Genomic DNA, 72,089 nt, shown 5'->3' on the forward strand with positions numbered 1-72,089 from the left:
GCATCGGGATTGAATACAACAGTCACCATCCGCACTTTCCTCCATGGGAGTAATGTCTGAAACAGTCTACGCTTTGATCGTTCCCTGGAAGACCAGTAGTAGTTTCCAATGCACATCTGGTTGCATTCTGAAATCTGTGGACTATCAGAGTGTTGATGAAACACAGAAAATGCATCGTGATTGAATACAACAATCTCCATGCGCACTTTCCTCCATGGGAGTAATGTCTCAAAGAGTTTACGCTTTGATCGTTCCCTGGAAGTCCAGTAGTAGATTCCAATGCACATCTGCGGGCATTCTGTAATCTGTGGACTATCAGAGTGTTGATGAAACACAGAAGTTGCATCGGGATTGAATACAACAGTCACCATGAACAGTTTCCTCCATAAAACTAATGTCTCAAACAGTCTACGCTTAGATCGTTCCCTGGAAGACCAGTAGTAGTTTCCGATGCACATCTGGACGCTTTCTGTAATCTGTGGACTATCAGAGTGTTGATGAAACACAAAAATTGCATCGGGATTGAATACAACAGACTCCATGAACAGTTTCCTCCATGGGAGTAATGTCTCAAACAGTCTACGCTTTGATCGTTCCCTGGAAGACCAGTAGTAGTTTCCGATGCACATCTGGTGGCATTCTGTAATCTGTGGACTATCAGAGTGTTGATGAAACTAAGAAATAGCATCGGGATTGAATACATCAGTCACCATGCGCACTTTCCTCCATGGGATTAATGTCTCAAACAGTCTACGCTTTGCTCGTTCCTTGGAAGACCAGTAGTAGTTTCCGATGCACATCTGAGGGCATTCTGTAATCTGTGGACTATCAGAGTGTTGACGAAACACAGAAATTGCATCGGGATTGAATACAACAGTCACCATGCGCACTTTCCTCCATGGGAGTAATGTCTCAAAGAGTTTACGCTTTGATCGTTCCCTGGAAGACCAGTACCAGTTTCCGATGCACATCTGGAGGCATTCTGTAATATGTAGACTATCAGAGTGTTGATGAAACACAGAAATTGCATCGGGATTGAATACAACAGTCACCATGCGCACATTCCTCCATAAAAGTAATGTCTCAAACAGTCTACGCTTTGATCGTTAACTGGAAGACCAGCAGTAGTTTCCGATGCACATCTGGAGGCATTCTGTAATCTGTGGACTATCAGAGGGTTGATGAAAGACAGAAAATGCATCGGGATTGAATACAACAGTCACGATGCGCACTTTCCTCCATGGACGTAATGTCACAAAGAGTTTACGTTCCGATCGTTCCCATGAAGACCAGTAGTAGTTTCCGATGCACATCTGGAGGCATTCTGTAATCTGTGGGCTATCAGAGTGATGATGAAACACAGAAATTGCATCGGGATTGAATACAACAGTCACCATCCGCACTTTCCTCCATGGGAGTAATGTCTCCAAGAGTGTACCCTTTGATCGTTAGCTGGAAGACCAGTAGTAGTTTCCGATGCACATCTGGAGGCATTCTGGAATCTGTGGACTATGAGAGTGTTGATGAAACACAGAAATTGATCGGGATTGAATACAACAGTCATTACGCGCACATTCCTCCATAAAGTAATGTCTCAAACAGTCTACGCTTTGATCGTTCCCTGGAAGACAAGTAGTAGTTTCCGATGAACATCTGGGGGCATTCTGTAATCTGTGGACTATCAGAGTTTTGATGAAACACAGAAATTGCATCGGGATTGAATACAACATTCACCATGCGCACTTTCCTCCATGGGAATAATATCTCTAACAGTCTACGCTTTGATCGTTCCCTGGAAGACCAGTAGTAGTTTCCTCTGCACATCTGGTGGCATTCTGTAATCTGTGGACTATCAGAGTGTTGATGAAACACAGAAATTGCATCGGGATTGAATACAACAGTCACCATCCGCACTTTCCTCCATGGGAGTAATGTCTGAAACAGTCTACGCTTTGATCGTTCCCTGGAAGACCAGTAGTAGTTTCCAATGCACATCTGGTTGCATTCTGAAATCTGTGGACTATCAGAGTGTTGATGAAACACAGAAAATGCATCGTGATTGAATACAACAGTCTCCATGCGCACTTTCCTCCATGGGAGTAATGTCTCAAAGAGTTTACGCTTTGATCGTTCCCTGGAAGTCCAGTAGTAGATTCCGATGCACATCTGCGGGCATTCTGTAATCTGTGGACTATCAGAGTGTTGATGAAACACAGAAGTTGCATCGGGATTGAATACAACAGTCACCATGCGCACATTCCTCCATAAAACTAATGTCTCAAACAGTCTACGCTTAGATCGTTCCCTGGAAGACCAGTAGTAGTTTCCGATGCACATCTGGACGCTTTCTGTAATCTGTGGACTATCAGAGTGTTGATGAAACACAAAAATTGCATCGGGATTGAATACAACAGACTCCATGAACAGTTTCCTCCATGGGAGTAATGTCTCAAACAGTCTACGCTTTGATCGTTCCCTGGAAGACCAGTAGTAGTTTCCGATGCACATCTGGTGGCATTCTGTAATCTGTGGACTATCAGAGTGTTGATGAAACTAAGAAATAGCATCGGGATTGAATACATCAGTCACCATGCGCACTTTCCTCCATGGGATTAATGTCTCAAACAGTCTACGCTTTGATCGTTCCTTGGAAGACCAGTAGTAGTTTCCGATGCACATCTGAGGGCATTCTGTAATCTGTGGACTATCAGAGTGTTGACGAAACACAGAAATTGCATCGGGATTGAATACAACAGTCACCATGCGCACTTTCCTCCATGGGAGTAATGTCTCAAAGAGTTTACGCTTTGATCGTTCCCTGGAAGACCAGTACTAGTTTCCGATGCACATCTGGAGGCATTCTGTAATCTGTGGACTATCAGAGTGTTGATGAAACACAGAATTTGCTTCGGATTGAATACAACAGTCATCATGCGCACATTCCTCCATAGAAGTAGTGTCTCAAACAGTCTACGCTTTGATCGTTCCCTGGAAGACCAGTAGTAGTTTCCGATGCACATCTGGTGGCATTCTGTAATCTGTGGACCATCAGAGTGTTGATGAAACACAGAAATGGCATCGTGATTGAATACAATAGTCACCATGCGCACATTCCTCCATAAAACTAATGTCTCAAACAGTCTACGCTTTGATCGTTCCCTGGAAGACTAGTAATAGTTTCCGATGAACTTCTGGAGGCTTCTGTAATCTGTGGACTATCAGAGTGTTGATGAAACACAGAAATTGCATCGGGATTGAATACAACAGTCACCATGCGCACTTTCCTCCATAAAAGTAATGTCTGAAACAGTCTACGCTTTGATCGTTCCCTGGAAGACCAGTAGTAGTTTCCGATGCACATCTGGTGGCATTCTGTAAACTGTGGACTATCAGAGTGTTGATGAAACTAAGAAATAGCATCGGGATTGAATACATCAGTCACCATGCGCACTTTCCTCCATGGGATTAACGTCTCAAACAGTCTACGCTTTGATCGTTCCTTGGAAGACCAGTAGTAGTTTCCGATGCACATCTGAGGGCATTCTGTAATCTGTGGACTATCAGAGTGTTGATAAAACACAGAAATTGCATCGGGATTGAATACAACAGTCACCATGCGCACTTTCCTCCATGGGAGTAATGTCTCAAAGAGTTTACGCTTTGATCGTTCCCTGGAAGACCAGTAGTAGTTTCCGATGCACATCTGGAGGCATTCTGTAATCTGTTGACTATCAGAGTGTTGATGAAACACAGAATTTGCTTCGGGATTGAATACAACAGTCATTATGCGCACATTCCTCCATAGAAGTAGTGTCTCAAACAGTCTACGCTTTGATCGTTCCCTGGAAGACCAGTAGTATTTTCCGATGCACTTCTGGTGGCATTCTGTAATCTGTGGACCATCAGAGTGTTGATGAAACACAGAAATGGCATCGTGATTGAATACAACAGTCATTACGCGCACATTCCTCCATAAAGTAGTGTCTCAAACAGTCTACGCTTTGAGCGTTTCCTGGAAGACTAGTAGTAGTTTCCGATGAACATCTGAGGCATTCTGTAATCTGTGGACTATCAGAGTGTTGATGATACACAGAAATTGCATCGGGATTGAATGCAACAGTCACCATGCGCACTTTCCTCCATGGGAGTAATGTCTCAAAGAGTTTACGCATTGATCGTTCCCTGGAAGACCAGTAGTAGTTTTCAATGCACATCTGGTTGCATTCTGAAATCTGTGGACTATCAGAATGTTGATGAAACACAGAAAATGCATCGTGATTGAATACAACAGTCTCCATGCGCATTTTCCTCCATGGGTGTAATGTCTCAAAGAGTTTACGCTTTGATCGTTCCCTGGAAGACCAGTTGTAGTTTCCGATGCACATCTGGTGGCATTCTGTTATCTGTAGACTATCAGAGTTTTGATGAAACACAGAAATGGCATTGGGATTGAATACAACAGTCACCATCCGCACTTTACTCCATGGGAGTAATGTCTGAAACAGTCTACGCTTCCATCGTTCCCTGGAAGACCAGTAGTAGTTTCCGATCCACATCTCTTGGCATTCTGTAATCTGTGGACTGTCAGAGTGTTGATGAAACACAGAAAATGCATCGGGATTGAATACAACAGTCACCATGCGCACTTCCCTCCATGGGAGTAATGTCTCAAGGAGTTTACGCTTTGATCGTTCCCTGGAAGACCAGTACCAGTTTCCGATGCACATCTGGAGGCATTCTGTAATATGTAGACTATCAGAGTGTTGATGAAACACAGAAATTGCATCGGGATTGAATACAACAGTCACCATGCGCACATTCCTCCATAAAAGTAATGTCTCAAACAGTCTACGCTTTGATCGTTAACTGGAAGACCAGCAGTAGTTTCCGATGCACATCTGGAGGCATTCTGTAATCTGTGGGCTATCAGAGGGTTGATGAAAGACAGAAAATGCATCGGGATTGAATACAACAGTCACGATGCGCACTTTCCTCCATGGACGTAATGCCACAAAGAGTTTACGTTCTGATCGTTCCCATGAAGACCAGTAGTAGTTTCCGATGCACATCTGGAGGCATTCTGTAATCTGTGGACTATCAGAGTGATGATGAAACACAGAAATTGCATCGGGATTGAATACAACAGTCACCATGCGCACATTCCTCCATAAAAGTAATGTCTCAAACAGTCTACGCTTTGATCGTTAACTGGAAGACCAGCAGTAGTTTCCGATGCACATCTGGAGGCATTCTGTAATCTGTGGACTATCAGAGTGATGATGAAACACAGAAATTGCATCGGGATTGAATACAACAGTCACCATGCGCACTTTCCTCCATGGGAGTAATGTCTCCAAGAGTGTACCCTTTGATCGTTAGCTGGAAGACCAGTAGTAGTTTCCGATGCGCATCTGGAGGCATTCTGGAATCTGTGGACTATGAGAGTGTTGATGAAACACAGAAATTGATCGGGATTGAATACAACAGTCATTACGCGCACATTCCTCCATAAAGTAATGTCTCAAACAGTCTACGCTTTGATCGTTCCCTGGAAGACAAGTAGTAGTTTCCGATGAACATCTGGAGGCATTCTGTAATCTGTGGACTATCAGAGTGTTGATGAAACACAGAAATTGCATCGGGATTGAATACAACATTCACCATGCGCACTTTCCTCCATGGGAATAATATCTCTAACAGTCTACGCTTTGATCGTTCCCTGGAAGACCAGTAGTAGTTTCCTCTGCACATCTGGTGGCATTCTGTAATCTGTGGACTATCAGAGTGTTGATGAAACACAGAAATTGCATCGGGATTGAATACAACAGTCACCATCCGCACTTTCCTCCATGGGAGTAATGTCTGAAACAGTCTACGCTTTGATCGTTCCCTGGAAGACCAGTAGTAGTTTCCAATGCACATCTGGTTGCATTCTGAAATCTGTGGACTATCAGAGTGTTGATGAAACACAGAAAATGCATCGTGATTGAATACAACAGTCTCCATGCGCACTTTCCTCCATGGGAGTAATGTCTCAAAGAGTTTACGCTTTGATCGTTCCCTGGAAGTCCAGTAGTAGATTCCGATGCACATCTGCGGGCATTCTGTAATCTGTGGACTATCAGAGTGTTGATGAAACACAGAAGTTGCATCGGGATTGAATACAACAGTCACCATGCGCACATTCCTCCATAAAACTAATGTCTCAAACAGTCTACGCTTAGATCGTTCCCTGGAAGACCAGTAGTAGTTTCCGATGCACATCTGGACGCTTTCTGTAATCTGTGGACTATCAGAGTGTTGATGAAACACAAAAATTGCATCGGGATTGAATACAACAGACTCCATGAACAGTTTCCTCCATGGGAGTAATGTCTCAAACAGTCTACGCTTTGATCGTTCCCTGGAAGACCAGTAGTAGTTTCCGATGCACATCTGGTGGCATTCTGTAATCTGTGGACTATCAGAGTGTTGATGAAACTAAGAAATAGCATCGGGATTGAATACATCAGTCACCATGCGCACTTTCCTCCATGGGATTAATGTCTCAAACAGTCTACGCTTTGATCGTTCCTTGGAAGACCAGTAGTAGTTTCCGATGCACATCTGAGGGCATTCTGTAATCTATGGACTATCAGAGTGTTGACGAAACACAGAAATTGCATCGGGATTGAATACAACAGTCACCATGCGCACTTTCCTCCATGGGAGTAATGTCTCAAAGAGTTTACGCTTTGATCGTTCCCTGGAAGACCAGTACTAGTTTCCGATGCACATCTGGAGGCATTCTGTAATCTGTGGACTATCAGAGTGTTGATGAAACACAGAATTTGCTTCGGATTGAATACAACAGTCATCATGCGCACATTCCTCCATAGAAGTAGTGTCTCAAACAGTCTACGCTTTGATCGTTCCCTGGAAGACCAGTAGTAGTTTCCGATGCACATCTGGTGGCATTCTGTAATCTGTGGACCATCAGAGTGTTGATGAAACACAGAAATGGCATCGTGATTGAATACAATAGTCACCATGCGCACATTCCTCCATAAAACTAATGTCTCAAACAGTCTACGCTTTGATCGTTCCCTGGAAGACTAGTAATAGTTTCCGATGAACTTCTGGAGGCTTCTGTAATCTGTGGACTATCAGAGTGTTGATGAAACACAGAAATTGCATCGGGATTGAATACAACAGTCACCATGCGCACTTTCCTCCATAAAAGTAATGTCTCAAACAGTCTACGCTTTGATCGTTCCCTGGAAGACCAGTAGTAGTTTCCGATGCACATCTGGTGGCATTCTGTAATCTGTGGACTATCAGAGTGTTGATGAAACTAAGAAATAGCATCGGGATTGAATACATCAGTCACCATGCGCACTTTCTTCCATGGGATTAACGTCTCAAACAGTCTACGCTTTGATCGTTCCTTGGAAGACCAGTAGTAGTTTCCGATGCACATCTGAGGGCATTCTGTAATCTGTGGACTATCAGAGTGTTGATACAACACAGAAATTGCATCGGGATTGAATACAACAGTCACCATGCGCACTTTCCTCCATGGGAGTAATGTCTCAAAGAGTTTACGCTTTGATCGTTCCCTGGAAGACCAGTAGTAGTTTCCGATGCACATCTGGAGGCATTCTGTAATCTGTTGACTATCAGAGTGTTGATGAAACACAGAATTTGCTTCGGGATTGAATACAACAGTCATTATGCGCACATTCCTCCATAGAAGTAGTGTCTCAAACAGTCTACGCTTTGATCGTTCCCTGGAAGACCAGTAGTATTTTCCGATGCACATCTGGTGGCATTCTGTAATCTGTGGACCATCAGAGTGTTGATGAAACACAGAAATGGCATCGTGATTGAATACAACAGTCATTACGCGCACATTCCTCCATAAAGTAGTGTCTCAAACAGTCTACGCTTTGATCGTTTCCTGGAAGACTAGTAGTAGTTTCCGATGAACATCTGAGGCATTCTGTAATCTGTGGACTATCAGAGTGTTGATGATACACAGAAATTGCATCGGGATTGAATGCAACAGTCACCATCCGCACTTTCCTCCATGGGAGTAATGTCTGAAACAGTCCTCGCTTTGATCGTTCCCTGGAAGACCAGTAGTAGTTTTCAATGCACATCTGGTTGCATTCTGAAATCTGTGGACTATCAGAATGTTGATGAAACACAGAAAATGCATCGTGATTGAATACAACAGTCTCCATGCGCACTTTCCTCCATGGGTGTAATGTCTCAAAGAGTTTACGCTTTGATCGTTCCCTGGAAGACCAGTAGTAGATTCCGATGCACATCTGGAGGCATTCTGTATTCTGTGGACTATCAGAGTGTTGATGAAACACAGAAGTTGCATCGGGATTGAATACAACAGTCACCATGCGCACATTCCTCCATAAAACTAATGTCTCAAACAGTCTACTCTTTAATCGTTCCCTGGAAGACCAGTAGTAGTTTCCGATGCACATCTGGACGCTTTCTGTAATCTGTGGACTATCAGAGTGTTGATGAAACACAAAAATTGCATCGGGATTGAATACAACAGCCTCCATGAACAGTTTCCTCCATGGGAGTAATGTCTCAAACAGTCTACGTTTTGATCGTTCCCTGGAAGAACAGACGTAGTTTCCCATGCGGATCTGGAGGCATTCTGTACTCTATGGACTATCAGAGTGTTGATGAAACACAGAAATTGCATCGGGATTGAATACAACAGTCACCATGCGCACTTTCCTCCATAAAAGTAATGTCTCAAACAGTCTACGCTTTGATCGTTCTCTGGAAGACCAGTAGTAGTTTCCGATGCACATCTGGTGGCATTCTGTAATCTGTGGACTATCAGAGTGTTTATGAAACTAAGAAATAGCATCGGGATTGAATACATCAGTCACCATGCGCACTTTCCTCCATGAGATTAATGTCTCAAACAGTCTACGCTTTGATCGTTCCTTGGAAGACCAGTAGTAGTTTCCGATGCACATCTGAGGGCATTCTGTAATCTGTGGACTATCAGAGTGTTGATGAAACACAGAAATTGCATCGGGATTGAATACAACAGTCACCATGCGCACTTTCCTCCATGGGAGTAATGTCTCAAAGAGTTTACGCTTTGATCGTTCCCTGGAAGACCAGTAGTAGTTTCCGATGCACATCTGGAGGCATTCTGTAATCTGTGGACTATCAGAGAGTTGATGAAACACAGAAATTGCATCGTGATTGAATACAACAGTCACCATGCGCACATTCCTCCATAAAAGTAATGTCTCAAACAGTCTACGCTTAGATCGTTCCCTGGAAGACCAGTTGTAGTTTCCGATGCACATCTGGTGGCATTCTGTAATCTGTGGACTATCAGAGTGTTGATGAAACACAGAAATTACATCGGGATTGAATACAACAGTCACCATCCGCACTTTCCTGCATGGGAGTAATGTCTGAAACAGTCTACGCATTGAACGCTCACTGGAATACCAGTAGTAGTTTCCGATGCACATCTGGAGGCATTCTGTATTCTGTGGACTATCAGAGTGTTGATGAAACACAGAAGTTGCATCGGGATTGAATACAACAGTCACCATGCGCACATTCCTCCATAAAACTAATGTCTCAAACAGTCTACGCTTAGATCGTTCCCTGGAAGACCAGTAGTAGTTTCCGATGCACATCTGGACGCTTTCTGTAATCTGTGGACTATCAGAGTGTTGATGAAACACAAAAATTGCATCGGGATTGAATACAACAGACTCCATGAACAGTTTCCTCCATGGGAGTAATGTCTCAAACAGTCTACGCTTTGATCGTTCCCTGGAAGACCAGAAGTAGTTTCCCATGCGGATCTGGAGGCATTCTGTAATCTGTGGACTATCAGAGTGTTGATGAAACACAGAAATTGCATCGGGATTGAATACAACAGTCACCATGCGCACTTTCCTCCATAGAAGTAATGTCTCAAACAGTCTACGCTTTGATCGTTCCCTGGAAGACCAGTAGTAGTTTCCGATGCACATCTGGTGGCATTCTGTAATCTGTGGACTATCAGAGTGTTGATGAAACTAAGAAATAGCATCGGGATTGAATACATCAGTCACCATACGCACTTTCCTCCATGGGATTAATGTCTCAAACAGTCTACGCTTTGATCGTTACTTGGAAGACCAGTAGTAGTTTCCGATGCACATCTGAGGGCAATCTGTAATCTGTGGACTATCAGAGTGTTGATGAAACACAGAAATTGCGTCGGGATTGAATACAACAGTCGCCATGCGCACTTTCCTCCATGGGAGTAATGTCTCAAAGAGTTTACGCTTTGATCGTTCCCTGGAAGACCAGTAGTAGTTTCCGATGCACATCTTTCCTCCATAAAAGTAATGTCTCAAACAGTCTACGCTTTGATCGTTCCCTGGAAGACCAGTAGTAGTTTCCGATGCACATCTGGTGGCATTCCGTAATCTGTGGACTATCAGAGTGTTGATGAAACTAAGAAATAGCATTGGGATTGAATACATCAGTCACCATACGCACTTTCCTCCATGGGATTAATGTCTCAAACAGTCTACGCTTTGATCGTTACTTGGAAGACCAGTAGTAGTTTCCGATGCACATCTGAGGGCAATCTGTAATCTGTGGACTATCAGAGTGTTGATGAAACACAGAAATTGCATCGGGATTGAATACAACAGTCACCATGCGCACTTTCCTCCATGGGAGTAATGTCTCAAAGAGTTTACGCTTTGATCGTTCCCTGGAAGACCAGTAGTAGTTTCCGATGCACATCTGGAGGCATTCTGTAATCTGTGGACTATCAGAGTGTTGATGAAACACAGAATTTGCTTCGGGATTGAATACAACAGTCATCAGGCGCACATTCCTTCATAGAAGTAGTGTCTCAAACAGTCTACGCTTTGATCGTTCCCTGGAATACCAGTAGTAGTTTCCGATGCACATCTGGTGGCATTCTGTAATCTGTGGACCATCAGAGTGTTGATGAAACACAGAAATGGCATCGTGAATGAATACAACAATCACCATGCGCACATTCCTCCATAAAACTAATGTCTCAAACAGTCTACGCTTAGATCGTTCCCTGGAAGACCAGTTGTAGTTTCTGATGCACATCTGGTGGCATTCTGTAATCTGTGGACTATCAGAGTGTTGATGAAACACAGAAATTACATCGGGATTGAATACAACAGTCACCATCCGCACTTTCCTCCATGGGAGTAATGTCTGAAACAGTCTACGCATTGATCATTCCCTGGAATACCAGTAGTAGTTTCCGATGCACATCTGGTGGCATTCTGTAATCTGTGGACTATCAGAGTGTTGATGAAACACAGATAATGCATCGGGATTGAATACAACAGTCACCATGCGCACTTTCCTTCATGGGAGTAATGTCTAGAAGAGTTTACGCTATGATCGTTCTCTGGATGACCAGTAGTAGTTTCCGATGAACATCTGGAGGCATTCTGTAATCTGTGGACTATCAAAGTGTTGATGAAACACAGAAATTGCATCGGGATTGGATACAACAGTCACCATGCGCACTTTCCTGTACGGGAGTAATGTCTCAAACAATCTACGCTTTGATCGTTCCCTGGAAGACCAGTAGTAGTTTCCAAAGCACATCTGGTGGCATTCTGTAATCTGTAGACTATCAGAGTGTTGATGAAACACAGAAATTGCATCGGAATAAAATACAACAGTCACCATGAGCACTTTCCCCCATGGGAGTAATGTCTCTAAGAGTCTACGCTTTGATCGTTCCTGGAAGACCAGTAGTAGTTTCCGATGCACATCTGGATGCTTTCTGTAATCTGTGGACTATCAGAGTGTTGATGAAACACAGAAATTTGCATCGGGATTGAATACAACAGTCTCCATGAGCAGTTTCCTCCATGGGAGTAATGTCTCAAACAGTCTACGCTTTGATCGTTCCCTGGAAGACCAGTAGTAGTTTCCGATGCACATCTGGATGCATTTTGTAATCTGGGGACTATCAGAGTGTTAATGAAGCACAGAAATTGCATCGGGATTGAATACAACAGTCACCATGCGCACTTTCCTCCATAAAAGTAATGTCTCAAACAGTCTACGCTTTGATCGTTCCCTGGAAGACCAGTAGTAGTTTCCTCTGCACATCTGGTGGCATTCTGTAATCTGTGGACTATCAGAGTGTTGATGAAACACAGAAATTGCATCGGGATTGAATGCAAAAGTCACCATCCGCACTTTCCTCCATGGGAGTAATGTCTGAAACAGTCTACGCTTTGATCGTTCCCTGGAAGACCAGTAGTAGTTTCCAATGCACATCTGGTTGCATTCTGAAATCTGCCGACTATCAGAGTGTTGATGAAACACAGAAAATGCATCGGGATTGAATACAACAGTCTCCATGCGCACTTTCCTCCATGGGAGTAATGTCTCAAAGAGTTTACGCTTTGATCATTCCCTGGAAGACCAGTAGTATATTCCGATGCACAACTGGACGCTTTCTGTAATCTGTGGACTATCAGAGTGTTGATGAAACAAAAACATTGCATCGGGATTGAATACAACAGTCACCATGCGCACTTTCCTCCATAAAAGTATTGTCTCAAACAGTCTACGCTTTGATCGTTCCCTGGAAGACCAGTAGTAGTTTCCGATGCACATCTGGTGGCATTCTGTAATCTGTGAACTATCAGAGTGTTGATGAAACTAAGAAATAGCATCGGGATTGAATACAACAGTCACCATGCGCACTTTCCTCCATGGGAGTAATGTCTCAAAGAGTGTACCCTTTGATCGTTCCCTGGAAGACCAGTAGTAGTTTCCGATGCACATCTGGAGGCATTCTGTAATCTGTGGACTATGAGAGTGTTGATGAAACACAGAAATTGCATCGGGATTGAATACAACAGTCATTACGCGCACATTCCTCCATAAAGTAATGTCTCAAAGAGTCTACGCTTTGATCGTTCCCTGGAAGACCAGTAGTAGATTCCGATCCACATCTTTTGGCATTCTGTAATCTGTGGACTATCAGAGTGTTGATGAAACACAGAAAATGCATCGGGATTGAATACAACAGTCACCATGCACACTTCCGTCCATGGGAGTTATGTCTCAAGAAGTTTACGCTTTGATCGTTCCCTGGAAGACCAGTACCAGTTTCCGATGCACATCTGGAGGCATTCTGTAATATGTAGACTATAAGAGTGTTGATGAAACACAGAAATTGCATCGGCATTGAATACAACAGTCACCTTGCGCACATTAATCCATAAAAGTAATGTCTCAAACAGTCTACGCTTTGATCGATCCCTGGAAGACAAGCAGTAGTTTCCGATGCACATCTGGAGGCATTCTGTAATCTGTGGACTATGAGAGTGTTGATGAAACACAGAATTTGCATCGGGATTGAATACAACACTCATTACGCGCACATTCCTCCGTAAAGTAATGTCTCAAACAGTCTACGCTTTGATCGTTCCCTGGAAGACTAGTAGTTGTTTCCGATGAACATCTGGAGGCATTCTGTAATCTATGGACAATCAGTGTGTTGATGAAACAAAGAAATTGCATCGGGATTGAATACAACATTCACCATGCGCACTTTCCTCCATGGGAGTAATATCTCTAACACTCAACGCTTTGATCGTTCCCTTGAAGACCAGTAGTAGTTTCCTCTGCACATCTGGTGGCATTCTGTAATCTGTGGACTATCAGAGTGTTGATGAAACACAGAAAATGCATCGGGATTGAATACAACAGTCACCATGCGCACTTTCCTCCATGGGAGTAATGTCTCAAAGAGTGTACCCTTTGATCGTTCCCTGGAAGACCAGTAGTAGTTTCCGATGCACATCTGGAGGCATTCTGTAATCTGTGGACTATGAGAGTGTTGATGAAACACAGAAATTGCATCGGGATTGGATACAACAGTCATTACGCGCACATTCCTCCATAAAGTAATGTCTCAAAGAGTCTACGCTTTGATCGTTCCCTGGAAGACTAGTAGTAGTTTCCGATGAACATCTGGAGGCATTCTGTAATCTGTGGACTATCAGAGTGTTGATGAAACAAAGAAATTGCATCGGGATTGAATACAACATTCACCATGCGCACTTTCCTCCATGGGAGTAATATCTCTAACAGTCAACGCTTTGATCGTTCCCTTGAAGACCAGTAGTAGTTTCCTCTGCACATCTGGTGGCATTCTGTAATCTGTGGACTATCAGAGTGTTGATGAAACACAGAATTTGCACCGGGATTGAATGCAACAGTCACCATCCGCACTTTCCTCCATGGGAGTAATGTCTGAAACAGTCTACGCTTTGATCGTTCCCTGGAAGACCAGTAGTAGTTTCCAATGCACATCTGGTTGCATTCTGAAATCTGTGGACTATCAGAGTGTTGATGAAACACAGAAAATGCATCGGGATTCAATACAACAGTCTCCATGCGCACTTTCCTCCATGGGAGTAATGTCTCAAACTGTTTACGCTATGATCGTTCCCTGGAAGACCAGTAGTAGTTTCGATGAACATCTGGAGGCATTCTGTAATCTGTGGACTATCAGAGTGTTGATGAAACACAGAAATTGCATCGGGATTGAATACAACAGTCACCATGCGCACTTTCCTCCATGGGAGTAATGTCTCAAAGAGTTTACGCTTTGATCGTTCCCTGGAAGACCAGTAGTAGTTTCCGATGCACATCTGGAGGCATTCTGTTATCTGTGGACTATCAGAGTGTTGATGAAACACATAAATTGTATCGGGATTGAATACAAAAGTCACCATGCGCACTTTCCTGTACGGAAGCAATGTCTCAAACAATCTACGCTTTGATCGTTCCCTGGAAGACCAGTAGTAGTTTCCGATGCACATCTGGTAGCATTCTGTAATGTGTAGACTATCAGAGTGTTGATGAAACACAGTAATTGCATCGGGATTGAATACAACAGTCACCATGCGCACTTTCCTCCATAAAAGTAATGTCTCAAACAGTCTACGCTTTGATCGTTCCCTGGAAGACCAGTAGTAGATTCCGATCCACATCTTTTGGCATTCTGTAATCTGTGGACTATCAGAGTGTTGATGAAACACAGAAAATGCATCGGGATTGAATACAACAGTCACCATGCACACTTCCGTCCATGGGAGTAATGTCTCAAGAAGTTTACGCTTTGATCGTTCCCTGGAAGACCAGTACCAGTTTCCGATGCACATCTGGAGGCATTCTGTAATATGTAGACTATAAGAGTGTTGATGAAACACAGAAATTGCATCGGCATTGAATACAACAGTCACCTTGCGCACATTAATCCATAAAAGTAATGTCTCAAACAGTCTACGCTTTGATCGATCCCTGGAAGACAAGCAGTAGTTTCCGATGCACATCTGGAGGCATTCTGTAATCTGTGGACTATGAGAGTGTTGATGAAACACAGAATTTGCATCGGGATTGAATACAACACTCATTACGCGCACATTCCTCCATAAAGTAATGTCTCAAACAGTCTACGCTTTGATCGTTCCCTGGAAGACTAGTAGTTGTTTCCGATGAACATCTGGAGGCATTCTGTAATCTATGGACAATCAGTGTGTTGATGAAACAAAGAAATTGCATCGGGATTGAATACAACATTCACCATGCGCACTTTCCTCCATGGGAGTAATATCTCTAACACTCAACGCTTTGATCGTTCCCTTGAAGACCAGTAGTAGTTTCCTCTGCACATCTGGTGGCATTCTGTAATCTGTGGACTATCAGAGTGTTGATGAAACACAGAAAATGCATCGGGATTGAGTACAACTGTCTCCATGCGCACTTTCCTCCATGGGAGTAATGTCTCATAGAGTTTACGCTTTGATCGTTCCCTGGAAGACCAGTAGTAGATTCCGATGCACATCTGGAGGCATTCTGTAATCTGTGGACTATCAGAGTGTTGATGAAACACAGAAGTTGCATCGGGACTGAATACAACAGTCACCATGCGCACATTCCTCCATAAAACTAATGTCTCAAACAGTCTAAGCTTAGATCGTTCCCTGGCAGACCAGTAGTAGTTTCCGATGCACATCTGGACGCTTTCTGTAATCTGTGATATCAGAGTGTTGATGAAACACAAAAATTGCATCGGGATTGAATACAACAGACTCCATGAACAGTTTCCTCCATGGGAGTAATGTCTCAAACAGTCTACGCTTTGATCGTTCCCTGGAAGACCAGAAGTAGTTTCCCATGCGGATCTGGAGGCATTCTGTAATCTGTGGACTATCAGAGTGCTGATGAAACACAGAAATTGCATCGGGATTGAATGCAACAGTCACCATCCGCACTTTCCTCCATGGGAGTAATGTCTGAAACAGTCTACGCTTTGATCGTTCCCTGGAAGACCAGTAGTAGTTTCCAATGCACATCTGGTTGCATTCTGAAATCTGCCGACTATCAGAGTGGTGATGAAACACAGAAAATGCATCGGGATTGAATACAACAGTCTCCATGCGCACTTTCCTCCATGGGAGTAATGTCTCAAAGAGTTTACGCTTTGATCGTTCCCTGAAAGACCAGTAGTAGTTTCCGATGCACATCTGGAGGCATTCTGTAATCTGTGGACTATCAGAGGGTTGATGAAAGACAGAAAATGCATCCGGATTGAATACAACAGTCACGATGCGCACTTTCCTCCATGGACGTAATGTCTCAAAGAGTGTACCCTTTGATCGTTCCCTGGAAGACCAGTAGTAGTTTCCGATGCACATCTGGAGGCATTCTGTAATCTGTGGACTATGAGAGTGTTGATGAAACACAGAAATTGCATCGGGATTGAATACAACAGTCATTACGCGCACATTCCTCCATAAAGTAATGTCTCAAAGAGTCTACGCTTTGATCGTTCCCTGGAAGACTAGTAGTAGTTTCCGATGAACATCTGGAGGCATTCTGTAATCTGTGGACTATCAGAGTGTTGATGAAACAAAGAAATTGCATCGGGATTGAATACAACATTCACCATGCGCACTTTCCTCCATGGGAGTAATATCTCTAACAGTCAACGCTTTGATCGTTCCCTTGAAGACCAGTAGTAGTTTCCTCTGCACATCTGGTGGCATTCTGTAATCTGTGGACTATCAGAGTGTTGATGAAACACAGAATTTGCACCGGGATTGAATGCAACAGTCACCATCCGCACTTTCCTCCATGGGAGTAATGTCTGAAACAGTCTACGCTTTGATCGTTCCCTGGAAGACCAGTAGTAGTTTCCAATGCACATCTGGTTGCATTCTGAAATCTGTGGACTATCAGAGTGTTGATGAAACACAGAAAAGGCATCGGGATTCAATACAACAGTCTCCATGCGCACTTTCCTCCATGGGAGTAATGTCTCAAACTGTTTACGCTATGATCGTTCCCTGGAAGACCAGTAGTAGTTTCGATGAACATCTGGAGGCATTCTGTAATCTGTGGACTATCAGAGTGTTGATGAAACACAGAAATTGCATCGGGATTGAATACAACAGTCACCATGCGCACTTTCCTCCATGGGAGTAATGTCTCAAAGAGTTTACGCTTTGATCGTTCCCTGGAAGACCAGTAGTAGTTTCCGATGCACATCTGGAGGCATTCTGTTATCTGTGGACTATCAGAGTGTTGATGAAACACAGAAATTGTATCGGGATTGAATACAAAAGTCACCATGCGCACTTTCCTGTACGGAAGCAATGTCTCAAACAATCTACGCTTTGATCGTTCCCTGGAAGACCAGTAGTAGTTTCCGATGCACATCTGGTAGCATTCTGTAATGTGTAGACTATCAGAGTGTTGATGAAACACAGTAATTGCATCGGGATTGAATACAACAGTCACCATGCGCACTTTCCTCCATAAAAGTAATGTCTCAAACAGTCTACGCTTTGATCGTTCCCTGGAAGACCAGTAGTAGATTCCGATCCACATCTTTTGGCATTCTGTAATCTGTGGACTATCAGAGTGTTGATGAAACACAGAAAATGCATCGGGATTGAATACAACAGTCACCATGCACACTTCCGTCCATGGGAGTAATGTCTCAAGAAGTTTACGCTTTGATCGTTCCCTGGAAGACCAGTACCAGTTTCCGATGCACATCTGGAGGCATTCTGTAATATGTAGACTATAAGAGTGTTGATGAAACACAGAAATTGCATCGGCATTGAATACAACAGTCACCTTGCGCACATTAATCCATAAAAGTAATGTCTCAAACAGTCTACGCTTTGATCGATCCCTGGAAGACAAGCAGTAGTTTCCGATGCACATCTGGAGGCATTCTGTAATCTGTGGACTATGAGAGTGTTGATGAAACACAGAATTTGCATCGGGATTGAATACAACACTCATTACGCGCACATTCCTCCATAAAGTAATGTCTCAAACAGTCTACGCTTTGATCGTTCCCTGGAAGACTAGTAGTTGTTTCCGATGAACATCTGGAGGCATTCTGTAATCTATGGACAATCAGTGTGTTGATGAAACAAAGAAATTGCATCGGGATTGAATACAACATTCACCATGCGCACTTTCCTCCATGGGAGTAATATATCTAACACTCAACGCTTTGATCGTTCCCTTGAAGACCAGTAGTAGTTTCCTCTGCACATCTGGTGGCATTCTGTAATCTGTGGACTATCAGAGTGTTGATGAAACACAGAAAATGCATCGGGATTGAGTACAACTGTCTCCATGCGCACTTTCCTCCATGGGAGTAATGTCTCATAGAGTTTACGCTTTGATCGTTCCCTGGAAGACCAGTAGTAGATTCCGATGCACATCTGGAGGCATTCTGTAATCTGTGGACTATCAGAGTGTTGATGAAACACAGAAGTTGCATCGGGACTGAATACAACAGTCACCATGCGCACATTCCTCCATAAAACTAATGTCTCAAACAGTCTACGCTTAGATCGTTCCCTGGCAGACCAGTAGTAGTTTCCGATGCACATCTGGACGCTTTCTGTAATCTGTGATATCAGAGTGTTGATGAAACACAAAAATTGCATCGGGATTGAATACAACAGACTCCATGAACAGTTTCCTCCATGGGAGTAATGTCTCAAACAGTCTACGCTTTGATCGTTCCCTGGAAGACCAGAAGTAGTTTCCCATGCGGATCTGGAGGCATTGTGTAATCTGTGGACTATCAGAGTGCTGATGAAACACAGAAATTGCATCGGGATTGAATACAACAGTCACCATGCGCACTTTCCTCCATAAAAGTAATGTCTCAAACAGTCTACGCTTTGATCGTTCCCTGGAAGGCCAGTAGTGGTTTCCGATGCACATCTGGTGACATTCTGTAATCTGTAGACTATCAGACTGTTGATGAAACACAGAAATTGCATCGGTATTGATTACAATACTCTCCATGCGCACTTTCCTCCATGGGAGTAATGTCTCAAACAGTCTACGCTTTGATCGTTAACTGGAAGACCAGTAGTAGTTTCCGATCCACATCTGGAGGCATTCTGATATCTGTGGACTAACTGAGTGTTGATGAAACACAGAAATTGCATCGGGATTGAATACAACAGTCACCATGCGCACTTTCCTCCACTGGTGTAATTCTCAAACAGTCTACGCTTTGATCGTTCCCTGGAAGACCAGTAGTAGTTTCCGATCCACATCTGGAGGCATTCTGTTATCTGTGGACTATCAGAGTGTTGATGAAACACAGAAAATGCATCGGGATTGAATACAACAGTCACCATGCGCACTTCTCTCCTTGGGAGTAATGTCTCAAGGAGTTTACGCTTTGATCGTTCCCTGGAAGACCAGTACCAGTTTCCGATGCACATCTGGAGGCATTCTGTAATATGTAGACTATCAGAGTGTTGATGAAACACAGAAATTGCATCGGGATTGAATACAACAGTCACCATGCGCACATTCCTCCATAAAAGTAATGTCTCAAGCAGTCTACGCTTTGATCGTTCCCTGGAAGAACAGAAGTAGTTTCCGATGCGCATCTGGTGGCATTCTGTAATCTGTGGACTATCAGAGTTTTGATGAAACACAGAAAATGCATCGGGATTGAATACAACAGTCACCATGCGCACTTCCCTCCATGGGAGTAATGTCTCGAAGAGTTTACGTTTTGATCGTTCCCATGAAGACCAGTAGTAGTTTCCGATGCACATCTGGAGGCATTCTGTAATATGTAGATTATCAGAGTGTTGATGAAACACAGAAATTGCATCGGGATTGAATACAACAGTCACCATGCGCACTTTCCTCCATCGGAGTAATGTCTCTAACAGTCTACGCTTTGATCGTTCCCTTTAAGACGAGTAGTAGTCTCCGATGCACATCTGGAGGAATTCTGTAATCTGTGGACTATGAGAGTGTTGATGAAACACAGAAATTGCATCGGGATTGAATACAACAGTCATTACGCGCACATTCCTCCATAAAGTAATGTCTCAAACAGTCTACGCTTTGATCGTTCCCTGGAAGACTAGTAGTAGTTTCCGATGAACATCTGGAGGCATTCTGTAATCTGTGGACTATCAGAGTGTTGATGAAACACAGAAATTGCATCGGGATTGAATACAACATTCACCATGCGCACTTTCCTAAATGGGAGTAATATCTCTAACAGTCTACGCTTTGATCGTTCCCTGGAAGACCAGTAGTAGTCTCCGATGTACATCTGGAGGCATTCTGTAATCTGTGGACTATCAGAGTGCTGATGAAACACAGAAATTGCTCGGGATTGAATACAACAGTCATCATGCGCACATTCCTCCATAAAAGTAGTGTCTCAAACAGTCTACGTTTTGATCGTTCCCTGGAAGACCAGAAGTAGTTTCCGATGCGCATCTGGTGGCATTCTGTAATCTGTGGACTATCAGAGTTTTGATGAAACACAGAAAATGCATCGGGATTGAATACAACAGTCACCATGCGCACTTCCCTCCATGGGAGTAATGTCTCGAAGAGTTTACGTTTTGATCGTTCCCATGAAGACCAGTAGTAGTTTCCGATGCACATCTGGAGGCATTCTGTAATATGTAGATTATCAGAGTGTTGATGAAACACAGAAATTGCATCGGGATTGAATACAACAGTCACCATGCGCACTTTCCTCCATCGGAGTAATGTCTCTAACAGTCTACGCTTTGATCGTTCCCTTTAAGACGAGTAGTAGTCTCCGATGCACATCTGGAGGAATTCTGTAATCTGTGGACTATCAGAGTTTTGGTGAAACACAGAAATTGCATTGGGATTGAATACAACAGTCAGCATGCGCACATTCCTCCATAAAAGTAGTGTCTCAAGCAGTCTACGCTTTGATCGTTCCCTGGATGACCAGATGTAGTTTCCGATGGACTTCTGGTGGCATTCTGTAATCTGTGGACTATCAGAGTTTTGGTGAAACACAGAAATTGCATTGGGATTGAATACAACAGTCACCATCCGCACTTTCCTCCATGGGAGTAATGTCTGAAACAGTCTACGCTTCCATCGTTCCCTGGAATACCAGTAGTAGTTTCCGATCCACGTCTCTTGGCATTCAGTAATCTGTGGACTATCAGAGTGTTGATGAAACACAGAACATGCATCGGGATTGAATACAACAGTCACCATGCGCACTTCCCTCCATGGGAGTAATGTCTCAAAGAGTATACGTTTTGATCGTTCCCTGGAAGACCAGTACCAGTTTCCGATGCACATCTGGAGGCATTCTGTAATATGTAGACTATCAGAGTGTTGATGAAACACAGAAATTGCATCGGGATTGAATACAACAGTAACCATGAGCACATTCCTCCATAAAAGTAATATCTCAAACAGTCTACGCTTTGATCGTTCCCTGGAAGACCAGCAGTAGTTTCTGATGCACATCTGGAGGCATTCTGTAATCTGTGGACTATCAGAGGGTTGATGAAAGACAGAAAATGCATCGGGATTGAATACAACAGTCGCCATGCGCACTTTTCTCCACGGGAGTAATGTCTCTAACAGTCTAGGCTTTGATCGTTCCCTGGAAGACCAGTAGTAGTTTCCGATGCACATCTGGTGGCATTCTGTAATCTGTGGACAATCAGAGTGTTGATGAAACACAGAAATTGCATCGGGATTGAATACAACAGTCACCATGCGCACTTTCCTCCACGGGAGGTATGTCTCAAACAGTCTACGCCTTGATCGTTCCCGGGAAGACCAGTAGTAGTTTCCAATGCACATCTGGTTGCATTCTGAAATCTGTGGACTATCAGAGTGCTGATGAAACACAGAAATTGCTTCGATATTGAATACAACAGTCATCATGCGCACATTCCTCCATAAAAGTAGTGTCTCAAACAGTCTACGCCTTGATCGTTCCCTGGCAGACCAGTAGTAGTTTCCGATGCACACCTGGTGGCATTGTGTAATCTGTGGACAATCAGAGTTTTGATGAAACACAGAAGATGCATCGGGACTGAATACAACAGTCACCATGCGCACTTTCCTCCATGGGAGTAATTCTCAAGCAGTCCACGCATTGATCGTTCCCTGGAAGGCCAGTAGTGGTTTCCGATGCACATCTGGTGACATTCTGTAATCTGTAGACTATCAGAGTGTTGATGAAACACAGAAATTGCATCGGGTTTGAATACAACACTCTCCATGCTCACTTTCCTCCATGGGAGTAATGTCTCAAACAGTCTACGCTTTGATCGTTCCCTGGAAGACCACTAGTAGTTTCCAATCCACATCTGGAGGCATTCTGATATCTGCGGACTAACTGAGTGTTGATGAAACACAGAAATTGCATCGGGATTTAATACCACAGTCGCCATGCGCACTTTCCTCCATGGGAGTAATGTCTCAAAGAGTTTACGCTTTGATCGTTCCCTTGAAGACCAGTAGTAGTTTCCGATGCACATCTGGAGGCATTCTGTTATCTGTGGACTATCAGAGTGTTGATGAAACACAGAAATTGTATCGGGATTGATACAAAAGTCACCATGCGCATTTTGCTGTATGGAAGTAATGGCTCAAACAAACTACTCTTTCATCGTTCCCTGGAAGACCAGTAGTAGTTTCCGATGCACATCTGGTCGCATTCTGTAATGTGTAGACTATCAGAGTGTTGATGAAACTCAGTAATTGCATCGGGATTGAATACAACAGTCACCATGCGCACTTTCCTCCATCGGAGTAATGTCTCTAACAGTCTACGCTTTGATCATTCCCTGGAATACCAGTAGTAGTTCCCGATGCACATCTGGAGGCATTCTGTAATCTGTGGACCATCAGAGTGTTGATGAAACACAGAAATTGCATCGGGATTGAATACAACAGTCACCATGCGCACTTTCCTCCATGGGAGTAATGTCTGAAACAGTCTACGCTTCCGTCGTTCCCTGGAAGACCAGTAGTAGTTTCTGATCCACATCTCTTGGCATTCTGTAATCTGTGGACTATCAGAGTGTTGATGAAACACAGAAAATGCATCGGGATTGAATACAACAGTCACCTTGCGCATTTCTCTCCATGGGAGTAATGTCTCAAAGAGTTTACGCTTTGATCGTTCCCTGGAAGACCAGTACCAGTTTCCGATGCACATCTGGAGGCATTCTGTAATATGTAGACTATCAGAGTGTTGATGAAACACAGAAATTGCATCGGGATTGAATACAACAGTCACCATGCGCAGTTTCCTCCACGGGAGGTATGTCTCAAACAGTCTACGATTTGATCGTTCCCTGGAAGACCAGTAGTAGCCTCCGACGCATATCTTTAGGCATTCTGTAATCTGTGGACTATCAGAGTGCTGATGAAACACAGAAATTGCATCGGGATTGAATACAACAGTCACCACGCGCACATTCCTCCATAAAATTAATGTCTCAAACAGTCTACGCTTTGATCGTTCCCTGGAAGACCAGCAGTAGTTTCCAATGCACATCTGGTGGCATTCTGTAATCTCTGGACTATCAGAGTGTTGATGAAACACAGAAATTGCATCGATAATGAATACAACAGTCACCATGCGCACATTCCTCCATAAAAGTAATGTCTCAAGCAGTCTACGCTTTGATCGTTCCCTGGAAGACCAGTATTAGTTGCCGATGCAAATCTGGAGGCATTCTGTAATCTGTGGACCATCAGAGTGTTGATGAAACACAGAAATTGCATCGGGATTGAATACAAAAGTCACCATGCGCACTTTCCTCCATGGGAGTATTGTCTTAAACAGTCTACGCATTGATCGTTCCCTTGAAGACCAGTAGTAGTTTCCGATGCACATCTGGAGGCATTCTGTAATCTGTGGACTATCAGAATGTTGATGAAACACAGAAATTGCATCGGGATTGAATACAACAGTCACCATGCGCACTTTCCTCCATGGCAGTAATGTCTCAAAGTGTTTACGCTTTGATCGATCCCTGGATGACCACTAGTAGTTTCCAATCCACATCTGGAGGCATTCTGATATCTGCGGACTAACTGAGTGTTGATGAAACACAGAAATTGCATCGGGATTGAATACCACAGTCGCCATGCGCACTTTCCTCCATGGGAGTAATGTCTCAAAGAGTTTACGCTTTGATCGTTCCCTTGAAGACCAGTAGTAGTTTCCGATGCACATCTGGAGGCATTCTGTTATCTGTGGACTATCAGAGTGTTGATGAAACACAGAAATTGTATCGGGATTGATACAAAAGTCACCATGCGCATTTTGCTGTACGGAAGTAATGTCTCAAACAATCTACTCTTTGATCGTTCCCTGGAAGACCAGTAGTAGTTTCCGATGCACATCTGGTCGCATTCTGTAATGTGTAGACTATCAGAGTGTTGATGAAACTCAGTATTTGCATCGGGATTGAATACAACAGTCACCATGCGCACTTTCCTCCATCGGAGTAATGTCTCTAACAGTCTACGCTTTGATCATTCCCTGGAATACCAGTAGTAGTTCCCGATGCACATCTGGAGGCATTCTGTAATCTGTGGACCATCAGAGTGTTGATGAAACACAGAAATTGCATCGGGATTGAATACAACAGTCACCATGCGCACTTTCCTCCATGGGAGTAATGTCTGAAACAGTCTACGCTTCCGTCGTTCCCTGGAAGACCAGTAGTAGTTTCTGATCCACATCTCTTGGCATTCTGTAATCTGTGGACTATCAGAGTGTTGATGAAACACAGAAAATGCATCGGGATTGAATACAACAGTCACCTTGCGCATTTCTCTCCATGGGAGTAATGTCTCAAAGAGTTTACGCTTTGATCGTTCCCTGGAAGACCAGTACCAGTTTCCGATGCACATCTGGAGGCATTCTGTAATATGTAGACTATCAGAGTGTTGATGAAACACAGAAATTGCATCGGGATTGAATACAACAGTCACCATGCGCAGTTTCCTCCACGGGAGGTATGTCTCAAACAGTCTACGATTTGATCGTTCCCTGGAAGACCAGTAGTAGCCTCCGACGCATATCTTTAGGCATTCTGTAATCTGTGGACTATCAGAGTGCTGATGAAACACAGAAATTGCATCGGGATTGAATACAACAGTCACCACGCGCACATTCCTCCATAAAATTAATGTCTCAAACAGTCTACGCTTTGATCGTTCCCTGGAAGACCAGCAGTAGTTTCCAGTGCACATCTGGTGGCATTCTGTAATCTCTGGACTATCAGAGTGTTGATGAAACACAGAAATTGCATCGATAATGAATACAACAGTCACCATGCGCACATTCCTCCATAAAAGTAATGTCTCAAGCAGTCTACGCTTTGATCGTTCCCTGGAAGACCAGTATTAGTTGCCGATGCAAATCTGGAGGCATTCTGTAATCTGTGGACCATCAGAGTGTTGATGAAACACAGAAATTGCATCGGGATTGAATACAAAAGTCACCATGCGCACTTTCCTCCATGGGAGTATTGTCTTAAACAGTCTACGCATTGATCGTTCCCTTGAAGACCAGTAGTAGTTTCCGATGCACATCTGGAGGCATTCTGTAATCTGTGGACTATCAGAATGTTGATGAAACACAGAGATTGCATCGGGATTGAATACAACAGTCACCATGCGCACTTTCCTCCATGGCAGTAATGTCTCAAAGTGTTTACGCTTTGATCGATCCCTGGATGACCAGTAGTAGTTTCCGATGCACATCTGGGGGCATTCTGATATCTTTGGACTGTCAGAGTGTTGATGAAACACAGAAATTGCATCGGGATTGAATACAACAGTCACCATGCGCACTTTCCTGTACGGGAGTAATGTCTCAAACAATTTACGCTTTCATCGTTCACTGAAAGACCAGTAGTAGTTTCCGATGCACATCTGGTCGCATCCTGTAATGTGTAGTCTATCAGAGTGTTGATGAAACACAGAAAATGCATCGGGATTGAATACAACAGTCACCATGCGCACTTTCCCCCATGGGAGTAATGTCTCTAACAGTATACGCTTTGATCGTTCCCTGGAAGACCAGTAGTAGTTTCCGATGCACATCTGGTGGCATTCTGTAATCTGTGGACTATCAGAGTTTTGATGAAACACAGAAATTGCATCGGGATTGAATACAACAGTCTCCATGCGCACTTTCCTCCACGGGAGTTATGTCTCTAACAGTCTACGCTTTGATCGTTCCCTGGAAGACCAGTAGTAGTTTCCGATGCACATCTGGTGGCATTATGTAATCTGTGGACTATCAGAGTGTTGATGAAACACAGAAATTGCATCGGGATTGAATACAACAGTCACCATGCGCACTTTCCTCCACGGGAGGTATGTCTCAAACAGTCTACGCTTTGATCGATCCCTGGAAGACCAGTACTAGTTTCCGATGCATATCTGGAGGCATTCTGTAATCTGTGGACTATCAGAGTTTTGATGAAACACAGTAATTGCATTGGTATTGAATACAACAGTCACCATCCGCACTTTCCTCCATGGGAGTAATGTCTGAAACAGTCTACGCTTCCATCGTTCCCTGGAAGACCAGTAGTAGTTTCCGACCCACATCTCTTGGCATTCTGTAATCTGTGGACTATCAGAGTGTTGATGAAACACAGAAAATGCATCGGGATTGAATACAACAGTCACCATGCGCACTTCCCTCCATGGGAGTAATGTCTCAAAGACTTTACGCTTTGATCGTTCCCTGGAAGACCAGTATTAGTTTCCGATGCATATCTGGAGGCATTCTGTAATATGTAGACTATCAGAGTGTTGATGAAACATAGAAATTGCATCGGGATTGAATACAACAGTCACCATGCGCACATTCCTCCATAAAAGTAATGTCTCAAACAGTCTACGCTTTGATCGTTCCCTGGAAGACCAGCAGTAGTTTCCAATGCACATCTGGTGGCATTCTGTAATCTGTGGACAATCAGAGTGTTGATGAAACACAGAAATTGCATTGGGATAGAATACAACAGTCACCATCCGCACTTTCCTCCATGGGAGTAATGTCTGAAACAGTCTACGCTTTCATCGTTCCCTGGAAGACCAGTAGTAGTTTCCGATCCACACCACGTGGCATTCTGTAATCTGTAGACAGTCAGAGTGTTGATGAAACACAGAAAATGCATCGGGATTGAATACAACAGTCACCATGCGCACTTTCCTCCATGGGAGTAATGTCTCAACGAGTTTACGCTTTGATCGTTCCCTGGAAGACCAGTAGCAGTTTCCAATGCACATCTGGAGGCATTCTGAAATCTGTGGACTATCAGAGTGTTGATGAAACACAGAAATTGCATCGATATTGAATACAACAGTCACCATGCGCACATTCCTCCATAAAAATATGTCTCAAGCAGTCTACGCTTTGATCGTTCCCTGGAAGACCAGTATTAGTTCCCGATGCACATCTGGAGGCATTCTGTAATCTGTGGACCATCAGAGTGTTGATGAATCACAGAAATTGCATCGGGATTGAATACAAAAGTCACCATGCGCACTTTCCTCCATGGGAGTAAAGTCTTAAACAGTCTACGCTTTGATCGTTCCCTGGAAGACCAGTAGTAGTTTCCGATGCACATCTGGTGGCATTATGTAATCTGTGGACTATCAGAGTGTTGATGAAACACAGAAATTGCATCGGGATTGAATACAACAGTCACCATGCGCACTTTCCTCCATGGGAGTAATGTCTCAAAGTGTTTACGATTTGATCGATCCCTGGAAGACCAGTAGTAGTTTCCGATGCACATCTGGAGGCATTCTGTTATCTATGTTCTATCAGAGTGTTGATGAAACACAGAAATTGCATCGGGATTGAATACAACAGTCACCATGCGCACTTTCCTGTACGGGAGTAATGTCTCAAACAATTTACGCTTTGATCGTTCCCTGGAAGACCAGTAGTAGTTTCCGATGCACATCTGGTCGCATCCTGTAATGTGTAGTCTACCAGAGTGTTGATGAAACACAGTAATTGCATCGGGATTGAATACAACAGTCACCATGCGCACTTTCCTCCATGGGAGTAATGGCTCTAACAGTCTACGCTTTGATCGTTCCCTGGAAGACCAGTAGTAGTTTCCGATGCAGATCTGGTGGCATTCTGTAATCTGTGGACTATCAGAGTGTTGATGAAACACTGAAATTGCATCGGGATTGAATACAACAGTCTCCATGCGCACTTTCCTCCACGGGAGTTATGTCTCTAACAGTCTACGCTTTGATCGTTCCCCGGAAGACCAGTAGTAATTTCCGATGCACATCTGGTGGCATTATGTAACCTGTGTACTATCAGAGTGTTGATGCAACACAGAAATTGCATCGGGATTGAATACAACAGTCACCATGCGCACTTTCCTCCACGGGAGGTATGTCTCAAACAGTCTACGCTTTGATCGTTCCCTGGAAGACCAGTAGTAGTCTCCGATGCATATCTGGAGGCATTCTGTAATCTGTGGACTATCAGAGTGCTGATGAAACACAGCAATTGCTTCGGGATTGAATACAACAGTCATCATGCGCACATTCCTCCATAAAAGTAGTGTCTCAAACAGTCTACGCTTTGATCGTTCCCTGGAAGTCCAGTAGTAGTTCCCGATGCACATCTGGTGGCATTCTGTAATCTGTGGACTATCAGAGTTTTGATGAAACACAGTAATTGCATTGGTATTGAATACAACAGTCACCATCCGCACTTTCCTCCATGGGAGTAATGTCTGAAACAGTCTACGCTTCCATCGTTCCCTGGAAGACCAGTAGTAGTTTCCGATCCACATCTCTTGGCATTCTGTAATCTGTGGACTATCAGAGTGTTGATGAAACACAGAAAATGCATCGGGATTGAATACAACAGTCACCATGCGCACTTACCTCCATGGGAGTAATGTCTCAAAGAGTTTACGCTTTGATCGTTCCCTGGAAGACCAGTACCAGTTTCCGATGCACATCTGGGGGCATTCTGTCATATGTAGACTATCAGAGTGTTGATGAAACACAGAAATTGCATCGGGATTGAATACAACAGTCACCATGAGCACATTCCTCCATATAAGTAATGTCTCAAACAGTCTACGCTTTGATCGTTCCCTGGAAGACCAGCAGTAGTTTCCGATGCACATCTGGTTCAATTCTGTAATCTGTGGACTATCAGAGTGTTGATGAAACACAGAAATTGCATTGATATTGAATACAACAGTCACCACCCGCACTTTCCTCCATGGGAGTAATGTCTGAAACAGTCTACGCTTTCATCGTTCCCTGGAAGACCAGTAGTAGTTTCCGATCCCCACCTCGTGGCATTCTGTAATCTGTGGACTGTCAGAGTGTTGATGAAACACAGAAAATGAATCGGGATTGAATACAACAGTCACCATGCGCACTTTCCTCCATGGGAGTAATGTCTCAACGAGTTTACGCTTTGATCGTTCCCAGGAAGACCAGTAGCAGTTTCCGATGCACATCTGGAGGCATTCTGTTATCTATGGACTATCAGAGTGTTGATGAAACACAGAAATTGCATCGGGATTGAATACAACAGTCACCATGCGCACTTTCCTGTACGGGAGTAATGTCTCAAACAATCTACGCTTTGATCGTTCCCTGGAAGACCAGTAGTAGTTTCCGATGCACATCTGGTCGCATCCTGTAATGTGTAGACTATCAGGTTGTTGATGAAACACAGTAATTGCATCGGGATTGAATACAACAGTCACCATGCGCACTTTCCTCCATGGGAGTAATGTCTGAAACAGTCTACGCTTCCATCGTTCCCTGGAAGACCAGTAGTAGTTTCCGATCCACATCTCTTGGCATTCTGTAATCTGTGGGCTATCAGAGTGTTGATGAAACACAGAAAATGCATCTGGATTGAATACAACAGTCACCATGCGCACTTTCCTCCTGGGAGTAAAGTCTCAACGTGTTTACGCTTTGTTCGTTCCCTGCAAGACCAGTAGCAGTTTCTGATGCACATCCGGAGGCATTCTGAAATCTGTGGACTATCAGAGTGTTGATGAAACACAGAAATTGCATCGATATTGAATACAACAGTCACCATGCGCACTTTCCTCCATGGGAGTAATGTCTCTAACAGTCTACGCTTTGATCGTTCCCTTGAAGACCAGTAGTAGTTTTCGATGCACATATGGTGGCATTATGTAATGTGTGGACTATCCGAGTGTTGATGAAACACAGAAATTGCATCGGGATAGAATACAACAGTCACCATGCGCACTTTCCTACACGGGAGGTATGTCTCAAACAGTCTACGCTTTGATCGTTCCCTGGAAGACCAGTAGTAGTGTCCGATGCATATCTGGAGGCATTCTGTAATCTGTGGACTATCGGAGTGCTGATGAAACACAGAAATTGCTTCGGGATTGAATACAACAGTCATCATGCGCACATTCCTCCATAAAAGTAGTGTTTCAAACAGTCTGCGCTTTGATCGTTCCCTGGAAGACCAGTAGTAGTTTCCGATGCATATCTGGTAACATTCTGTAATCTGTGGACCATCAGTGTTTTGATGAAACACAGAAATTGCATTGGGATTGAATACAACAGACACCATCCGCAGTTTCATCCATGGGAGTAATGTCTGAAACAGTCTACGCTTCCGTCGTTCCCTGGAAGACCAGTAGTAGTTTCCGATCCACATCTCTTGTCATTCTGTAATCTGTGGACTATCAGAGTGTTGATGAAACACAGAAAATGCATCGGGATTGAATACAACAGTCACCATGCGCACTTCTCTCCATGGGAGTAATGTCTCAAAGAGTTTACGCTTTGATCGTTCCCTGGAAGACCAGTACCAGTTTCCGATGCACATCTGGAGGCATTCTGTAATATGTAGACTATCAGAGTGTTGATGAAACACAGAAATTGCATCGGGATTGAATACAACAGTCACCATGCGCAGTTTCCTCCACGGGAGGTATGTCTCAAACAGTCTACGATTTGATCGTTCCCTGGAAGACCAGTAGTAGCCTCCGACGCATATCTTTAGGCATTCTGTAATCTGTGGACTATCAGAGTGCTGATGAAACACAGAAATTGCTTCGGGATTGAATACAACAGTCATCATGCGCACATTCCTCAATAAAAGTAGTATCTCAAACAGTCTGCGCTTTGATCGTTCCCTGGAAGACCAGTAGTAGTTTCCGATGCACATCTGGTGGCATTCTGTAATCTGTGGACTATCAGTGTTTTGATGAAACACACAGAAATTGCTTTGGGATTGAATACAACAGTCACCATCCGCACTTTCATCCATGGGAGTAATGTCTGAAACAGTCTATGCTTCCATCGTTCCCTGGAAGACCAGTAGTAGTTTCCGATCCACATCTCTTGTCATTCTGTAATCTGTGGACTATCAGAGTGTTGATGAAACACAGAAAATGCATCGGGATTGAATACAACAGTCACCATGCACACTTCCCTCCATGGGAGTAATGTCTCAAAGAGTTTACGCTTTGATCGTTCCCTGGAAGACCAGTACTACTTTCCGATGCATATCTGGAGGCATTCTGCAATATGTAGACTATCAGACTGTTGATGATACACAGAAATTGCATCGGGATTGAATACAACAGTCACCATGCGCACATTCCTCCATAAAATTAATGTCTCAAACAGTCTACGCTTTGATCGTTCCCTGGAAGACCAGCAGTAGTTTCCAATGCACATCTGGTGGCATTCTGTAATCTGTGGACTATCAGAATGTTGATGAAACACAGAAATTGCATTGGGATAGAATACAACAGTCACCATCCGCACTTTCCTCCAATTTGAGTAATGTCTGAAACAGTCTACGATTTCATCGTTCCCTGGAAGACCAGTAGTAGTTACCGATCCACACCACGTGGCATTCTGTAATCTGTGGACTGTCAGAGTGTTGATGAAACACAGAAAATGCATCGGGGTTGAATACAACAGTCACCATGCGCACTTTCCTCCATGGGAGTAATGTCTCAACGAGTTTACGCTTTGATCGTTCCCTGGAAGACCAGTAGCAGTTTCCAATGCACATCCGGAGGCATTCTGAAATCTGTGGACTATCAGAGTGTTGATGAAACACAGAAATTGCATCGATAATGAATACAACAGTCACCATGCGCACATTCCTCCATAAAAGTTTGTCTCAAGCAGTCTACGCTTTGATCGTTCCCTGGAAGACCAGTATTAGTTCCCGATGCACATCTGGAGGCATTCTGTAATCTGTGGACCATCAGAGTGTTGATGAAACACAGAAATTGCATCGGGATTGAATACAAAAGTCACCATGCGCACTTTCCTCCATGGGAGTAATGTCTTAAACAGTCTACGCATTGATCGTTCCCTGGAAGACCAGTAGTAGTTTCCGATGCACATATGGAGGCATTCTGTAATCTGTGGACTATCAGAATGTTGATGAAACACAGAAATTGCATCGGGATTGAATACAACAGTCACCATGCGCACTTTCCTCCATGGCAGTAATGTCTCAAAGTGTTTACGCTTTGATCGATCCCTGGAAGACCAGTAGTAGTTTCCGATGCACATCTGGAGGCATTCTGATATCTATGGACTATCAGAGTGTTGATGAAACACAGAAATTGCATCGGGATTGAATACAACAGTCACCATGCGCACTTTCCTGTACGGGTATAATGTCTCAAACAATTTACGCTTTCATCGTTCCCTGAAAGACCAGTAGTAGTTTCCGATGCACATCTGGTCGCATCCTGTCATGTGTAGTCTATCAGAATGTTGATGAAACACAGTAATTGCATCGGGATTGAATACAACAGTCACCATGCGCACTTTCCCCCATGGGAGTAATGTCTCTAACAGTATACGCTTTGATCGTTCCTGGAAGACCAGTAGTAGTTTCCGATGCACATCTGGTGGCATTCTGTAATCTGTGGACTATCAGAGTTTTGATGAAACACAGAAATTGCATCGGGATTGAATACAACAGTCTCCATGCGCACTTTCCTCCACGGGAGTTATGTCTCTAACAGTCTACGCTTTGATCGTTCCCTGGAAGACCAGTAGTAGTTTCCGATGCACATCTGGTGGCATTATGTAATCTGTGGACTATCAGAGTGTTGATGAAACACAGAAATTGCATCGGGATTGAATACAACAGTCACCATGCGCACTTTCCTCCACGGGAGTTATGTCTCAAACAGTCTACGCTTTGATCGTTCCCTGGAAGACCAATAGTAGTCTCCGATGCATATCTGGAGGCATTCTGTAATCTGTGGACTATCAGAGTGCTGATGAAACACAGTAATTGCTTCGGGATTGAATACAACAGTCACCATGCGCACATTCCTCCATAAAAGTAGTGTCTCAAACAGTCTACGCTTTGATCGTTCCCTGTAAGACCAGTAGTAGTTTCCGATGCACATCTGGTGGCATTCTGTAATCTGTGGACTATCAGAGTTTTGATGAAACACAGTAATTGCATTGGTATTGAATACAACAGCCACCATCCGCACTTTCCTCCATGGGAGTAATGTCTGAAACAGTCTACGCTTCCATCGTTCCCTGGAAGACCAGTAGTAGTTTCCGATCCACATCTCTTGGCATTCTGTAATCTGTGGACTATCAGAGTGTTGATGAAACACAGAAAATGCACCGGGATTGAATACAACAGTCACCATGCGCACTTCCCTCCATGGGAGTAATGTCTCAAAGAGTTTACGCTTTAATCGTTCCCTGGAAGACCAGTACTAGTTTCCGATGCATATCTGGAGGCATTCTGTAATATGTAGACTATCAGAGTGTTGATGAAACACAGAAATTGCATCGGGATTGAATACAACAGTCACCATGCGCACATTCCTCCATAAAAGTAATGTCTCAAACAGTCTACGCTTTGATCGTTCCCTGGAAGACCAGCAGTAGTTTCCAATGCACATCTTGTGGCATTCTGTAATCTGTGGACTATCAGAGTGTTGATGAAACACAGAAATTGCATTGGGATAGAATACAACAGTCACCATCCGCACTTTCCTCCATGGGAGTAATGTCTGAAACAGTCTACGCTTTCATCGTTCCCTGGAAGACCAGTAGTAGTTTCCGATCCACATCTCTTGGCATTCTGTAATCTGTGGACAGTCAGAGTGTTGATGAAACACAGAAAATGCATCGGGATTGAATACAACAGTCACCATGCGCACTTTCCTCCATGGGAGTAATGTCTCAACGAGTTTACGCTTTGATCGTTCCCTGGAAGACCAGTAGCAGTTTCCAATGCACATCCGGAGGCATTCTGAAATCTGTGGTCTATCAGAGTGTTGATGAAACACAGAAATTGCATCGATATTGAATACAACAGTCACCATGCGCACATTCCTCCATAAAAATATGTCTCAAGCAGTCTACGCTTTGATCGTTCCCTGGAAGACCAGTATTACTTCCCGATGCACATCTGCAGGCATTCTGTAATCTGTGGACCATCAGAGTGTTGATGAAACACAGAAATTGCATCGGGATTGAATACAAAAGTCACCATGCGCACTTTCCTCCATGGGAGTAATGTCTTAAACAGTCTATGCTTTGATCGTTCCCTGGAAGACCAGTAGTAGTTTCCGATGCACATCTGGAGGCATTCTGTAACCTGTGGACTATCAGAATGTTGATGAAACACAGAAATTGCATCGGGATTGAATACAACAGTCACCATGCGCACTTTCCTGTACGGGAGTAATGTCTCAAACAATTTACGCTTTGATCGTTCCCTGGAAGACCAGTAGTAGTTTCCGATGCACATCTGGTCGCATGCTGTAATGTGTAGTCTATCAGAGTGTTGATGAAACACAGTAATTGCATCGGGATTCCATACAACAGTCACCATGCGCACCTTCCTCCATGGGAGTAATGTCTCTAACAGTCTACGCTTTGATCGTTCCCTGGAAGACCATTAGTAGTTTCCGATGCACATCTGGTGGCATTCTGTAGTCTATGGACTATCAGAGTGTTGATGAAACACTGAAATTGCATCGGGATTGAATACAACAGTCTCCATGCGCACTTTCCTCCACGGGAGTTATGTCTCTAACAGTCTACGCTTTGATCATTCCCCGGAAGACCAGTAGTAGTTTCCGATGCTCATCTGGTGGCATTATGTAATCTGTGGACTATCAGAGTGTTGATGCAACACAGAAATTGCATCGGGATTGAATACAACAGTCACCATGCGCACTTTCCTCCACGGGAGGTATGTCTCAAACAGTCTACACTTTGATCGTTCCCTGGAAGACCAGTAGTAGTCTCCGACGCATATCTGGAGGCATTCTGTAATCTGTGGACTATCAGAGTGCTGATGAAACACAGCAATTGCTTCGGGATTGAATACAACAGTCATCATGCGCACATTCCTCCATAAAAGTAGTGTCTCAAACAGTCTACGCTTTGATCGTTCCCTCGAAGACCAGTAGTAGTTTCCGATGCACATCTGGTGGCATTCTGTAATCTGTGGACTATCAGAGTTTTGATGAAACACAGAAATTGCATCGGGATTGAATACAACAGTCACCATCCGCACTTTCCACCATGGGAGTAATGTCTGAAACAGTCTACGCTTCCATCGTTCCCTGGAAGACCAGTAGTAGTTTCCGATCCACATCTCTTGGCATTCTGTTATCTGTGGACTATCAGAGTGTTGATGAAACACAGAAAATGCATCGGGATTGAATACAACATTCACCATGCGCACTTCCCTCCATGGGAGTAATGTCTCAAAGAGTTTACGCTATGATCGTTCCCTGGAAGACCAGTACCAGTTTCCGATGCACATCTGGAGGCATTCTGTAATATGTAGACTATCAGAGTGTTGATGAAACACAGAAATTGCATCGGGATTGAATACAACAGTCACCATGAGCACATTCCTCCATAAAAGTAATGTCTCAAACAGTCTACGCTTTGATCGTTCCCTGGAAGACCAGCAGTAGTTTCCGATGCACATCTGGTTCAATTCTGTAATCTGTGGACTATCAGAGTGTTGATGAAACACAGTAATAGCATTGGAATTGAATACAACAGTCACCACCCGCACTTTCCTCCATGGGAGTAATGTGTGAAACAGTCTACGCTTTCATCGTTCCCTGGAAGACCAGTAGTAGTTTCCGATCCACACCTCGTGGCATTCTGTAATCTGTGGACTGCCAGAGTGTTGATGAAACACAGAAAATGCATCGGGATTGAATACAACAGTCACCATGCGCACTTTCCTCCATGGGAGTAATGTCTCAACGAGTTTACGCTTTGATCGTTCCCTGGAAGACCAGTAGCAGTTTCCGATGCACATCTGGAGGCATTCTGTTATCTATGGACTATCAGAGTGTTGATGAAACACAGAAATTGCATCGGGATTGAATACAACAGTCACCATGCGCACTTTCCTGTACGGGAGTAATGTCTCAAACAATCTATGCTTTGATCGTTCCCTGGAAGACCAGTAGTAGTTTCCGATGCACATCTGGTCGCATCCTGTAATGTGTAGACTATCAGAGTGTTGATGAAACACAGTAATTGCATCGGGATTGAATACAACAGTCACCATGCGCACTTTCCTCCATGGGAGTAATGTCTGAAACAGTCTACGCTTCCATCGTTCCCTGGAAGACCAGTAGTAGTTTCCGGTCCACATCTCTTGGCATTCTGTAATCTATGGACTATCAGAGTGTTGATGAAACACAGAAAATGCATCTGGATTGAATACAACAGTCACCATGCGCACTTTCCTCCATGGGGGTAATGTCTCAACGTTTTTACGCTTTGTTCGTTCCCTGCAAGACCAGTAGCAGTTTCCGATGCACATCCGGAGGCATTCTGAAATCTGTGGACTATCAGAGTGTTGATGAAACACAGAAATTGCATCGATATTGAATACAACAGTCACCATGCGCACATTCCTCCATAAAAGTAATGTCTCAAGCAGTCTACGCTTTGATCGTTCCCTGGAAGACCAGTATTAGTTCCCGATGCACATCTGGAGGCATTCTGTAATCTGTGGACCATCAGAGTGTTGATGAAACACAGTAATTGCATCGGGATTGAATACAACAGTGACCATGCGCACTTTCCTCCATGGGAGTAATGTCTCTAACAGTCTACGCTTTGATCGTTCCCTTGAAGACCAGTAGTAGTTTTCGATGCACATCTGGTGGCATTATCTAATGTGTGGACTATCCGAGTGTTGATGAAACACAGAAATTGCATGGGGATAGAATACAACAGTCACCATGCGCACTTTCCTACACGGGAGGTATGTCTCAAACAGTCTACGCTTTGATCGTTCCCTGGAAGACCAGTAGTAGTCTCCGATGCATACCTGGAGGCATTCTGTAATCTGTGGACTATCAGAGTGCTGATGAAACACAGTAATTGCTTCGGGATTGAATACAACAGTCACCATGCGCACATTCCTCCATAAAAGTAATGTCTCAAACAGTCTACGATTTGATCGTTCCCTGGAAGACCAGTAGTAGTTTTCGATGCACATCTGGAGGCATTCTGTAATCTGTGGACTATCAGAATGTTGATGAAACACAGAAATTGCATCGGGATTGAATACAACAGTCACCATGCGCACTTTCCTCCATGGCAGTAATGTCTCAAAGTGTTTACGCTTTGATCGATCCCTGGAAGACCAGTAGTAGTTTCCGATGCACATCTGGATGCATTCTGTTATCTATGGACTATCAGAGTGTTGATGAAACACAGAAATTGCATCGGGATTGAATACAACAGTCACCATGCGCACTTTCCTGTACGGGAGTAATGTCTCAAACAATTTACGATTTGATCGTTCCCTGGAAGACCAGTAGTAGTTTCCGATGCACATCTGGTCGCATCCTGTAATGTGTAGACTATCAGAGTGTTGATGAAACACAGTAATTGCATCGGGATTGAATACAACAGTCACCATGCGCACTTTCCTATATGGGAGTAATGTCTCTAACAGTCTACGCTTTGATCGTTCCCTGGAAGACCAGTAGTAGCTTCCGATGCACATCTGGTGGCACTCTGTAATCTGTGGACTATCAGAGTTTTGATGAAACACAGAAATTGCATCGGGATTGAATACAACAGTCTCCATGCGCACTTTCCTCCACGGGAGTTATGTCTCTAACAGTCTACGCTTTGATCGTTCCCTGGAATTCCTGTAGTAGTCTCGATGCACATCTGGTGGCATTATGTAATCTGTGGACTATCAGAGTGTTGATGAAACACAGAAATTGCATCGGGATTGAATACAACAGTCACCATGCGCACTTTCCTCCACGGGAGGTATGTCTCAAACAGTCTACGCTTTGATCGTTCCCTGGAAGACCAGTAGTAGTTTCCGATGCACACCTGGTGGCATTCTGTAATCTGTGGACTATCCGAGTTTTGATGAAACACAGTAATTGCATTGGTATTGAATACAACAGTCACCATCCGCACTTTCCTCCATGGGAGTAATGTCTGAAACAGTCTACGCTTCCATCGTTCCCTGGAAGACCAGTAGTAGTTTCCGATCCACATCTCTTGGCATTCTGTAATCTGTGGACTATCAGAGTGTTGATGAAACACAGAAAATGCATCGGGATTGAATACAACAGTCACCATGCGCACTTCCCACCATGGGAGTAATGTCTCAAAGAGTTTACGCTTTGATCGTTCGCTGGAAGACCAGTACCGTTTACGATGCACATCTGGAGGCATTCTGTAATATGTAGACTATCAGAGTGTTGATGAAACACAGAAATTGCATCGGGATTGAACACAACAGTCACCATGCGCACATTCCTCCATAAAAGTAATGTCTCAAACAGTGTACGCTTTGATCGTTCCCTGGAAGACCAGTAGTAGTTTCCAATGCACATCTTGTGGCATTCTGTAATCTGTGGACTATCAGAGTGTTGACGAAACACAGAAATTGCATTGGGATAGAATACAACAGTCACCATCCGCACTTTCCTCCATGGGAGTAATGTCTGAAACAGTCTACGCTTTCATCGTTCCCTGGAAGACCAGTAGTAGTTTCCGATCCACACCACGTGGCATTCTGTAATCTGTGGACAGTCAGAGTGTTGATGAAACACAGAAAATGCATCTGGATTGAATACAACAGTCACCATGCGCACTTTCCTCCATGGGAGTAATGTCTCAACGTGTTTACGCTTTGTTCGTTCCCTGCAAGACCAGTAGCAGTTTCCGATGCACATCCGGAGGCAGTCTGAAATCTGTGGACTATCAGGGTGTTGATGAAACACAGAAATTGCATCGATATTGAATACAACAGTCACCATGCGCACATTCCTCCATAAAAGTAATGTCTCAAGCAGTCTACGCTTTGATCGTTCCCTGGAAGACCAGTATTAGTTCCCGATGCACATCTGGAGGCATTCTGTAATCTGTGGACCATCAGAGTGTTGATGAAACACAGTAATTGCATCGGGATTGAATACAACAGTGACCATGCGCACTTTCCTCCATGGGAGTAATGTCTCTAACAGTCTACGCTTTGATCCTTCCCTTGAAGACCAGTAGTAGTTTTCGATGCACATCTGGTGGCATTATCTAATGTGTGGACTATCCGAGTGTTGATGAAACACAGAAATTGCATGGGGATAGAATACAACAGTCACCATGCGCACTTTCCTACACGGGAGGTATGTCTCAAACAGTCTACGCTTTGATCGTTCCCTGGAAGACCAGTAGTAGTCTCCGATGCATACCTGGAGGCATTCTGTAATCTGTGGACTATCAGAGTGCTGATGAAACACAGTAATTGCTTCGGGATTGAATACAACAGTCACCATGCGCACATTCCTCCATAAAAGTAATGTCTCAAACAGTCTACGATTTGATCGTTCCCTGGAAGACCAGTAGTAGTTTCCGATGCACATCTGGTCGCATCCTGTAATGTGTAGACTATCAGAGTGTTGATGAAACACAGTAATTGCATCGGGATTGAATACAACAGTCACCATGCGCACTTTCCTATATGGGAGTAATGTCTCTAACAGTCTACGCTTTGATCGTTCCCTGGAAGACCAGTAGTAGTTTCCGATGCACATCTGCTGGCACTCTGTAATCTGTGGACTATCAGAGTTTTGATGAAACACAGAAATTGCATCGGGATTGAATACAACAGTCTCCATGCGCACTTTCCTCCACGGGAGTTATGTCTCTAACATCTACGCTTTGATCGTTCCCTGGAATTCTAGTAGTAGTTTCCGATGCACATCTGGTGGCATTATGTAATCTGTGGACTATCAGAGTGTTGATGAAACACAGAAATTGCATCGGGATTGAATACAACAGTCACCATGCGCACTTTCCTCCACGGGATTTATGTCTCAAACAGTCTACGCTTTGATCGTTCCCTGGAAGACCAGTAGTAGTTTCCGATGCACATCTGGTGGCATTCTGTAATCTGTGGACTATCAGAGTTTTGATGAAACACAGTAATTGCATCGGGATTGAATACAACAGTCACCATGCGCACTTCCCTCCATGTTAGTAATGTCTCAAAGAGTTTACGCTTTGATCGTTCCCTGGAAGACCTGTACTAGTTTCCGATGCATATCTGGAGGCATTCTGTAATATGTAGACTATCAGAGTGTTGATGAAACACAGAAATTGCATCGGGATTGAATACAACAGTCACCATGCGCACATTCCTCCATAAAAGTAATGTCTCAAACAGTCTACGCTTTGATCGTTCCCTGGAAGACCAGCAGTAGTTTCCGATGCACATCTGGTTCAATTCTGTAATCTGTGGACTATCAGAGTGTTGATGAAACACAGAAATTGCATTGGGATTGAATACAACAGTCACCACCCGCACTTTCCTCCATGGGAGTAATGTCTGAAACAGTCTACGCTTTCATCGTTCCCTGGAAGACCAGTAGTAGTTTCCGATCCACACCTCGTGGCATTCTGTAATCTGTGGACTGTCAGAGTGTTGATGAAACACAGAAAATGCATCGGGATTGAATACAACAGTCACCATGCGCACTTTCCTCCTTGGGAGTAATGTCTCAACGAGTTTACGCTTTGATCGTTCCCTGGAAGACCAGTAGCAGTTTCCGATGCACATCTGGAGGCATTCTGTTATCTATGGACTATCAGAGTGTTGATGAAACACAGAAATTGCATCGGGATTGAGTACAACAGTCACCATGCGCACTTTCCTGTACGGGAGTAATGTCTCAAACAATCTACGCTTTGATCGTTCCCTGGAAGACCAGTAGTAGTTTCCGATGCACATCTGGTCGCATCCTGTAATGTGTAGACTATCAGAGTGTTGATGAAACACAGTAATTGCATCGGGATTGAATACAACAGTCACCATGCGCACTTTCCTCCATGGGAGTAATGTCTGAAACAGTCTACGCTTCCATCGTTCCCTGGAAGACCAGTAGTAGTTTCCGATCCACATCTCTTGGCATTCTGTAATCTGTGGACTATCAGTGTGTTGATGAAACACAGAAAATGCATCTGGATTGAATACAACAGTCACCATGCGCACTTTCCTCCATGGGAGTAATGTCTCAACGTGTTTACGCTTTGTTCGTTCCCTGCAAGACCAGTAGCAGTTTCCGATGCACATCCGGAGGCATTCTGAAATCTGTGGACTATCAGAGTGTTGATGAAACACAGAAATTGCATCGATATTGAATACAACAGTCACCATGCGCACATTCCTTCATAAAAGTAATGTCTCAAGCAGTCTACGCTTTGATCGTTCCCTTGAAGACCAGTAGTAGTTTTCGATGCACATCTGGTGGCATTATGTAATGTGTGGACTATCCGAGTGTTGATGAAACACAGAAATTGCATCGGGATAGAATACAACAGTCACCATGCGCACTTTCCTACACGGGAGGTATGTCTCAAACAGTCTACGCTTTGATCGTTCCCTGGAAGACCAGTAGTAGTCTCCGATGCATACCTGGAGGCATTCTGTAATCTGTGGACTACCAGAGTGCTGATGAAACAAAGTAATTGCTTCGGGATTGAATACAACAGTCACCATGCGCACATTCCTCCATAAAAGTAATGTCTCAAACAGTCTACGATTTGATCGTTCCCTGGAAGACCAGTAGTAGTTTTCGATGCACATCTGGAAGCATTCTGTAATCTGTGGACTATCAGAATGTTGATGAAACACAGAAATTGCATCGGGATTGAATGCAACAGTCACCATGCGCACTTTCCTCCATGGCAGTAATGTCTCAAAGTGTTTACGCTTTGATCGATCCCTGGAAGACCAGTAGTAGTTTCCGATGTACATCTGGAGGCATTCTGTTATCTATGGACTATCAGAGTGTTGATGAAACACAGAAATTGCATCGGGATTGAATACAACAGTCACCATGCGCACTTTCCTGTACGGGAGTAATGTCTCAAACAATTTACGATTTGATCGTTCCCTGGAAGACCAGTAGTAGTTTCCGATGCACATCTGGTCGCATCCTGTAATGTGTAGACTATCAGAGTGTTGATGAAACACAGAAATTGCATCGGGATTGAATACAACAGTCTCCATGCGCACTTTCCTCCACGGGAGTTATGTCTCTAACAGTCTACGCTTTGATCGTTCCCTGGAAGACCAGTAGTAGTTTCCGATGCACATCTGGTGGCATTATGTAATCTGTGGACTATCAGAGTGTTGATGAAACACAGAAATTGCATCGGGATTGAATACAACAGTCACCATGCGCACATTCCTCCATAAAAGTAGTGTCTGAAACAGTCTACGCTTTGATCGTTCCCTGGAAGACCAGTAGTAGTTTCCGATGCACATCTGGTGGCATTCTGTAATCTGTGGACTATCAGAGTTTTGATGAAACACAGTAATTGCATTGGTATTGAATACAACAGTCACCATCCGCACTTTCCTCCATGGGAGTAATGTCTGAAACAGTCTACGCTTCCATCGTTCCCTGGAAGACCAGTAGTAGTTTCCGATCCACATCTCTTGGCATTCTGTAATCTTTGGACTATCAGAGTGTTGATGAAACACAGAAAATGCATCGGGATTGAATACAACAGTCACCATGCTCACTTCCCTCCATGGGAGTAATGTCTCAAAGAGTTTACGCTTTGATCGTTCGCTGGAAGACCAGTACCGTTTACGATGCACATCTGGAGGCATTCTGTAATATGTAGACTATCAGAGTGTTGATGAAACACAGAAATTGCATCGGGATTGAATAGAACAGTCACCATGCGCACTTTCCTGTACGGGAGTAATGTCTCAAACAATCTATGCTTTGATCGTTCCCTGGAAGACCAGTAGTACTTTCCGATGCACATCTGGTCGCATCCTGTAATGTGTAGACTATCAGAGTGTTGATGAAACACAGTAATTGCATTGGGATTGAATACAACAGTCATCATGCGCACATTCCTCCATAAAAGTAGTGTCTCAAACAGTCTGCGCTTTGATCGTTCCCTGGAAGACTAGTAGTAGTTTCCGATGCACATCTGGTGGCATTCTGTAATCTGTGGACTATCAGAGTTTTGATGAAACACAGAAATTGCATTGGGATTGAATACAACAGTCACCATCCGCACTTTCCTCCATGGGAGTAATGTCTGAAACAGTCTACGCTTCCATCGCTCCCTGGAAGACCAGTAGTAGTTTCCGATCCACATCTATTGGCATTCTGTAATCTGTGGACTGTCAGAGTGTTGATGAAACACTGAAAATGCATCTTGATTGAATACAACAGTCACCATGCGCACTTCCCTCCATGGAAGTAATGTCTCAAAGAGTTTACGCTTTGATCGTTCCCTGGAAGGCCAGTAGCAGTTTCCGATGCACATCTGGAGGCATTCTGAAATCTGTGGAATATCAGAGTGTTAATGAAACACATAAATTGCATCGACATTGAATACAACAGTCACCATGCGCACATACTCCATAAAAGTAATGTCTCAAGCAGTCTACGCTTTGATCGTTCCCTGGAAGACCAGTAGTAGTTCCCGATGCACATCTGGAGGCATTCTGTAATCTGTGGCCCATCAGAGTGTTGATGAAACACAGAAATTGCATCGGGATTGAATACATCAGTCACCATGCGCACTTTCCTCCAAGGGAGTAATGTCTTAAACAGTCTACGCTTTGATCGTTCCCTGGAAGACCAGTAGTAGTTTCCGATGCACATCTGGAGGCATTCTGTAATCTGTGGACTATCAGAATGTTGATGAATCACAGAAATTGCACCGGGATTAAATACAACAGTCACCATGCGCACTTTCCTGTACAGGAGTGATGTCTCAAACAATCTACGCTTTGATCGTTCCCTGGAAGGCCAGTAGTAGTTTCCGATGCACATCTGGTCGCATTCTGTAATGTGTAGACTATCAGAGTGTTGATGAAACACAGTAATTGCATCGGGATTGAATACAACAGTCACCATGCGCACTTTCCTCCATGGGAGTAATGTCTCAACGAGTTTACGCTTTGATCGTTCCCTGGAAGACCAGTAGCAGTTTCCGATGCACATCTGGAGGCATTCTGAAATCTGTGGACTATCAGAGTGTTGATGAAACACAGAAATTGCATCGGGATTGAATACAACAGTCACCATGCGCACTTTCCTCCATGGCAGTAATGTCTCAAAGAGTTTACGCTTTGATCGTTCCCTGGAAGACCAGTAGTAGTTTCCGATGCACATCTGGAGGCATTCTATTATCTATGGACTATCAGAGTGTTGATGAAACACAGAAATTGCATCGGGATTGAATACAACAGTCACCATGCGCACTTTCCTGTACGGGAGTAATGTCTCAAACAATCTACGCTTTGATCGTTCCCTGGAAGACCAGTAGTAGTTTCCGATGCACATCTCGTCGCATTCTGTAATGTGTAGACTATCAGAGTGTTGATGAAACACAGTAATTGCATCGGGATTGAATACAACAGTGACCATGCGCACTTTCCTCCATGGGAGTAATGTCTCTAACAGTCTACGCTTTGATCGTTCCCTTGAAGACCAGTAGTAATTTCCGATGCACATCTGGTGGCATTATGTAATGTGTGGACTATCAGAGTGTTGATGAAACACAGAAATTGCATCGGGATAGAATACAACAGTCACCATGCGCACTTTCCTACACGGCAGGTATGTCTTAAACAGTCTACGCTTTGATCGTTCCCTGGAAGACCAGTAGTAGTCTCCGATAAACATCTGGTGGCATTATGTAATCTGTGGACTATCAGAGTGCTGATGAAACACAGTAATTGCTTCGGGATTGAATACAACAGTCACCATGCGCACATTCCTCCATAAAAGTAATGTCTCAAACAGTCTACGCTTTGATCGTTCCCTGGAAGACCAGCAGTAGTTTCCGATGCACATCTGGTGGCATTCTGTAATCTGTGGACTATCAGAGTGTTGATGAAACACAGAAATTGCATTGGGATTGAATACAACAGTCACCATGCGCACCTTCCTCCATGGGAGTAATGTCTGAAACAGTCTACGCTTTCATCGTTCCCTGGAAGACCAGTAGTAGTTTCCGATCCACACCTCCTGGCATTCTGTAATCTGTGGAATGTCAGAGTGTTGATGAAACACAGAAATTGCATCGGGATTGAATACAACAGTCTCCATGAGCACTTTCCTCCACGGGAGTTATGTCTCTAACAGTCTACGCTTTGATCGTTCCCTGGAAGACCAGTAGTAGTTTCCGATAAACATCTGGTGGCATTATGTAATCTGTGGACTATCAGAGTGTTGATGAAACACAGAAATTGCATCGGGATTGAATACAACAGTCACCATGCGCACTTTCCTCCACGAGAGGTATGTCTCAAACAGTCTACGCTTTGATCGTTCCCTGGAAGACCAGTAGTAGTCTCCGATGCATATCTGGAGGCATTCTGTAATCTGTGGACTATCAGAGTGCTGATGAAACACAGTAATTGCTTCGGGATTGAATACAACAGTCATCATGCGCACATTCCTCCATAAAAGTAGTGTCTCAAACAGTCTACGCTTTGATCGTTCCCTGGAAGACCAGTAGTAGTTTCCGATGCACATCTGGTGGCATTCTGTAATCTGTGGACTATCAGAGTTTTGATGAAACACAGTAATTGCATTGGTATTGAATACAACAGTCACCATCCGCACTTTCCTCCATGGGAGTAATGTCTGAAACAGTCTACGCTTCCATCGTTCCCTGGAAGACCAGTAGTAGTTTCCGATCCACATCTCTTGGCATTCTGTATTCTGTGGACTATCAGAGTGTTGATGAAACACAGAAAATGCATCGGGATTGAATACAACAGTCACCATGCGAACTTCCGTCCATGGGAGTAATGTCTCAAAGAGTTTACGCATTGATCGTTCCCTGGAAGACCAGTACCAGTTTCCGATGCACATCTGGAGGCATTCTGTAATATGTAGACTATCAGAGTGTTGATGAAACACAGAAATTGCATCGGGATTGAATACAACAGTCACCATGAGCACATTCCTCCAAAAAAGTAATGTCTCAAACAGTCTACGCTTTGATCGTTCCCTGGAAGACCAGCAGTAGTTTCCGATGCACATCTGGTTCAATTCTGTAATCTGTGGACTATCAGAGTGTTGATGAAACATAGAAATTGCATCGGGATTGAATACAACAGTCACCACCCGCACTTTCCTCCATGGGAGTAATGTCTGAAACAGTCTACGCTTTCATCGTTCCCTGGAAGACCAGTAGTAGTTTCCGATCCACACCTCGTGGCATTCTGTAATCTGTGGACTGTCAGAGTGTTGATGAAACACAGAAAATGCATCGGGATTGAATACAGCAGTCACCATGCGCACTTTCCTCCATGGGAGTAATGTCTCAACGAGTTTACGCTTTGATCGTTCCCTGGAAGACCAGTAGCAGTTTCCGATGCACATCTGGAGGCATTCTGTTATCTATGGACTATCAGAGTGTTGATGAAACACAGAAATTGCATCGGGATTGAATACAACAGTCACCATGCGCACTTTCCTGTACGGGAGTAATGTCTCAAACAATCTACGTTTTGATCGTTCCCTAGAAGACCAGTAGTAGTTTCCGATGCACATCTGGTCGCATCCTGTAATGTGTAGACTATCAGAGTGTTGATGAAACACAGAAATTGCATCGGGATTGAATACAACAGTCTCCATGCACACTTTCCTCCACGGGAGTTATGTCTCTAACAGTCTACGCTTTGATCGTTCCCTGGAAGACCAGTAGTAGTTTCCGATGCACATCTGGTGGCATTATGTAATCTGTGGACTATCAGAGTGTTGATGAAACACAGAAATTGCATCGGGATTGAATACAACAGTCACCATGCGCACTTTCCTCCACTTGAGGTATGTCTCAAACAGTCTACGCTTTGATCGTTCCCTGGAAGACCAGTAGTAGTCTCCGATGCATATCTGGAGGCATTCTGTAATCTGTGGACTATCAGAGTGCTGATGAAACACAGTAATTGCTTCGGGATTGAATACAACAGTCATCATGCGCACATTCCTCCATAAAAGTAGTGTCTGAAACAGTCTACGCTTTGATCGTTCCCTGGAAGACCAGTAGTAGTTTCCGATGCACATCTGGTGGCATTCTGTAATCTGTGGACTATCAGAGTTTTGATGAAACACAGTAATTGCATTGGTATTGAATACAACAGTCACCATCCGCACTTTCCTCCATGGGAGTAATGTCTGAAACAGTCTACGCTTCCATCGTTCCCTGGAAGACCAGTAGTAGTTTCCGATCCACATCTCTTGGCATTCTGTAATCTTTGGACTATCAGAGTGTTGATGAAACACAGAAAATGCATCGGGATTGAATACAACAGTCACCATGCTCACTTCCCTCCATGGGAGTAATGTCTCAAAGAGTTTACGCTTTGATCGTTCGCTGGAAGACCAGTACCGTTTACGATGCACATCTGGAGGCATTCTGTAATATGTAGACTATCAGAGTGTTGATGAAACACAGAAATTGCATCGGGATTGAATACAACAGTCACCATGCGCACTTTCCTGTACGGGAGTAATGTCTCAAACAATCTACGCTTTGATCGTTCCCTGGAAGACCAGTAGTACTTTCCGATGCACATCTGGTCGCATCCTGTAATGTGTAGACTATCAGAGTGTTGATGAAACACAGTAATTGCATCGGGATTGAATACAACAGTCATCATGCGCACATTCCTCCATAAAAGTAGTGTCTCAAACAGTCTGCGCTTTGATCGTTCCCTGGAAGACTAGTTGTAGTTTCCGATGCACATCTGGTGGCATTCTGTACTCTGTGGACTATCAGAGTTTTGATGAAACACAGAAATTGCATTGGGATTGAATACAACAGTCACCATCCGCACTTTCCTCCATGGGAGTAATGTCTGAAACAGTCTACGCTTCCATCGCTCCCTGGAAGACCAGTAGTAGTTTCCGATCCACATCTATTGGCATTCTGTAATCTGTGGACTGTCAGAGTGTTGATGAAACACTGAAAATGCATCTTGATTGAATACAACAGTCACCATGCGCACTTCCCTCCATGGAAGTAATGTCTCAAAGAGTTTACGCTTTGATCGTTCCCTGGAAGGCCAGTAGCAGTTTCCGATGCACATCTTGAGGCATTCTGAAATCTGTGGAATATCAGAGTGTTAATGAAACACATGAATTGCATCGATATTGAATACAACAGTCCCCATGCGCACATACTCCATAAAAGTAATGTCTCAAGCAGTCTACGCTTTGATCGTTCCCTGGAAGACCAGTAATAGTTCCCGATGCACATCTGGAGGCATTCTGTAATCTGTGGCCCATCAGAGTGTTGATGAAACACAGAAATTGCATCGGGATTGAATACATCAGTCACCATGCGACCTTTCCTCCATGGGAGTAATGTCTTAAACAGTCTACGCTTTGATCGTTCCCTGGAAGACCAGCAGTAGTTTCCGATGCACATCTGGTTCAATTCTGTAATCTGTGGACTATCAGAGTGTTGATGAAACATAGAAATTGCATCGGGATTGAATACAACAGTCACCACCCGCACTTTCCTCCATGGGAGTAATGTCTGAAACAGTCTACGCTTTCATCGTTCCCTGGAAGACCAGTAGTAGTTTCCGATCCACACCTCGTGGCATTCTGTAATCTGTGGACTGTCAGAGTGTTGATGAAACACAGAAAATGCATCGGGATTGAATACAGCAGTCTCCATGCGCACTTTCCTCCATGGGAGTAATGTCTCAACGAGTTTACGCTTTGATCGTTCCCTGGAAGACCAGTAGCAGTTTCCGATGCACATCTGGAGGCATTCTGTTATCTATGGACTATCAGAGTGTTGATGAAACACAGAAATTGCATCGGGATTGAATACAACAGTCACCATGCGCACTTTCCTGTACGGGAGTAATGTCTCAAACAATCTACGTTTTGATCGTTCCCTAGAAGACCAGTAGTAGTTTCCGATGCACATCTGGTCGCATCCTGTAATGTGTAGACTATCAGAGTGTTGATGAAACACAGAAATTGCATCGGGATTGAATACAACAGTCTCCATGCACACTTTCCTCCACGGGAGTTATGTCTCTAACAGTCTACGCTTTGACGTTCCCTGGAAGACCAGTAGTAGTTTCCGATGCACATCTGGTGGCATTATGTAATCTGTGGACTATCAGAGTGTTGATGAAACACAGAAATTGCATCGGGATTGAATACAACAGTCACCATGCGCACTTTCCTCCACTTGAGGTATGTCTCAAACAGTCTACGCTTTGATCGTTCCCTGGAAGACCAGTAGTAGTCTCCGATGCATATCTGGAGGCATTCTGTAATCTGTGGACTATCAGAGTGCTGATGAAACACAGTAATTGCTTCGGGATTGAATACAACAGTCATCATGCGCACATTCCTCCATAAAAGTAGTGTCTGAAACAGTCTACGCTTTGATCGTTCCCTGCAAGACCAGTAGTAGTTTCCGATGCACATCTGGTGGCATTCTGTAATCTGTGGACTATCAGAGTTTTGATGAAACACAGTAATTGCATTGGTATTGAATACAACAGTCACCATCCGCACTTTCCTCCATGGGAGTAATGTCTGAAACAGTCTACGCTTCCATCGTTCCCTGGAAGACCAGTAGTAGTTTCCGATCCACATCTCTTGGCATTCTGTAATCTTTGGACTATCAGAGTGTTGATGAAACACAGAAAATGCGTCGGGATTGAATACAACAGTCACCATGCTCACTTCCCTCCATGGGAGTAATGTCTCAAAGAGTTTACGCTTTGATCGTTCGCTGGAAGACCAGTACCGTTTACGATGCACATCTGGAGGCATTCTGTAATATGTAGACCATCAGAGTGTTGATGAAACACAGAAATTGCATCGGGATTGAATACAACAGTCACCATGCGCACTTTCCTGTACGGGAGTAATGTCTCAAACAATCTACACTTTGATCGTTCCCTGGAAGACTAGTTGTAGTTTCCGATGCACATCTTGAGGCATTCTGAAATCTGTGGAATATCAGAGTGTTAATGAAACACATAAATTGCATCGATATTGAATACAACAGTCCCCATGCGCACATACTCCATAAAAGTAATGTCTCAAGCAGTCTACGCTTTGATCGTTCCCTGGAAGACCAGTAGTAGTTCCCGATGCACATCTGGAGGCATTCTGTAATCTGTGGCCCATCAGAGTGTTGATGAAACACAGAAATTGCATCGGGATTGAATACATCAGTCACCATGCGAACTTTCCTCCATGGGAGTAATGTCTTAAACAGTCTACGCTTTGATCGTTCCCTGGAAGACCAGTAGTAGTTTCCGATGCACATCTGGAGGCATTCTGTAATGTGTGGACTATCAGAATGTTGATGAATCACAGAAATTGCACCGGGATTGAATACAACAGTCACCATGCGCACTTTCCTGTACAGGAGTAATGTCTCAAACAATCTACGCTTTGATCGTTCCCTGGAAGGCCAGTAGTAGATTCCGATGCACATCTGGTCGCATTCTGTAATGTGTAGACTATCAGAGTGTTGATGAAACACAGTAATTGCATCGGGATTGAATACAACAGTCACCATGCGCACTTTCCTCCATGGGATTAATGTCTCAACGAGTTTACGCTTTGATCGTTCCCTGGAAGACCAGTAGCAGTTTCCGATGCACATCTGGAGGCATTCTGAAATCTGTGGACTATCAGAGTGTTGATGAAACACAGAAATTGCATCGGGATTGAATACAACAGTCACCATGCGCACTTTCCTCCATGGCAGTAATGTCTCAAAGAGTTTACGCTTTGATCGTTCCCTGGAAGACCAGTAGTAGTTTCCGATGCACATCTGGAGGCATTCTGTTATCTATGGACTATCAGAGTGTTGATGAAACACAGAAATTGCATCGGGATTGAATACAACAGTCACCATGCGCACTTTCCTGTACGGGAGTAATGTCTCAAACAATCTACGCTTTGATCGTTCCCTGGAAGACCAGTAGTAGTTTCCGATGCACATCTCGTCGCATTCTGTAATGTGTAGACTATCAGAGTGTTGATGAAACACAGTAATTGCATCGGGATTGAATACAACAGTGACCATGCGCACTTTCCTCCATGGGAGTAATGTCTCTAACAGTCTACGCTTTGATCGTTCCCTTGAAGACGGGTAGTAATTTCCGATGCACATCTGGTGGCATTATGTAATGTGTGGACTATCAGAGTGTTGATGAAACACAGAAATTGCATCGGTATAGAATACAACTGTCACCATGCGCACTTTCCTACACGGCAGGTATGTCTTAAACAGTCTACGCTTTGATCGTTCCCTGGAAGACCAGTAGTAGTCTCCGATAAACATCTGGTGGCATTATGTAATCTGTGGACTATCAGAGTGCTGATGAAACACAGTAATTGCTTCGGGATTGAATACAACAGTCACCATGCGCACATTCCTCCATAAAAGTAATGTCTCAAACAGTCTACGCTTTGATCGTTCCCTGTAAGACCAGCAGTAGTTTCCGATGCACATCTGGTGGCATTCTGTAATCTGTGGACTATCAGAGTGTTGATGAAACACAGAAATTGCATTGGGATTGAATACAACAGTCACCATGCGCACCTTCCTCCATGGGAGTAATGTCTGAAACAGTCTACGCTTTCATCGTTCCCTGGAAGACCAGTAGTAGTTTCCGATCCACACCTCCTGGCATTCTGTAATCTGTGGACTGTCAGAGTGTTGATGAGACACAGAAATTGCATCGGGATTGAATACAACAGTCTCCATGCGCACTTTCCTCCACGGGAGTTATGTCTCTAACTGTCTACGCTTTGATCGCTCCCTGGAAGACCAGTAGTAGTTTCCGATAAACATCTGGTGGCATTATGTAATCTGTGGACTATCAGAGTGTTGATGAAACACAGAAATTGCATCGGGATTGAATACAACAGTCACCATGCGCACTTTCCTCCACGAGAGGTATGTCTCAAACAGTCTACGCTTTGATCGTTCCCTGGAAGACCAGTAGTAGTCTCCGATGCATATCTGGAGGCATTCTGTAATCTGTGGACTATCAGAGTGCTGATGAAACACAGTAATTGCTTCGGGATTGAATACAACAGTTATCATGCGCACATTCCTCCATAAAAGTAGTGTCTCAAACAGTCTACGCTTTGATCGTTCCCTGGAAGACCAGTAGTATTTTCCGATGCACATCTGGTGGCATTCTGTAATCTGTGGACTATCAGAGTTTTGATGAAACACAGTAATTGCATTGGTATTGAATACAACAGTCACCATCCGCACTTTCCTCCATGGGAGTACTGTCTGAAACAGTCTACGCTTCCATCGTTCCCTGGAAGACCAGTAGTAGTTTCCGATCCACATCTCTTGGCATTCTGTATTCTGTGGACTATCAGAGTGTTGATGAAACACAGAAAATGCATCGGGATTGAATACAACAGTCACCATGCGCACTTCCGTCCATGGGAGTAATGTCTCAAAGAGTTTACGCATTGATCGTTCCCTGGAAGACCAGTACCAGTTTCCGATGCACATCTGGAGGCATTCTGTAATATGTAGACTATCAGAGTGTTGATGAAACACAGAAATTGCATCGGGATAGAATACAACAGTCACCATGAGCACATTCCTCCAAAAAAGTAATGTCTCAAACAGTCTACGCTTTGATCGTTCCCTGGAAGACCAGCAGTAGTTTCCGATGCACATCTGGTTCAATTCTGTAATCTGTGGACTATCAGAGTGTTGATGAAACATAGAAATTGCATCGGGATTGAATACAACAGTCACCACCCGCACTTTCCTCCATGGGAGTAATGTCTGAAACAGTCTACGCTTTCATCGTTCCCTGGAAGACCAGTAGTAGTTTCCGATCCACACCTCGTGGCATTCTGTAATCTGTGGACTGTCAGAGTGTTGATGAAACACAGAAAATGCATCGGGATTGAATACAGCAGTCACCATGCGCACTTTCCTCCACGGGAGTAATGTCTCAACGAGTTTACGCTTTGATCGTTCCCTGGAAGACCAGTAGCAGTTTCCGATGCACATCTGGAGGCATTCTGTTATCTATGGACTATCAGAGTGATGATGAAACACAGAAATTGCATCGGGATTGAATACAACAGTCACCATGCGCAATTTCCTCTACGGGAGTAATGTCTCAAACAATCTACGCTTTTATCGTTCCCTAGAAGACCAGTAGTAGTTTCCGATGCACATCTGGTCGCATCCTGTAATGTGTAGACTATCAGAGTGTTGATGAAACACAGTAATTGCATGGGGATTGAATACAAAAGTCACCATGCGCACTTTCCACCATGGGAGTAATGTCTCAAACAATCTACGCATTGATCGTTCCCTGGAAGACCAGTAGTAGTTTCCGATGCACATCTGGTCGCATTCTGTAATGTGTAGACTATCAGAGTGTTGATGAAACACAGTAATTGCATCGGGAATGAATACAACAGTCACCATGCGCACTTTCCTCCATGGGAGTAATGTCTCTTACAGTCTACGATTTGATCGTTCCCTGGAGGAACAGTAGTACTTTCCGATGCACATCTGATGGCATTCTGTAATCTGTGGACTATCAGAGTGTTGATGAAACACAGAAATTGCATCGGGATTGAATACAACAGTCACCATCCGCACTTTCCTCCATGGGAGTAATGTCTGAAACAGTCTACGCTTCCATCGCTCCCTGGAAGACCAGTAGTAGTTTCCGATCCACATCTCTTGGCATTCTGTAATCTGTGGACTATCAGAGTGTTGATGAAACACAGAAAATGCATCGGGATTGAATACAACAGTCACCATGCGCACTTCCCTCCATTTGAGTAATGTCTCAAAAAGTTTACGCTTTGATCGTTCCCTGGAAGACCAGTAGCAGTTTCCGATGCACATCTGGAGGCATTCTGAAATCTGTGGAATATCAGAGTGTTGATGAAACACAGAAATTGCATCGATAATGAATACAACAGTCCCCATGCGCACATACTCCATAAAAGTAATGTCTCAAGCAGGCTACGCTTTGATCGTTCCCTGGAAGACCAGTAGTAGTTCCCGATGCACATCTGGACGCATTCTGTAATCTGTGGCCCATCAGAGTGTTGATGAAACACAGAAATTGCATCGGGATTGAATACAACAGTCACCATGCGCACTTTCCTCCATGGGAGTAATGTCTTAAACAGTCTACGCTTTGATCGTTCCCTGGAGGACCAGTAGTAGTTTCCGATGCACATCTGGATCATTCTGTAATCTGTGGACTATCAGAATGTTGATGAATCACAGAAATTGCACCGGGATTGAATACAACAGTCACCATGCGCACTTTCCTGTACGGGAGTAATGTCTCAAACAATCTACGCTTTGATCGTTCCCTGGAAGGCCAGTAGTAGTTTCCGGTGCACATCTGGTCGCATTCTGTAATGTGTAGACTATCAGAGTGTTGATGAAACACAGAAATTGCATCGGGATTGAATACAACAGTCACCATGCGCACTTTCCTCCATGGGAGTAATGTCTCAACGAGTTTACGCTTAGATCGTTCCCTGGATGACCAGTAGCAGTTTCCGATGCACATCTGGAGGCATTCTGAAATCTGTGGACTATCAGAGTGTTGATGAAACACAGAAATTGCATCGGGATTGAATACAACAGTCACCATGCGCACTTTCCTCCATGGCAGTAATGTCTCAAAGAGATTACGTTTTGATCGTTCCCTGGAAGACCAGTAGTAGTTTCCGATGCACATCTGGAGGCATTCTGTTATCTATGGACTATCAGAGTGTTGATGAAACACAGAAATTGCATCGGGATTGAATACAACAGTCACCATGCGCACTTTCCTGTACGGGAGTAATGTCTCAAACAATCTACGCTTTGATCGTTCCCTGGAAGACCAGTAGTAGTTTCCGATGCACATCTCGTCGCATTCTGTAATGTGTAGACTATCAGAGTGTTGATGAAACACAGTAATTGCATCGGGATTGAATACAACAGTCACCATGCGCACATTCCTCCATAAAATAATGTCTCAAACAGTCTACGCTTTGATCGTTCCCTGGAAGACCAGCAGTTGTTTCCGATGCACATCTGGTGGCATTCTGTAATCTGTGGACTATCAGAGTGTTGATGAAACACAGAAATTGCATTGGGATTGAATACAACAGTCACCACCCGCACTTTCCTCCATGGGAGTAATGTCTGAAACAGTCTACGCTTTCATCGTTCCCTGGAAGACAAGTAGTAGTTTCCGATCCACACCTCCTGGCATTCTGTAAGCTGTGGACTGTCAGAGTGTTGATGAAACACAGAAAATGCATCGGGATTGAATACAACAGTCACCATGCGCACTTTCCTGTACGGGAGTAATGTCTCAAACAATTTACGCTCTGATCGTTCCCTCGAAGACCAGTAGTAGTTTCCGATGCACATCTGGTCGCATCCTGTAATGTGTAGACTATCAGAGTGTTCATGAAACACAGTAATTGCATCGGGATTGAATACAACAGTCACCATGCGCACTTTCCTCCATGGGAGTAATGTCTCTAACAGTCTACGCTTTGATCGTTCCCTGGAAGACCAGTAGTAGTTTCCGATGCACATCTGGTGGCATTCTGTAATCTGTGGACTATCAGAGTGTTGATGAAACACTGAAATTGCATCGGGATTGAATGCAACAGTCTCCATGCGCACTTTCCTCCACGGGAGTTATGTCTCTAACAGTCTACGCTTTGATCGTTCCCCGGAAGACCAGTAGTAGTTTCCGATGCACATCTGGTGGCATTATGTAATCTGTGGACTATCAGAGTGTTGATGCAACACAGAAATTGCATCGGGATTGAATACAACAGTCACCATGCGCACTTTCCTCCATGGCAGTAATGTCTCAAAGAGTTTACGCTTTGATCGTTCCCTGGAAGACCAGTAGTAGTTTCCGATGCACATCTGGAGGCATTCTGTTATCTATGGACTATCAGAGTGTTGATGAAACACAGGAATTGCATCGGGATTGAATACAACAGTCACCATGCGCACTTTCCTGTACGGGAGTAATGTCTCAAACAATCTACGCTTTGATCGTTCCCTGGAAGACCAATAGTAGTTTCCGATGCACATCTCGTCGCATTCTGTAATGTGTAGACTATCAGAGTGTTGATGAAACACAGTAATTGCATCGGGATTGAATACAACAGTGACCATGCGCACTTTCCTCCATGGGAGTAATGTCTCTAACAGTCTACGCTTTGATCGTTCCCTTGAAGACCAGTAGTAATTTCCGATGCACATCTGGTGGCATTATGTAATGTGTGGACTATCAGAGTGTTGATGAAACACAGAAATTGCATCGGGATAGAATACAACAGTCACCATGCGCACTTTCCTACACGGCAGGTATGTCTTAAACAGTCTACGCTTTGATCGTTCCCTGGAAGACCAGTAGTAGTCTCCGATAAACATCTGGTGGCATTATGTAATCTGTGGACTATCAGAGTGCTGATGGAACACAGTAATTGCTTCGGGATTGAATACAACAGTCACCATGCGCACATTCCTCCATAAAAGGAATGTCTCAAACAGTCTACGCTTTGATCGTTCCCTGGAAGACCAGCAGTAGTTTCCGATGCACATCTGGTTGCATTCTGTAATCTGTGGACTATCAGAGTGTTGATGAAACACAGAAATTGCATTGGGATTGAATACAACAGTCACCATGCGCACCTTCCTCCATGGGAGTAATGTCTGAAACAGTCTACGCTTTCATCGTTCCCTGGAAGACCAGTAGTAGTTTCCGATCTACACCTCCTGGCATTCTGTAATCTGTGGACTGTCAGAGTGTTGATGAAACACAGAAATTGCATCGGGATTGAATACAACAGTCTCCATGCGCACTTTCCTCCACGGGAGTTATGTCTCTAACAGTCTACGCTTTGATCGTTCCCTGGAAGACCAGTAGTAGTTTCCGATAAACATCTGGTGGCATTATGTAATCTGTGGACTATCACAGTGTTGATGAAACACAGAAATTGCATCGGGATTGAATACAACAGTCACCATGCGCACTTTCCTCCACGAGAGGTATGTCTCAAACAGTCTACGCTTTGATCGTTCCCTGGAAGACCAGTAGTAGTCTCCGATGCATATCTGGAGGCATTCTGTAATCTGTGGACTATCAGAGTGCTGATGAAACACAGTAATTGCTTCGGGATTGAATACAACAGTCATCATGCGCACATTCCTCCATAAAAGTAGTGTCTCAAACAGTCTACGCTTTGATCGTTCCCTGGAAGACCAGTAGTAGTTTCCGATGCACATCTGGTGGCATTCTGTAATCTGTGGACTATCAGAGTTTTGATGAAACACAGTAATTGCATTGGTATTGAATACAACAGTCACCATCCGCACTTTCCTCCATGGGAGTAATGTCTGAAACAGTCTACGCTTCCATCGTTCCCTGGAAGACCAGTAGTAGTTTCCGATCCACATCTCTTGGCATTCTGTATTCTGTGGACTATCAGAGTGTTGATGAAACACAGAAAATGCATCGGGATTGAATACAACAGTCACCATGCGCACTTCCGTCCATGGGAGTAATGTCTCAAAGAGTTTACGCATTGATCGTTCCCTGGAAGACCAGTACCAGTTTCCGATGCACATCTGGAGGCATTCTGTAGTATGTAGACTATCAGAGTGTTGATGAAACACAGAAATTGCATCGGGATTGAATACAACAGTCACCATGAGCACATTCCTCCAAAAAAGTAATGTCTCAAACAGTCTACGCTTTGATCGTTCCCTGGAAGACCAGCAGTAGTTTGCGATGCACATCTGGTTCAATTCCGTAATCTGTGGACTATCAGAGTGTTGATGAAACATAGAAATTGCATCAGGATTGAATACAACAGTCACCACCCGCACTTTCCTCCATGGGAGTAATGTCTGAAACAGTCTACGCTTTCATCGTTCCCTGGAAGACCAGTAGTAGTTTCCGATCCACACCTCGTGGCATTCTGTAATCTGTGGACTGTCAGAGTGTTGATGAAACACAGAAAATGCATCGGGATTGAATACAGCAGTCACCATGCGCACTTTCCTCCATGGGAGTAATGTCTCAACGAGTTTACGCTTTGATCGTTCCCTGGAAGACCAGTAGCAGTTTCCGATGCACATCTGGAGGCATTCTGTTATCTATGGACTATCAGAGTGTTGATGAAACACAGAAATTGCATCGGGATTGAATACAACAGTCACCATGCGCACTTTCCTGTACGGGAGTAATGTCTCAAACAATCTACGTTTTGATCGTTCCCTAGAAGACCAGTAGTAGTTTCCGATGCACATCTGGTCGCATCCTGTAATGTGTAGACTATCAGAGTGTTGATGAAACACAGAAATTGCATCGGGATTGAATACAACAGTCTCCATGCACACTTTCCTCCACGGGAGTTATGTCTCTAACAGTCTACGCTTTGATCGTTCCCTGGAAGACCAGTAGTAGTTTCCGATGCACATCTGGTGGCATTATGTAATCTGTGGACTATCAGAGTGTTGATGAAACACAGAAATTGCATCGGGATTGAATACAACAGTCACCATGCGCACTTTCCTCCACTTGAGGTATGTCTCAAACAGTCTACGCTCTGAACGTTCCCTGGAAGACCAGTAGTAGTCTCCGATGCATATCTGGAGGCATTCTGTAATCTGTGGACTATCAGAGTGCTGATGAAACACAGTAATTGCTTCGGGATTGAATACAACAGTCATCATGCGCACATTCCTACATAAAAGTAGTGTCTGAAACAGTCTACGCTTTGATCGTTCCCTGGAAGACCAGTAGTAGTTTCCGATGCACATCTGGTGGCATTCTGTAATCTGTGGACTATCAGAGTTTTGATGAAACACAGTAATTGCATTGGTATTGAATACAACAGTTACCATCCGCACTTTCCTCCATGGGAGTAATGTCTGAAACAGTCTACGCTTCCATCGTTCCCTGGAAGACCAGTAGTAGTTTCCGATCCACATCTCTTGGCATTCTGTAATCTTTGGACTATCAGAGTGTTGATGAAACACAGAAAATGCATCGGGATTGAATACAACAGTCACCATGCTCACTTCCCTCCATGGGAGTAATGTCTCAAAGAGTTTACGCTTTGATCGTTCGCTGGAAGACCAGTACCGTTTACGATTCTTATCTGGATGCATTCTGTAATATGTAGACTATCAGAGTGTTGATGAAACACAGAAATTGCATCGGGATTGAATACAACAGTCACCATGCGCACTTTCCTGTACGGGAGTAATGTCTCAAACAATCTACGCTTTGATCGTTCCCTGGAAGACCAGTAGTACTTTCCGATGCACATCTGGTCGCATCCTGTAATGTGTAGACTATCAGAGTGTTGATGAAACACAGAAATTGCATCGGGATTGAATACAACAGTCACCATGCGCACTTTCCTGTACGGGAGTAATGTCTCAAACAATCTACGCTTTGATCGTTCCCTGGAAGACCAGTAGTAGTTTCCGATGCACATCTCGTCGCATTCTGTAATGTGTAGACTATCAGAGTGTTGATGAAACACAGAAATTGCATTGGGATTGAATACAACAGTCACCATCCGCACTTTCCTCCATGGGAGTAATGTCTGAAACAGTCTACGCTTCCATCGCTCCCTGGAAGACCAGTAGTAGTTTCCGATCCACATCTATTGGCATTCTGTAATCTGTGGACTGTCAGAGTGTTGATGAAACACTGAAAATGCATCTTGATTGAATACAACAGTCACCATGCGCACTTCCCTCCATGGAAGTAATGTCTCAAAGAGTTTACGCTTTGATCGTTCCCTGGAAGGCCAGTAGCTGTTTCCGATGCACATCTGGAGGCATTCTGAAATCTGTGGAATATCAGAGTGCTAATGAAACACATAAATTGCATCGATATTGAATACAACAGTCCCCATGCGCACATACTCCATAAAAGTAATGTCTCAAGCAGTCTACGCTTTGATCGTTCCCTGGAAGACCAGTAGTAGTTCCCGATGCACATCTGGAGGCATTCTGTAATCTGTGGCCCATCAGAGTGTTGATGAAACACAGAAATTGCATCGGGATTGAATACATCAGTCACCATGCGCACTTTCCTCCATGGGAGTAATGTCTTAAACAGTCTACGCTTTGATCGTTCCCTGGAAGACCAGTAGTAGTTTCCGATGCACATCTGGAGGCATTCTGTAATCTGTGGACTATCAGAATGTTGATGAATCACAGAAATTGCACCGGGATTGAATACAACAGTCACCATGCGCACTTTCCTGTACAGGAGTAATGTCTCAAACAATCTACGCTTTGATCGTTCCCTGAAAGGCCAGTAGTAGTTTCCGATGCACATCTGGTCGCATTCTGTAATGTGTAGACTATCAGAGTGTTGATGAAACACAGTAATTGCATCGGGATTGAATACAACAGTCACCATGCGCACTTTCCTCCATGGGATTAATGTCTCAACGAGTTTACGCTTTGATCGTTCCCTGGAAGACCAGTAGCAGTTTCCGATGCACATCTGGAGGCATTCTGAAATCTGTGGACTATCAGAGTGTTGATGAAACACAGAAATTGCATCGGGATTGAATACAACATTCACCATGTGCACTTTCCTCCATGGCAGTAATGTCTCAAAGAGTTTACTCTTTGATCGTTCCCTGGAAGACCAGTAGTAGTTTCTGATGCACATCTGGAGGCATTCTGTTATCTATGGACTATCAGAGTGTTGATGAAACACAGAAATTGCATCGGGATTGAATACAACAGTCACCATGCGCACTTTCCTGTACGGGAGTAATGTCTCAAACAATCTACGCTTTGATCGTTCCCTGGAAGACCAGCAGTTGTTTCCGATGCACATCTGGTGGCATTCTGTAATCTGTGGACTATCAGAGTGTTGATGAAACACAGAAATTGCATTGGGATTGAATACAACAGTCACCACCCGCACTTTCCTCCATGGGAGTAATGTCTGAAACAGTCTACGCTTTCATCGTTCCCTGGAAGACAAGTAGTAGTTTCCGATCCACACCTCCTGGCATTCTGTAAGCTGTGGACTGTCAGAGTGTTGATGAAACACAGAAAATGCATCGGGATTGAATACAACAGTCACCATGCGCACTTTCCTGTACGGGAGTAATGTCTCAAACAATTTACGCTCTGATCGTTCCCTCGAAGACCAGTAGTAGTTTCCGATGCACATCTGGTCGCATCCTGTAATGTGTAGACTATCAGAGTGTTCATGAAACACAGTAATTGCATCGGGATTGAATACAACAGTCACCATGCGCACTTTCCTCCATGGGAGTAATGTCTCTAACAGTCTACGCTTTGATCGTTCCCTGGAAGACCAGTAGTAGTTTCCGATGCACATCTGGTGGCATTCTGTAATCTGTGGACTATCAGAGTGTTGATGAAACACTGAAATTGCATCGGGATTGAATGCAACAGTCTCCATGCGCACTTTCCTCCACGGGAGTTATGTCTCTAACAGTCTACGCTTTGATCGTTCCCCGGAAGAGCAGTAGTAGTTTCCGATGCACATCTGGTGGCATTATGTAATCTGTGGACTATCAGAGTGTTGATGCAACACAGAAATTGCATCGGGATTGAATACAACAGTCACCATGCGCACTTTCCTCCATGGCAGTAATGTCTCAAAGAGTTTACGCTTTGATCGTTCCCTGGAAGACCAGTAGTAGTTTCCGATGCACATCTGGAGGCATTCTGTTATCTATGGACTATCAGAGTGTTGATGAAACACAGGAATTGCATCGGGATTGAATACAACAGTCACCATGCGCACTTTCCTGTACGGGAGTAATGTCTCAAACAATCTACGCTTTGATCGTTCCCTGAAAGACCAGTAGTAGTTTCCGATGCACATCTCGTCGCATTCTGTAATGTGTAGACTATCAGAGTGTTGATGAAACACAGTAATTGCATCGGGATTGAATACAACAGTGACCATGCGCACTTTCCTCCATGGGAGTAATGTCTCTAACAGTCTACGCTTTGATCGTTCCCTTGAAGACCAGTAGTAATTTCCGATGCACATCTGGTGGCATTATGTAATGTGTGGACTATCAGAGTGTTGATGAAACACAGAAATTGCATCGGGATAGAATACAACAGTCACCATGCGCACTTTCCTACACGGCAGGTATGTCTTAAACAGTCTACGCTTTGATCGTTCCCTGGAAGACCAGTAGTAGTCTCCGATAAACATCTGGTGGCATTATGTAATCTGTGGACTATCAGAGTGCTGATGGAACACAGTAATTGCTTCGGGATTGAATACAACAGTCACCATGCGCACATTCCTCCATAAAAGGAATGTCTCAAACAGTCTACGCTTTGATCGTTCCCTGGAAGACCAGCAGTAGTTTCCGATGCACATCTGGTTGCATTCTGTAATCTGTGGACTATCAGAGTGTTGATGAAACACAGAAATTGCATTGGGATTGAATACAACAGTCACCATGCGCACCTTCCTCCATGGGAGTAATGTCTGAAACAGTCTACGCTTTCATCGTTCCCTGGAAGACCAGTAGTAGTTTCCGATCCACACCTCCTGGCATTCTGTAATCTGTGGACTGTCAGAGTGTTGATGAAACACAGAAATTGCATCGGGATTGAATACAACAGTCTCCATGCGCACTTTCCTCCACGGGAGTTATGTCTCTAACAGTCTACGCTTTGATCGTTCCCTGGAAGACCAGTAGTAGTTTCCGATAAACATCTGGTGGCATTATGTAATCTGTGGACTATCAGAGTGTTGATGAAACACAGAAATTGCATCGGGATTGAATACAACAGTCACCATGCGCACTTTCCTCCACGAGAGGTATGTCTCAAACAGTCTACGCTTTGATCGTTCCCTGGAAGACCAGTAGTAGTCTCCGATGCATATCTGGAGGCATTCTGTAATCTGTGGACTATCAGAGTGCTGATGAAACACAGTAATTGCTTCGGGATTGAATACAACAGTCATCATGCGCACATTCCTCCATAAAAGTAGTGTCTCAAACAGTCTACGCTTTGATCGTTCCCTGGAAGACCAGTAGTAGTTTCCGATGCACATCTGGTGGCATTCTGTAATCTGTGGACTATCAGAGTTTTGATGAAACACAGTAATTGCATTGGTATTGAATACAACAGTCACCATCCGCACTTTCCTCCATGGGAGTAATGTCTGAAACAGTCTACGCTTCCATCGTTCCCTGGAAGACCAGTAGTAGTTTCCGATCCACATCTCTTGGCATTCTGTATTCTGTGGACTATCAGAGTGTTGATGAAACACAGAAAATGCATCGGGATTGAATACAACAGTCACCATGCGCACTTCCGTCCATGGGAGTAATGTCTCAAAGAGTTTACGCATTGATCGTTCCCTGGAAGACCAGTACCAGTTTCCGATGCACATCTGGAGGCATTCTGTAATATGTAGACTATCAGAGTGTTGATGAAACACAGAAATTGCATCGGGATTGAATACAACAGTCACCATGAGCACATTCCTCCAAAAAAGTAATGTCTCAAACAGTCTACGCTTTGATCGTTCCCTGGAAGACCAGCAGTAGTTTGCGATGCACATCTGGTTCAATTCTGTAATCTGTGGACTATCAGAGTGTTGATGAAACATAGAAATTGCATCAGGATTGAATACAACAGTCACCACCCGCACTTTCCTCCATGGGAGTAATGTCTGAAACAGTCTACGCTTTCATCGTTCCCTGGAAGACCAGTAGTAGTTTCCGATCCACACCTCGTGGCATTCTGTAATCTGTGGACTGTCAGAGTGTTGATGAAACACAGAAAATGCATCGGGATTGAATACAGCAGTCACCATGCGCACTTTCCTCCATGGGAGTAATGTCTCAACGAGTTTACGCTTTGATCGTTCCCTGGAAGACCAGTAGCAGTTTCCGATGCACATCTGGAGGCATTCTGTTATCTATGGACTATCAGAGTGTTGATGAAACACAGAAATTGCATCGGGATTGAATACAACAGTCACCATGCGCACTTTCCTGTACGGGAGTAATGTCTCAAACAATCTACGTTTTGATCGTTCCCTAGAAGACCAGTAGTAGTTTCCGATGCACATCTGGTCGCATCCTGTAATGTGTAGACTATCAGAGTGTTGATGAAACACAGAAATTGCATCGGGATTGAATACAACAGTCTCCATGCACACTTTCCTCCACGGGAGTTATGTCTCTAACAGTCTACGCTTTGATCGTTCCCTGGAAGACCAGTAGTAGTTTCCGATGCACATCTGGTGGCATTATGTAATCTGTGGACTATCAGAGTGTTGATGAAACACAGAAATTGCATCGGGATTGAATACAACAGTCACCATGCGCACTTTCCTCCACTTGAGGTATGTCTCAAACAGTCTACGCTTTGAACGTTCCCTGGAAGACCAGTAGTAGTCTCCGATGCATATCTGGAGGCATTCTGTAATCTGTGGACTATCAGAGTGCTGATGAAACACAGTAATTGCTTCGGGATTGAATACAACAGTCATCATGCGCACATTCCTCCATAAAAGTAGTGTCTGAAACAGTCTACGCTTTGATCGTTCCCTGGAAGACCAGTAGTAGTTTCCGATGCACATCTGGTGGCATTCTGTAATCTGTGGACTATCAGAGTTTTGATGAAACACAGTAATTGCATTGGTATTGAATACAACAGTCACCATCCGCACCTTCCTCCATGGGAGTAATGTCTGAAACAGTCTACGCTTCCATCGTTCCCTGGAAGACCAGTAGTAGTTTCCGATCCACATCTCTTGGCATTCTGTAATCTTTGGACTATCAGAGTGTTGATGAAACACAGAAAATGCATCGGGATTGAATACAACAGTCACCATGCTCACTTCCCTCCATGGGAGTAATGTCTCAAAGGGTTTACGCTTTGATCGTTCGCTGGAAGACCAGTACCGTTTACGATTCTTATCTGGATGCATTCTGTAATATGTAGACTATCAGAGTGTTGATGAAACACAGAAATTGCATCGGGATTGAATACAACAGTCACCATGCGCACTTTCCTGTACGGGAGTAATGTCTCAAACAATCTACGCTTTGATCGTTCCCTGGAAGACCAGTAGTACTTTCCGATGCACATCTGGTCGCATCCTGTAATGTGTAGACTATCAGAGTGTTGATGAAACACAGAAATTGCATCGGGATTGAATACAACAGTCACCATGCGCACTTTCCTGTACGGGAGTAATGTCTCAAACAATCTACGCTTTGATCGTTCCCTGGAAGACCAGTAGTAGTTTCCGATGCACATCTCGTCGCATTCTGTAATGTGTAGACTATCAGAGTGTTGATGAAACACAGAAATTGCATTGGGATTGAATACAACAGTCACCATCCGCACTTTCCTCCATGGGAGTAATGTCTGAAACAGTCTACGCTTCCATCGCTCCCTGGAAGACCAGTAGTAGTTTCCGATCCACATCTATTGGCATTCTGTAATCTGTGGACTGTCAGAGTGTTGATGAAACACTGAAAATGCATCTTGATTGAATACAACAGTCACCATGCGCACTTCCCTCCATGGAAGTAATGTCTCAAAGAGTTTACGCTTTGATCGTTCCCTGGAAGGCCAGTAGCTGTTTCCGATGCACATCTGGAGGCATTCTGAAATCTGTGGAATATCAGAGTGCTAATGAAACACATAAATTGCATCGATATTGAATACAACAGTCCCCATGCGCACATACTCCATAAAAGTAATGTCTCAAGCAGTCTACGCTTTGATCGTTCCCTGGAAGACCAGTAGTAGTTCCCGATGCACATCTGGAGGCATTCTGTAATCTGTGGCCCATCAGAGTGTTGATGAAACACAGAAATTGCATCGGGATTGAATACATCAGTCACCATGCGCACTTTCCTCCATGGGAGTAATGTCTTAAACAGTCTACGCTTTGATCGTTCCCTGGAAGACCAGTAGTAGTTTCCGATGCACATCTGGAGGCATTCTGTAATCTGTGGACTATCAGAATGTTGATGAATCACAGAAATTGCACCGGGATTGAATACAACAGTCACCATGCGCACTTTCCTGTACAGGAGTAATGTCTCAAACAATCTACGCTTTGATCGTTCCCTGAAAGGCCAGTAGTAGTTTCCGATGCACATCTGGTCGCATTCTGTAATGTGTAGACTATCAGAGTGTTGATGAAACACAGTAATTGCATCGGGATTGAATACAACAGTCACCATGCGCACTTTCCTCCATGGGATTAATGTCTCAACGAGTTTACGCTTTGATCGTTCCCTGGAAGACCAGTAGCAGTTTCCGATGCACATCTCGTCGCATTCTGTAATGTGTAGACTATCAGAGTGTTGATGAAACACAGTAATTGCATCGGGATTGAATACAACAGTGACCATGCGCACTTTCCTCCATGGGAGTAATGTCTCTAACAGTCTACGCTTTGATCGTTCCCTTGAAGACCAGTAGTAATTTCCGATGGACATCTGGTGGCATTATGTAATGTGTGGACTATCAGAGTATTGATGAAACACAGAAATTGCATGGGGATAGAATACAACAGTCACCATGCGCACTTTCCTACACGGCAGGTATGTCTTAAAGAGTCTACGCTTTGATCGTTCCCTGGAAGACCAGTAGTAGTCTCCGATAAACATCTGGTGGCATTATGTAATCTGTGGACTATCAGAGTGCTGATGAAACACAGTAATTGCTTCGGGATTGAATACAACAGTCACCATGCGCACATTCCTCCATAAAATTAATGTCTCAAACAGTCTACGCTTTGATCGTTCCCTGGAAGACCAGCAGTAGTTTCCGATGCACATCTGGTGGCATTCTGTAATCTGTGGACTATCAGAGTGTTGATGAAACACAGAAATTGCATTGGGATTGAATACAACAGTCACCATGCGCACCTTCCTCCATGGGAGTAATGTCTGAAACAGTCTACGCTTTCATCGTTCCCTGGAAGACCAGTAGTAGTTTCCGATCCACACCTCCTGGCATTCTGTAATCTGTGGACTGTCAGAGTGTTGATGAAACACAGAAATTGCATCGGGATTGAATACAACAGTCTCCATGCGCACTTTCCTCCACGGGAGTTATGTCTCTAACAGTCTACGCTTTGATCGCTCCCTGGAATACCAGTAGTAGTTTCCGATAAACATCTGGTGGCATTATGTAATCTGTGGACTATCAGAGTGTTGATGAAACACAGAAATTGCATCGGGATTGAATACAACAGTCACCATGCGCACTTTCCTCCACGAGAGGTATGTCTCAAACAGTCTACGCTTTGATCGTTCCCTGGAAGACCAGTAGTAGTCTCCGATGCATATCTGGAGGCATTCTGTAATCTGTGGACTATCAGAGTGCTGATGAAACACAGTAATTGCTTCGGGATTGAATACAACAGTCATCATGCGCACATTCCTCCATAAAAGTAGTGTCTCAAACAGTCTACGCTTTGATCGTTCCCTGGAAGACCAGTAGTAGTTTCCGATGCACATCTGGTGGCATTCTGTAATCTGTGGACTATCAGAGTTTTGATGAAACACAGTAATTGCATTGGTATTGAATACAACAGTCACCATCCGCACTTTCCTCCATGGGAGTAATGTCTGAAACAGTCTACGCTTCCATCGTTCCCTGGAAGACCAGTAGTAGTTTCCGATCCACATCTCTTGGCATTCTGTATTCTGTGGACTATCAGAGTGTTGATGAAACACAGAAAATGCATCGGGATTGAATACAACAGTCACCATGCGCACTTCCGTCCATGGGAGTAATGTCTCAAAGAGTTTACGCATTGATCGTTCCCTGGAAGACCAGTACCAGTTTCCGATGCACATCTGGAGGCATTCTGTAATATGTAGACTATCAGAGTGTTGATGAAACACAGAAATTGCATCGGGATTGAATACAACAGTCACCATGAGCACATTCCTCCAAAAAAGTAATGTCTCAAACAGTCTACGCTTTGATCGTTCCCTGGAAGACCAGCAGTATTTTCCGATGCACATCTGGTTCAATTCTGTAATCTGTGGACTATCAGAGTGTTGATGAAACATAGAAATTGCATCGGGATTGAATACAACAGTCACCACCCGCACTTTCCTCCATGGGAGTAATGTCTGAAACAGTCTAGGCTTTCATCGTTCCCTGGAAGACCAGTAGTAGTTTCCGATCCACACCTCGTGGCATTCTGTAATCTGTGGACTGTCAGAGTGTTGATGAAACACAGAAAATGCATCGGGATTGAATACAGCAGTCACCATGCGCACTTTCCTCCATGGGAGTAATGTCTCAACGAGTTATGCTTTGATCGTTCCCTGGAAGACCAGTAGCAGTTTCCGATGCACATCTGGAGGCATTCTGTTATCTATGGACTATCAGAGTGATGATGAAACACAGAAATTGCATCGGGATTGAATACAACAGTCACCATGCGCAATTTCCTGTACGGGAGTAATGTCTCAAACAATCTACGCTTTGATCGTTCCCTAGAAGACCAGTAGTAGTTTCCGATGCACATCTGGTCGCATCCTGTAATGTGTAGACTATCAGAGTGTTGATGAAACACAGTAATTGCATGGGGATTGAATACAAAAGTCACCATGCGCACTTTCCTCCATGGGAGTAATGTCTCAAACAATCTACGCATTGATCGTTCCCTGGAAGACCAGTAGTAGTTTCCGATGCACATCTGGTCGCATTCTGTAATGTGTAGACTATCAGAGTGTTGATGAAACACAGTAATTGCATCGGGAATGAATACAACAGTCACCATGCGCACTTTCCTCCATGGGAGTAATGTCTCTTACAGTCTACGATTTGATCGTTCCCTGGAGGAACAGTAGTACTTTCCGATGCACATCTGATGGCATTCTGTAATCTGTGGACTATCAGAGTGTTGATGAAACACAGAAATTGCATCGGGATTGAATACAACAGTCACCATCCGCACTTTCCTCCATGGGAGTAATGTCTGAAACAGTCTACGCTTCCATCGCTCCCTGGAAGACCAGTAGTAGTTTCCGATCCACATCTCTTGGCATTCTGTAATCTGTGGACTATCAGAGTGTTGATGAAACACAGAAAATGCATCGGGATTGAATACAACAGTCACCATGCGCACTTCCCTCCATGGGAGTAATGTCTCAAAGAGTTTTCGCTTTGATCGTTCCCTGGAAGACCAGTAGCAGTTTCCGATGCACATCTGGAGGCATTCTGAAATCTGTGGAATATCAGAGTGTTGATGAAACACAGAAATTGCATCGATAATGAATACAACAGTCCCCATGCGCACATACTCCATAAAAGTAATGTCTCAAGCAGTCTACGCTTTGATCGTTCCCTGGAAGACCAGTAGTAGTTCCCGATGCACATCTGGACGCATTCTGTAATCTGTGGCCCATCAGAGTGTTGATGAAACACAGAAATTGCATCGGGATTGAATACAGCAGTAGCCATGCGCACTTTCCTCCATGGGAGTAATGTCTTAAACAGTCTACGCTTTGATCGTTCCCTGGAAGACCAGTAGTAGTTTCCGATGCACATCTGGATCATTCTGTAATCTGTGGACTATCAGAATGTTGATGAATCACAGAAATTGCACCGGGATTGAATACAACAGTCACCATGCGCACTTTCCTGTACGGGAGTAATGTCTCAAACAATCTACGCTTTGATCGTTCCCTGGAAGGCCAGTAGTAGTTTCCGGTGCACATCTGGTCGCATTCTGTAATGTGTAGACTATCAGAGTGTTGATGAAACACAGAAATTGCATCGGGATTGAATACAACAGTCACCATGCGCACTTTCCTCCATGGGAGTAATGTCTCAACGAGTTTACGCTTAGATCGTTCCCTGGAAGACCAGTAGCAGTTTCCGATGCACATCTGGAGGCATTCTGAAATCTGTGGACTATCAGAGTGTTGATGAAACACAGAAATTGCATCGGGATTGAATACAACAGTCACCATGCGCACTTTCCTCCATGGCAGTAATGTCTCAAAGAGTTTACGTTTTGATCGTTCCCTGGAAGACCAGTAGTAGTTTCCGATGCACATCTGGAGGCATTCTGTTATCTATGGACTATCAGAGTGTTGATGAAACACAGAAATTGCATCGGGATTGAATACAACAGTCACCATGCGCACTTTCCTGTACGGGAGTAATGTCTCAAACAATCTACGCTTTGATCGTTCCCTGGAAGACCAGTAGTAGTTTCCGATGCACATCTCGTCGCATTCTGTAATGTGTAGACTATCAGAGTGTTGATGAAACACAGTAATTGCATCGGGATTGAATACAACAGTCACCATGCGCACATTCCTCCATAAAATAATGTCTCAAACAGTCTACGCTTTGATCGTTCCCTGGAAGACCAGCAGTAGTTTCCGATGCACATCTGGTGGCATTCTGTAATCTGTGGACTATCAGAGTGTTGATGAAACACAGAAATTGCATTGGGATCGAATACAACAGTCACCACCCGCACTTTCCTCCATGGGAGTAATGTCTGAAACAGTCTACGCTTTCATCGTTCCCTGGAAGACAAGTAGTAGTTTCCGATCCACACCTCCTGGCATTCTGTAATCTGTGGACTGTCAGAGTGTTGATGAAACACAGAAAATGCATCGGGATTGAATACAACAGTCACCATGCGCACTTTCCTGTACGGGAGTAATGTCTCAAACAATTTACGCTCTGATCGTTCCCTCGAAGACCAGTAGTAGTTTCCGATGCACATCTGGTCGCATCCTGTAATGTGTAGACTATCAGAGTGTTCATGAAACACAGTAAAAGCATCGGGATTGAATACAACAGTCACCATGCGCACTTTCCTCCAAGGGAGTAATGTCTCTAACAGTCTACGCTTTGATCGTTCCCTGGAAGACCAGTAGTAGTTTCCGATGCACATCTGGTGGCATTCTGTAATCTGTGGACTATCAGAGTGTTGATGAAACACAGAAATTGCATCGGGATTGAATACAACAGTCTCCATGCGCACTTTCCTCCACGGGAGTTATGTCTCTAACAGTCTA

This window comes from Schistocerca gregaria, chromosome 5 (genome assembly GCF_023897955.1).
Source record: "Schistocerca gregaria isolate iqSchGreg1 chromosome 5, iqSchGreg1.2, whole genome shotgun sequence".
NCBI lineage: Eukaryota > Metazoa > Arthropoda > Insecta > Orthoptera > Acrididae > Schistocerca > Schistocerca gregaria.